Below are 69,174 nucleotides of genomic sequence, written 5' to 3'. Positions count from 1 at the left end.
CACTACCGTGAGTTATTTGCGGCAGCGGACTTTGAGGACGAAGTATGATTTAAGTGGGGGAGAATTGTAACATCTCGATTTTTAAGTATTTACCTTTTAACCTCTTGGATGAGAGTTAATTGCAAAATTGGTTCATAATGGCATTTTCGTAATTTTTGGGCTAAGGGCGTGAACGTTGGGCATTCCCCCAGGAACGTTGGACGTAAGTGGTCAAGGTTAAAACCATAATTTTTAGGGTATAGACCCTATTTAAACATCCTTAACTCTCAAATCTTATTCCTTTCATCAGCCTCCAACTCCATTTCGACCACTTTGCAAACCCTAATCCATTTTAGAGCATTTTTTATCCTTTGAGTGTGTTTTGGTGATATTGAAGGAAGGAGAAAGAAGAAAAGATCATCTTGGATAAGTGGAACACTTTGGATCCAGAATAACAACATCATTTGACAACATTTGAAGGTGATGGGTAGATCTTATCTTCGGAGCAGAGACATATTCAGCTATTTGTTCGGACTGAGAGGTGAGTTTCCTCACTGTTCTTATGGGTCGAAGGCACCAATGTCGACCCATTAGTTTATGTATCGTGGTATAGAGGATGTTGTTATGTTGTAATGATCTATTAGATCTGTTTCATGGTATATAGGATGTTGCTATGCGGTAGTGATATGTAGATCTGCCTGTGGTTTGTTAACTGGTTATATGTTATCTTTTATGTATATGTCGACACGTTATGGTTTTTTGGGTTGGGGTGGACCAGCTGGTGCTGAAGGCCAAGACACCTAGGGCAGCCCGAATCGACTGAAGGCCTGCAAGGCGGTCCATTCAGACTGAAGGCTCTGAGAGTGGTCCAGATAGTTTGTAGGCCTGCGAGGCGGTCCAGTCATGCTGAAGGCTCGGGTTGAGGCTTTATTGCTATGAGTGTCAGCCAACAGGGTAATCCAACCAGGAGGTTGTGGACCCAATATCTGTTTGGTTATATTTTCGTGTGGTGGTACTTTGGGGGAACTCACTAAGTTTCGTGCTTATAGTTGTTTGTTATGGTTTCAGGTTCTTTAGATGATCAGGGCAAGGCGAAGGCGCGATCGTGCACATCCTTCGAATTTTATGTTATTTGGATTTTGGGATACTCTAATTTTTTACTATGATTTTGAAACAATGTTTTGTAAACAATTATGGTCATTGGGTTGATTTTGAAAAATGAAAATTTCACTTGGATTTTTAGGATGTTACATGGGGGAAGTGTGTTTTTTTAAGAGAGAGAGAGAGAGAGAGAAAGAGAGAGAGGCCTTTTATTTTTTATTTGTTTAAATAAATAAAAAAGTATTAGATTTAAAAAATGAAAAAAAAAATTGCCCAAGGGTATTACAGTCGTTTCAGTTTACTGGGGGACCAAATCCGCAATGAAACTAGCTCAAAAAGACCATGAAGCCAAAAAAAAGTCGAGGTTTGGACTAAACCTAAAAAAATGCATACCACAGGGACCATTTTGCAGTTTTGTCTATTTTTTTTTACAATCATTCAGTCTGACATGTCTTATGAAAATGTACATATGAATCGAATTCAAATATAATGAATGTGTCATCTTTATTTGAATATTTAACACTAGTGTATATATAGTGGGATATCATGAATGCATGTAACCAATTACAACGCAAGTGTGCAACATTATTTAATCCACTCCTTCTATATTTTCATCACCAACTGTAACATTTGTTTTATGGAATGATCAGCTAAAGACTTAAGTAGCCTCTATGCGCAGTGGCGGCTGGGTTCAAAACCCAAGATCTTGGGTCTTAGGCCTTGTTTAATGGCTCTAACTTTTAGGGTTGTGTGCATTCATCAGTCTCTATCCTCGGATACAAAACCCTTGCCCCCATTTAAGTGTTCTTAGTGTTTATGTGTGTGTTTTTGTGTTTTAAGCCCTGGAGTACATCTTGAAAGAAGAAGGTGGTGAGCATGTTGGTTGAAGGGTTGTTTCAACATCAGAAATTGCAACTTCTCCACCTTTTGGAGCTTGGAGACGTATAAAGTTCTTACCTCTTTGGCTTAATGTTTGATTATGCTTGTTATGGAGTCATTTTTGGAATTTTAAGGAAAGTTATTGGAGTTTGAGCAAATCCCAGACTATTATTGGAGCTTTGATCGATTTCTGGACCTCGTTAGTCCTATAAAGTTGAATGTTTGCAACCATTTCAAGTCATGCATGTCTTAATGGTCATTTTAAGTGAATCTGAGAGTTAGCATTGGAGTTTTGGACTTGGTTAGACGGTGTAATGGATAAAGTTAGGAAGTTTATCCATTAAGTCCCTTAGAAGTTTCAGATATGAGTTTTTGAGCTCGGAACGTTAAGCGTTAAGAGCTTAATAAATTAAGTTGTTGGAACGTTAACCGCGATGCGGTGGGATGTTGGCCGCGGTGCGGGGAACGAGGCCCAGTCGCGACTATTTTGTCTTTTAGTGACCGCGGCACGACCAAGGAGCTAGTTGTTGCGCGGTGGTTGGTGGTGGTTGACCATTAACTATGATCGTTGACTTTTGGTCAAACTTGGAGGTTTTGAGCTATAGACTAAGGTTTAGCTTGTGATTGGTTTAGGTAGTTCGTGTAACTGATTATTTGGGTATTTGGGTAGTCAGATTCATCTCTGGGATTTAGTTGAGTCTTTTCACTATGTTGTAGGAAACTATGTGTCATTGTATGCTTGTTGTCTTTGTGACTCTTGTTGTTTGATGCTATACATGTTGGGATGGGCCCGTTTATAAGGTTTTTAGGCTAGGCCCGTTGATATGTCTATTGGGTTGGGACCACCTATATGCTTGTTGGGTTAGGCCCGTTATTGTATGGTATGTGGTATTAAGGGGAACTCACTAAGCTTTTTGCTTATGGTTTTAAGTTTAAATAGTTTTAGGTGCTTTTGGTAGCAAAGGGAAGGGCATGATTGCACAACATCTGCTTTTATGTTTTAGAGATCTTCCGCACTCTTGATTTTATAACTTTGATTTGATGATGTTTAAAACAAATGGTCGATTACTCTTTTGAGAATTAAATTATTTCAGTTTTCATTTAAATTTTAAATGAAATTTTTTATTGAAATTTGGGACGTTACAAGTTAGTATCAGAGCCTTGGTTTGAGGGATTCATGCTAGCACTGGGTGCATCTGAACTCAAACTGAGGACTGAGGGATTCTTTTTACAAAAACATTTTCTGAAAAGTTTTTATAAAAGGAAAAAAAAAGCGATGTTTGCAATCAGCTGGAGCTCAAGTAAGTAATTGTAACACCCCAATTTTTTTTAACTTTAATATGCTATGGTTTTAAAAACATTTGGGAGTTAACCCACATTTTACAAAAATTGGTCCCACAAAAACATTTACAAATTTAAAACAATGGGTGTTACCATTAAGCATCAATACAACCATAGCAAGCAAATAAGAATTACATCAATACAATCAATAAGGAACTTAACAAGTTCCACTCCATTCTCTATCACTTGACTTCTAGCTTCCATCTATCATTTTCTCTTCTTAAGTGTAACCTGAGATACATGGCATTAAAAAAGAGATACGTAAGACAATAATGTCTCGTGAGCTACGTGGGTTTGAGACCCAAAACATTTATCACATTTTCATCAAAAACGTTTCATCCTTGCAAAACATAGGTTTAGACCATAAAACATTTTCAAGCATTTTCAAGGAAAACTCATTTCATACATTTCATAAATATCATTTCATATCTTCTCATTCAATCTCCTTTTATTTCATTTCAAAAGCCATATTTCCATATTTCATTTTCTTTTATCATTAAGGCTAATTTCGGTATTATACCGTTGCTATTTTTATACTTAGGGTCTACATCCAATAAAGGAACCACTCCCAAGTCTAGACCAAGGTGGAAAAACAAATCAATCCACCAAGGTATCATTTCCAAGGCCAAGGTGGAAAGAATAAATCAATCCACCAAGGCATCATTTCCAAGGCCAAGGTGGAAAGAACAAATCAATCCACCAAGGTATCATAATAGGACATCTATCCCGCGAAGGGGAGGCGCCACCCCGATAGATTCCTCCAGTGCCTCTTATGAGGTATCATGGCCCGGGCAGTTTTCATTTCATTACTTTCCAATTCCTTTCATTACTTTCCATTCCTTTTCATTACATTTATTTTCATTACTTTCCATGCTTTACACATTTCATACATTAGTATCATAAAATCATTTCAAAAGTAAAGCATCTATATTTCAAAACATTTCAATCATAATTTCAAAACATTCGATCTTCCAAAACGTTCTTTTCTTTCAAAAACATTATTGCCTTTAAGGCACTCTTTCAAAATACATTTTCCAAAAACATTTGACGCTTTCGTTTCAAAACATTTCATATATCAAAACATTGCATTTCATTATCATAAAATCATTTTGCCATGTACCCCAAAGTGGGAAAAATGCCAACACGTACTCACCTCAATCATAAATAGGATAGCTAGTCTTCTTCTAGTTCATTTCCTTATTGAAGCACTCTCAATCAACACCTATATAACATGGACACAAGTCATTAAAATGACCAAAATACCCCTCAAAGGTTCCATTACTAAATTTTATTGTTTCATCTCATTCCTTATGCAAAAATGTGAATGTAGGCGAAAACCACGCGTAAATCCGAGTCCGTATGCGAAAGTTATGAGGAAAATACTAAAGTTCATATTTTTGGTCTAGCTGAGCACTCTGCTATATGTGCGCGGGCCGCGTGCATGACCACGCGGGTCGCGTCCCGTAGCAGCTCAAACACCCCCAAAAAGTCACTTTTTGAGTCCTAAACTTGCTTGGGTGGTTTTGGTCTTTTATGTAACCACTTGTAACACTTTTAAAGGTTTTCAAGCACTACTAGAGGATGTTTTATCATGTCAAAATATTCAACTTAATTCATTACTTCCTCAATCAAAATGTTAAGTTCATAATGCTTACAAACACTCAAATGAAAGGGTTAAGAGCTCATTTTGCTCAAAAACACTCTTTAGCCACTATGACTTATTCCCAAATCATTTAATACATCATTGGGTGTTGTCAAATAGATTAAACCACCATTAATATCATTGCAAGTACTTAAACTAACCATGGAATCCTCGATTCCATTCCATGTTTCCCAATTTACCCTTTGGATCAAAACAATCACTAAAGCTAGAACCTTACTAGCATCCCTTCGTGTTTATGTTCCAATATCATCTCTATAGTGTCAATTCACATTCATGAATGTCATTCACTTCTTAGATGTCAAACTTTATGTAGTAATCTATACATTTCCCAAAATACCCTTACGCCCAAAATATTCTATAAATTCAACCATAAATCACTCAAGCCTTCATGTTATTGCATTCAAATCATATTTTTAGTATCAACTCATGATTATGAGTATCATATACTCATCAAATGCTCAAATTCAAAGGATTCCATTGTTTCATCACATTTTCCCCAAAACCATATAAATTCCATGTTTATGTAACATTCTACCATCATAGATGTGTTTGAGCATTCCAATTGGATTTATTGCTTCTAAACATCATCTAGGTCATTGAACATCTCTAAATCCTAACATAACAACATGAAATCTCCAAGGTTGATTTCTAGGGTTCATGAGGGTTTTCACCCAAATCCTCAAATCCATCAATGGGATGGTCGGATTGAGGTTGGGATCATCAAAGCAACTCAAGGGAGGTTCTAAAACCAATCCCTAATCAAAGAATCATACTAATTTCGACATTGGGGGTTAGACCCACTTCACAAATTCGAATTCTAAGCTAAAGGATGAGAAGATTTTTACCTTTCAAGCCTTGATTCATTCTCTCCTTTGTTTGATTGTTTCATTCTTCACTTGGATCGAACCCTAGATGGAAAGGGGAAGAAAATCGCCATTTGAAGCTCTCTAGCATGCTCAATACGTAACTGGAAGAGAAAGAAGGGAGTGTTCATCTTATTTCCCATTTGTTCACATTTGGCCCCTCAAGTTTACTTGTTTTGGCCAAAACCCACCAAACTTCATTATTTATAATTTTAACTTAAGTTTTGGCATACTAAGCACTTCCCCATCCATTATATAACTTTTGTAGTCCTTTGCAATAACTAATTCAACCCTTTTGGTCAACTCACTTTGCTAATTTGACACTTTTGCTCCTTTAACTTCTAAAATGTTATTATTTTCCCTTCTAAACTTCCAAACTTCATATCAACTAACAATATGATTATACCTTGATGATTTAACTATATAAATCATTTTTCATTTATTTACTTTATTAATTTAAGAACTCGGTCTTAAATTTTAGGATGTTACAATTATTCCCAAAATACTCATACATGTTGTTATGATATATGTGTTATAATATGATATGCATGTTAGAAGTTAGACTAAGGATCTGCTCAAGATTGCATGCTAGAATGTCTGCTTAGGAGAGATGCATTTGTACATGTTATGTGAACTGTTAGAAATGAATGACAGTGCGTAGGCTAAAAATCTTTCAGGAATTGCATGTTAGAATTGCCTTAACGTTATTATTCCTTATTGTTTGATGGATTTACTACTTGAATGTTGCTTGCTTTGTGTTATGTGAAACTTATATTGATATTAATTAACTATTAAGAGAAAACGTTAAGTTACATGTCACAAAAATTAAATAGTTTTAGAGTGCTTGATTCGGCTCTATTGCGCAGCTCTCGTCAGAGTCTAACCATTGTAGTGCAAGATCTTTTAGTTGAAAGAATGATTAATATTTTTTGCATGCAATTGAATTCGTAATATAGTTAGTTGACATTAGTAGAAGTTTATTCCGCAGCTGATAGCAGGGTGGGGAGGGATTCCTAATGACCTAACAAAAGTGTTATAATGTGGTAGTGTGGGCATTTTTCTAAGAGGAATCCTAAAAGGAGAATCTAGGAAGATTATTGTTGTGTGTGTGTGTTCGTTGAACACGTGTGCATGTGATTAGAACGTTTAGTAGTGGTAGTGTGTAGTGACTTGGAAACCTTGAGATAATTCTTGGGACGAGTACGAGTAGTTGTGGAAGGTAGTATGAACTTGTACTACTAAAAGCACAAGATCCGTACAGGGATCAGGAAGAGTCAAAGGGTTACTAAGGAGCTAGTTGAAAGTAAATAGTGTGGTTATGGTTAGGCAGGATGAGGATGATCTCGGTTATGGTTTGGCCTTAGTGGCCATAATGGTTTGAGTTTGAGTGTTGCAGATTTGCACGAGTTGGTTGATTTTGAAGTCTCTAGGGTTTTATCCGTAGTGTTATCATATTGAGTTATAGGACTCAAGAAAAAAGTGTTAATGACAGTCGTCATGGGGATTGCAGTCCTTGTTAACGCTGGTCAGTCGATGACTTGAGTTATCATTGGTTGTGACGCTTTTATATCTTTGTCGCAAGTGTTTAAGGAGAGGAGAGATCAGACTTTCAACAGTCATTAGATAGATTAAAGGGAAGGTGTTTTCCGCACCAGTTTCTATGTTAGGAGGCAAGTTTCGACTTGTTGTGAAGGGTTATTCGTCTTACAACAATGGTGTAACGCCCCGTTCCTGGTACGCAATTATCTAAATTATTCGGGTAATTAGTTGAGCTACTCGACGATTTGGTAGCCCTAACTCGTCGAGTAGATGGCAGAATGGACGCGGGATTTAAAGAGTCTACTCGGCGAGTCCAAGCATGGACTCGACGAGTAGGTCTGCCAGGGGGAAACCCTATTTTCGGGGTTTTGCACCCTATTTAAACATCTTAAACCCCCTTTGGGCCTCCCTTATCAGCCTCCCTATCCCCCAGAAAACCCTAGTTCGTTAGAGAGCCTCTTCCTTGAGTTTTTAAGTGTATTTTGGTGCCATTGAAGGTAGTTGCAAGAGCTTGGAGCTAACAAGCTTGGGGAAAGAGAACAATATCCAGGAACACACTCATCTTTGGTAGCTTTCTAAGGTAAAAAAGCTCTTAGCTTGGTGAACTATAGCTTAGATCTCTTTGTATGTTGAGTTTTTGGGTCTTTTGACCCTTTTTAGAAGGATGAGTTAGCTTATATGGGTTCTATGCAAAGTAAGCCCTTCTTCCTATAGTATTTAGCCTCTAGGGTCATAAAAGGAAGCTTGAATGCCATGGCCATATTTATGAAAGTAGGTTGCTATAACTCGAGTTTGGGTCCATTTGAGGTGTGCAAAGCCATCAAGTCTCCAACTTTATAGAAAAGGGCCTTGGAAACGACATAGATCTGTAATTTGGAGTTGTAGAAGTGTGAAACCAGTTATCTAGGTTAGATCGGCAAGGGAATCGACGAGTTCATAAGGGGGAACCCGGCGAGTACGATGAAGAAACCCCGATGATGTTCATAGGAACTCGGCGAGTAGTATGATTTTGTCCTTTTTCTGATTATGCTAGGACTCGGCGAGTTTGAGGACGACTCGACGAGTCAGTTCGTTTAGTCGCGACGATGGTTAGTTTGGGAACTCGACGAGTTAGGTCAACCTGGAAGATTGACCTTGACCAGGATGTGGACTTTGACCAGGGGTAAAATGGTCATTTTACCCTAAGAAGGATTATCAGATTTTTGATTAATTGTTATTATGGATTTGATAGTCGGAGAGTCGTCGGAGCAGCAGACAGGGATTCCTTACTCGTGTTTCCAGCAGTCAGTCGTACGAGGTGAGTTTCTCTCCAGTAGGAACGAGTCTAAGGCACCAAGGCCGGCCCGTAGTTTGATATGTTAGTAGATGAGTGTGGGCGAGGCCCGTATCTCATAGTAGCCGAGTGTGGGCGGGGCCCGTATCTCACAGTTTAGATTGTTCACAGATATATGCTTGACTGATAGACTTAGTTATACTTGTTGTTTGTGTGATACTTGTATGTTCGTTTAGTAGCTGAGTGTGGGCGGGGCCCGTATCTCGCAGCGGTTGAGTGTGGGCGGGGCCCGTATCTCATAGTAGTCGAGTGTGGGTGGGGCTCGTATCTCGAAGTAGCTGAGTGTGGGCGGGGCCCGTATCTCAGAGTCTGCGGAGTGTGGGCGGGGCCCGTATCTCCTAGTTAGCTGAGTGTGGGCGGGACCCATATCTCTTAGTTGTGTATTATACGTGTATCGTATGTGGTAGTTTGGGGAAGCTCACTAAGCTTTGTGCTTACGGTTTCAGTTTTGGTTTCAGGTACTTCCACTAGCAAAGGGAAGGGCTCGGGATGATCGCATGGCACACACCACAATCTTTAGCCTGGGAGTTTACTCTGATGTTTGTTATGAGATTTTGATTTGAGACAGATGCTATGATGTTTTATGATACATGATTTATGATTTTACTTATGAATTTGGATGGTTTATGATTTAAATAATGATTTGAAAAAGATTTTTTTTTGTCATATTTTTGGGATGTTTCAAATGGGTTTTAATTGTTTTGTTGGTTCAATGGTAGGAGTGAATACCATGTCGCGAATCGAGTCTTTGACCAAGTTTTAAAGATAAGTGGGTGTCTCCGATGAGGATCGGATATAAAAATTCAGAATCCGGGCTGGAGACACTACAAGGGACGAGAGAGCATATGCATGTTCAAGCACCACCAAAAGTTGAGGGATTTAAGGCTTTAGATATTCGATTGGACGATCCAGATAGTCGTGGTTGCATCGATGTAATTCAGGTGTGAGCATGAGAGTCATTTCAATCGGGACTGGAAATTGAGGGAATAAGGGTTTGCTTTCTTTGAAATCAAATAGGTCATGTTCAAGTTGATTGTCCCAGGTGAGCAGGATGGGTAATTTAGGTACTAAAATCGCCGTTGTTGGTATGTTTCAGTTATGTGAATGATGTCTTTGGTATTCTGTTGGTTCATGTAATGAGTTGCTTATGAGAACTCGTAGGCAAGTTGTATGATTTAACCATCAGTTGTTAGCTATAAAATTAGTGTTTGTCGGGTCTATTAAGAGTTATTGCTAGAGCATCAGCAAGAGGTCCTTGAAGATGTAATGAAAGAGATGTTGTATGCAAATTCTTCGGATGCGCAAAGTTCAGTTCTTGGATACCTCGTTAACCAAAATGGTATCTTGGTTGGCCCGACCAAGATCGAGGTAGCGGTGCAGTGAGAGGTTTTGAGGTCTCCATCTGAGATTGAGAGTTTCCTTGGGGTTAGTTATGATATTGTCAGAATGTTTATCCTTTTCGTTTTATGCACTTTGGAAATCAAGGCTAATTCATATCAGTTGGTCGGTTTCGAGGCTCCGGTTTGTGGACGACAATCAGTAGTAGTTTGAACCCTAAGTGGGGGAGAACTAAGTATTCTGAGTAGAGGTTCTTGGAATCGTTTAACTTTTGAATTCTGCATTTCGCATCAGAAGAATCTACGGCTTGAGCATGCGAGATTATTAGTTTGGTCTTATTGTTGCAGGAAGGGTAGCCTGCTATTGTTGGAGTGTTTGGGGTTGCGAAGTTTTCTTGTTCTGTTTCTTTAGTGTTAGTCAAAATTTTCATTCATGTGTCGGGAAGAATCCAAGGATTTTTCAGATCGCATGTGCTACTTGGGTAGATATCACGTGTATGTCTTCAAGAAAGCTTGAGTTGTCTTCACAGCAGGGAGCTGCTAGGCAAGGAACTCGTTGTAGCAAGTAGTTCCCTTTGGGAGCATCAGGTATTTTGTAAAGGAAGCGCATGGGCCACTTAGGTTGTTTATCGGGTTTAGGAAGTGTGGTTAGCTTACGGTATGGATCAGGTATCTATTGTCAAAATTAGCAGTGATGATCAGTCTGATTAGAGTAGGGAATATATGTTTTTGTATGGGTTTCGTTCAGGTTTTCGTCAAAAGCAAGAATGAGAAAAAGAATGCAAAGAAAACAACTCCGAGATGGATTACAGTTTGTTAAGGTAGGAATAATACCTTTTGGGGTTGCATATGTCAACAATATATGGGACTTAAGGATTTTAATAATTGGCTTATTTTCAATCGATTTGTTGTAGTGTTCTTCGTCAACTGAGGTTGATTGAGAATCTTTAGCAGGAATTAACAGAGGTTCAGATAAGGTGACAGATTCTTGCTAGGTTCCATCAATTATTTATCCACGGGGGAGTGTGCACTCGATTTGTTTTATTGTGGAAATAATGTTTCTAGCCATTAGCCATTGTTTTGAAGTGTTAGAAGCTCACATGTCGTAATGACATTGTCAAGTTCTTTATGTGTGACCTTGTGTTCGCAATGCAGTGTGGGGTTGTCACAAATCACTAACTCAGTAACTTTATCAAGGCTACCCGGTATCTTCACAAATGAAAAAGCAAGCCACATGATCATCTAACTCAACGACCAATTCACAAGGTTGTGGAAATGGTGTACTAGTGAACAAGAGAGAAAAAAAAGTGATGGAAGAAGAGAAAGAGAGAAGCCTTCCAGCAAAGCTGTGCAAAACCCTCACTCCACAAGACAACCACTAGAACTTGGGACGGTATTCACTAGTGGAAACTCCCCCTCCACATCAGCTTCTACGCGTGAAATGGTGCCCATACCGGGTAGCGTAAGTCAAAAAGACACAACCCCCAAAATGATAAGCCATGAACACAATTTTAAATCCTAAATGGCTAAAACAAAACGTTATATAAAAAACGCCATTAAACCAAAAGAGTTGCAAGTTACAAAAACATACTTTCTCTACAATACAAATACATATTATGAGCTTAGAAGCCACGGACAACAAATGGCAAAACAGAAGTCTCGCAAAACTTATCATCAAGCTTTGTTTACCAGCATCAAATGACAAACAAAGCTAATTCAAAAAAAGAGCTCCACAGCATCATAACTTCATTTTTTCAGGATTTTTACAAAACAACCAAAATAGTAACATAAATATCACTTTCATTTTGGGATTCCTCAACAACCCACTTCATTTCCATCCCCTATAACCGCTCTAACCAGCCAAAAATGCTGTCTTGTGATGAAAACTGTAAATCCTGCACATACATTTCAACAATGGAGTTGCTTAACATGTGATTTTCCTCTTAAAAAATCAGTCTCTTTTCATAATATTTAGAAAAGATAGTTGACTCTTACAGCAAGGTTGAAATCTGGCGGAGTACCCAGGTCAAGATTCTCAAGATCACCAACCCCAGAACTTGCACCCACATTTGTATCAACATTAGAGCAAGATTGAAGGGCATGAATGTCAAGATTCTCTTTACAAAACAACGAGTCACCAAAATCATCTAAATCATCTAAATCAACCGCTTGTGAATCATCTTCCCAAATGGGTAACTCCAGATTCTCCTTACCTTCAGCATTAGAACATGAAGGAAGGTATTTCTGCTCATCACACAACTCTGATTCCTAATCCAAAATCAAATAAAAAACAGTCAGCATTATCTCAAAAATAAAAAATAAAAAACATTAATCACCAGAAACAAGGTCACACTAATCAACCTGTGGTGGTAATGGTGGTTGTGGTGGTGATTCAAGAACATAACCAGTGGTGACATCATCACAAGCAACAGACTTTCCAGCCCTAGGTGGATCAGGGGCACCAGTATTAGGAGTTCTTGGACTTGTTAAACTCATCCAAGCATCTGAATCTTCATGGTTTTCCTGTTTTTGTGGCTGATAAAATATCTTGGAAACAACATACTCCCCCTCTTTTTCATCTTCAACAGTTCCTAAATGGTATTGATGCATGACCCAGTTCAATTTATAAGGCTTTGAACCCCCGCCAGCTGTCCCATAAAGAACCATAATCTTCTTGCATCCAATTTGAACCCCATTTTGTATAACAGCTTTTGTCTTGCCAGTTTTATGCCAACGAACATCATTCGTTAAACCAGATTCTTTGCTAATCTTGCGACGTTTTCTTTGACCTGTTGTATATGCATTTGTGTTCCTATAAAAGAAATGAACAGAGTTTCCATCTTTTGTAGCACCTATCAGAATACAAGATAAGTAAAGTCAAAGTCAAAGTCAGGCAATGGTCTTGTCTTGTCAATGTCAATGATAAAAGATTAGTCACAAACCAGGAAGATTTTCTGGGTGTTTGCAGCATATTCCTTCATCTACATCGATTGTGGGGATGAATTCATCAATAAATTGGTGTGGCTTTTTGTTTCCTAAGCCACATTTGGCTGCAAGATGTTCTAGAAGCTCAACATCAGTGGGTTCAAATTTAACACCAAGAGGAAACCCAGGCCACTCAACTGACACCTGCAAATTGAAATGCATATGAGGTGAAGTTTTTCAGTTGTTTTTATAATATGAGAATTTGGAAGGAGTCATTCTTACATTGCTGTTATCAATCTTGTAATGGCATTGTGGGCATTCCCTGTTTGCTCCACAGTCTTTGATTTGATGGACTAAAGGAAGACCAGAAGTTTTTACTTTCCTTGCAATACTTCTACCATCAACAAGCCAACTTCTACAGTATTCAAAGGGTAGATCACATTAGTGGGAAAGAAACCTAACTTTTGTTTAAAAAGAATAATAGTACAATAACCAGTGATCATCTTTCTCTAAAGATTGTGCAAAATAGGTAATGATGAAAGACTATCAATAAAACAAGGGCCTGTGATATTACATTTTCACTTATGCTTGGTATCCGCTAATTAGATTAAGAATGCATAAAAATACCATACCTAGAAATCATTTTCCTAAGCAGTTAAGAGATCATAACCTATAAATATGCATCAAAAAATTCAAAACCCTTTATTTACAGATTGCTTGTGCCTAGTTTCCTCTTTGTTTGATATCATAAAAGGAAACCACTTCATGCATAAAGCTTAAGTTATATAAATGCATCTTATATCTTAAGAGCCGAATGATTTCATAAAGTACTCTCTTTTTTAGAAATAGAGTAACTCAATGCTCGCAAAGTAGATGTAGGCATGTAGCTGATACCCAAAGTCAAACATACACACACACCCACATTCTACATCTATTTCCATATGCTGGCTACGAACAAACTCAAATAAGAAGATAACAGTGTGCTTGAGACTTGAGTAATAAGTATTCAAGATGGATAATCACACACAGATAGATACAAACTTAGAGAACAAATCCGGGTTCAAACGAGTAAGATTCGGTCGACTAAACCCTAGAAAAAACATCCTAGATACGATCGGAAGTCCGTCTTTTAGAGCCATAAAAAAGCCCCCCAAAACGGGAAATCGGAAGGTTTCTATCATCAATGACAAAAAAAATTACTTACTTCGCCATTCTTGGAAGGTAAAATCGAGCCAAGATTGTTCAACATCAGATGGAGCTAGGGATTGAGAGATGAAGACGCCGGAGTCTTGATGTAGGTGGAAAATATACCGCAATTTCCCCCCTTCTTTCTCTACTGAACCAAGTTAAGTAGTGGAGGAGAGAGAGTGTGCGTTTGTTTGTGTAATGCGCGTGAGAGTGGATAAAGACACATACGAGCGGGAAATTGCAGATTGGATCCGTTACTAGAGGTCTGTCTACCGAGCCGCAGGTTCGGGTACACCTATCTGTTTTTTAGAACGGTGCAATTTTATTTTATTTTTCTTTTCATACAATATATATAAATATTTTTTTCTTTTATTTTAATCATTTCATTAATATAAATAGTTAATAACACCTAATAATAATCAAAATTTGGACCCAATATCTCACAGTATACTAATTGTATGAATGTTTAATAATAAAAAACTAGTACCCATGTCTACATTTTTTTATTTATGTATCTAATTAAGATCTTAATTTTTTTATATACAAAGTTATCAATTAGAAAATTTTATCTTCTCAATCGATTATATGCTCAACCACTGAATTGTTAGGCAACCTATTAAAATAATTTTTTCTTCCCAAAACTTGTTTTACAACTTTTATGTAAATTATATATAACAACTTATTTAGGACAATTCATTAAAAATATTTTATAGCTCATAACATATTTTAATAATCTAGCAAAACTAATAGAATTTTTTTTACAAAAGAGTAAACTTTTGAGAAAAAAAATGTGTTTTTAAATCTAAATTTTTATCTTTAATGTAAAAAATTTATGGATATTGTTTTTTAAAAAAATAGTTTTGTCATTCAAAAAATGTTAGCAGCACAACTTTTTGTCTTTTTAAGTAAAACTTGTATATTTTAATGAAATTTATACACAAAAAAATGTTAAACGAATCGGGAAAGTTGTGTGACAATTTTAGATAATCTTTTTACATTCGTTTTTTTCAAAATAATCAAAAGTTCATAATTTAGATTAAACATTAATATTAAATTATTGCTATTAAACATTGGACAAGTAACGGACCTTTTACCAAACCTAAATCCGAACCTAATTTTTGTCGAACACAAAGCCCAAAAATTTGATGGGAGAAAATAGGAAATGTGTTTTAATTTTTGTGGGACCGAGGAAGTCTACTTCTTCCCCAAGAAACGTACATGGAAACCTTGGACATTGCCACAAAACATAGCTCCCTTAACTTAGCCACTATGATAGCATTAGTACCTCCACTTCTATAATCTTTAAATTTAACCTACACCACATATTCAAAACAAGAAATTTTTTATACATTTTGTTCATACAAATCTTGGAATGATTGTTATATATTTTTCTCTTTTTATATATATATATATATATATATATATATATATATATATATATATATAAAGGGTATAGATGTCAATTAAATAAATTTGCAATCCACGTTTTCAATGTCTGCATACTAATAACTACATATTAAGAAACTGCAAACATATTAACGGTTAAGATGGCTAATAACCAACATCTTCATGATTCGACTATTCAATTAATCAAAAACTTGATGTATCGATATTTTATTCTGAAAAAATATTAGTGAAAGTAAAAAGATAAATATTCAAGAACATAATCTTACATCGACAACAACTGATTACCATAACTATGGAATTGGAAAATCGGGATGTTCATTAAACGATGATGATGCAGGCAAGTATTCAATGTATTATATGATTAAATTTCACATATTTATAAAGGGTATCGATGTCAATTAAAAAAAATTCAATCCGAGTGTATTTGATTTGATAACCGTTAGTTTCTTTAACTTTAATTCATCTTCCGTGAATCAAAATCAAACATTAATAGGGTGTTTTAATGCAAAAAAAAAAAAACTACATACTTATATGAATTGAATGTTCAATTAAAGAACATATTGATGAATACATACTTTGAAATTGGAATAACAGAGCGTAAAAAAATAAATTGTTCCAAAAATACAGTTTCAAATAAGTCTGATTACAATAATTCTGAATTTCTACTAACAGGAACTACATGAATCATTATGATGAATGCAAGTATTCAATGATTGTATTATTATATGATTATATATTAATGATAATAAGTTTGCATAAATTTTTTTGGCAGAAATTTTTTATGGAGATGGAGTCGACTTTTATCTTCCAACTGCTGCAAAAGAAATGCAATCATCAATTGATTTCAGCATTGATCCAACAGAATCTTTCAATATTTGTTCAAGTGATCAATCAGCAACATTAAACACAAATGATTCAGGCAGGTATTCAACCTTCATATTAAGTTATTAAATTTTCATTAGAATAACTACAAATTTCATATATAAACAGAACAAATTTATCCTGATGGAGACGATTTATATCATCCAAATGTTGCAAAAGATTTGATCAAGAAAGCATTTGTAGTAAAAGCCACAAGCTCACAATTTCTGATCAAGAACTTATTATGAAAGCTTCTACTTTAAACATTGTCAATCATGATTAAAGAAACTGCCCCATCAACCCATCCAAATTGCTTATGCCTTTGAAAAAACATCAGTAGAGAACTTTATATTATGATTTTCTTATGTAGACTTATGCTAAATTATAATCTTTGAATATATTTGTTTAATTATATAGTTTTAGTATTATATATTTGAATGTATTACATTGTTGGTTTATTATGTTACCAAATTGACATTTCTGTTACCAAAGGACAATTATGCCCTTCTATAAAAATACAAAAGGTTATCTTATCAGAACCAATTTCTGAAAAAAATACAACTTTGTATAAGAAAAGAAAAGGTTTATCATGTGTGTAGTGATGTATAAGAGATACATGGATGAAATTGTGGTACTTGGTTTCATACAATAAACGTCATCAGTTATGAACAGGCATATTATAAATACATAAATTGTATAAAAGAATAATATTTTAATAGAAATTTGAACAAACAAACTCTTTTGATTTTGAAGTGTTTAATGTCAAAGACTCAATTAATATAAAACAATTGTTTTTATTTATAATAAATTATTCAATTTCAGCAAGTGACACCAGGGATATAACATACACCACAATGAAATACACATAACGGTTGTAATAGTTTTCCAAGATAAAAGTATGATGCTGGGGCAAAATGGACCAAATTGCCCTTTTTTCCAAGTATTCTATTAACTTTATAACAAATTGACAAAAAGAAAAAAATAAACAAAAATGAATAAAAAAAGGACGATTACAACCTTTTGGCATTTTAATGGATTTATACATAAATGAAAGAAAAAAAACTGAATAATAAATGTATGATAAATATATGAAAAAAAAAATCTTAATGTTGTATGCCTTTTTGAACATAAAAGTATGATGCAGGGGCAAAATGACCAAATTGTAAATTTTTTCATGTATTTTATTAAATTTATAGCAAATTGACAAAAGTACGATTCCGCCCTTTTACAAAACTACATTGATTTTTTTTCCATTTAAAGGGATTTATACATAAATGAAAGAAAAACAATGGAAGTTTTGAAAATTCAACTTTATATAAAGAATTTCTGAAAATGTATAAATCTTGCCAAAATGCAAAAACCAATCAGAATTGGACAAAATGAAAAAAAATGAAAAAAAAAATCAACTTTGTATTAAAAAAAGAAAAAAAAAACCTTTATGTTGTAAGAGTTTTCCAACATAAAAGTACAATGCAGTGGCAAAATGGACCAAATTGCCCTTTTTACATGTATTCTATTAATTTTATATCAAATTAACAAAAAAAAAAAACAAAATAAACAAAAATTAAGAAAAAAAGTTGAAAATCATTAAAAAAAACATATTTGTATAACATAAAAGTATGATTAAAAAAAAGTGCAAATGTCCTTTTTGTCATGTAGTATTTTATTAAATTTATAGTAAATTGACGATTTCGCCCTTTTATAAAAGTACATTGCTTATTTTGCATTTAAAGGAATTTATACATAAATGAAAATAATAAAAAGTAAAATAACGAAAGCTTAATATCCTTTTTGTTGTTGGAGTTATAAAAGAATGAAAAAAAATCAACTTTGTATAACATAAAAGTATGATAAATATAAGGAAAAAAAATTATGTTGTAAGAGTTTTACAACATAAAAGTATGATAAATTCAGAAAAAAAAAAACCAAGAGTTTTACCTTAACATAAAGAAATTCAGAAAAAAAAACAAAAAAAAAATTTGAAAAAAAGTATATTGCCCTTTTTTTTCCTTGAAGTTAAGAAAAAATGAAAAAAAATACAACTCGGTATAATATAAAAGTATGGTAAATAAAGTACGATTATGCCCTTTTACAAAAGTTATCTGTTCACAAATTGCCCTTCGTATAACATAAAAGTATGATGCAAGGTCAACATGGACCAAAATGCCCTTTATGTCATGTATTCTATTAAATTGATAGCAAATTGATGATGAAGCCCTTTGAGAAAAGTATATTGCTTTTTAGGACGATTACACCCTTTTACCGTAACATAAATAATTTCTGAAAAATTCCAAAAAAAAAATGAAAAAAAGCAATGTACTTTTGTAAAAGGGCGTAATCGTCCTTTATTTATCATACATTTATGTTATACGAAATTTTATATTTTTCATTTATTTTTCTATTTTCTCATTTTTTTTTTTTTTGGTTTTTTTCAAAAAAAAATTAGTTAAGGTAAATTTATAAAAATCCCTTTAAATGCCAATGTACTTTCGTTAGTTACTATTTTTTTATATTCATTTTTGTTTTATGTTGGTCCATATTTCATTTATGTATAAATCCCTTAAAATGCAAAATAGGCAATGTACTTTTGTAAAAGGACGAAATCATCAATTTTCTATATATTTAATAGAATACATGACAAAAGGGCAATTTGGTCCATTTTGCACATTCATCACACTTTTATGTTGTAAAACTCTTACAAAGTATAATTTTTTTCGTTCTTTTATAACTCTAACGAAAAAAAGGGCAATGTACTTTTGTTATTTTGTTTTTGTTTTTTTTCATTTTTTTTTAATTTTTTCTTCAGAATTTATTTATGTTAAGGTAAAAGGGTGTAATCGTCCTAAAAAGCAATATACTTTTCTAAAAGGGCGTCATCGTCAATTTGCTATAAATTTAAAAGAAAACATGACATAAAGGTCAATTTGGTCCATTTTGACCCTGCATCATACTTTTATATTGTAAAACTCTTACACCATAAAGTTTTTTTTCATATATTTATCATAATTTTATTTTATACGAAGGACAATGTAATTTTGTTATTTTGTTTTTGTTTTTTTTCAATTTTTTTTTAGTTATTTTCAGATATTGTTTATATTAAGGTAAAAGGGCGTATTCGTCCTAAAAAGCAATTTTGTAAAAGGGTGTAATAGTCCTTTATTTATCATACTTTTATATTATACAAAGTTGTATTTTTTTCATATTTTTCTAACTTCAAGGAAAAAAAAAGGGCAAAGTATTTTTTTTCAACTTTTTTTTTGGTTTTTTTCAGAATTTCTTTATGTTAAGGTAAATTTACAAATCTTCCAATAATTTTCTTTCATTTATGTATAAATCCCTTTAAATGAAAAAAAATAAATGTTAAACAAAGCTGTATAATTTTCATTTCCTTCTAACTTCAAGGGAAAAAAGGGCAATGTACTTTTATTAGTCACTATTTTTTTTTATTCAAAAATGAATAAAAAAAAGTGATAAAAATGAAAAATATAAAACTTTGTATAACATAAATGTATGATAAATATAGGACGATTACACCCTTTTACAAAAGTACATTGCTTTTTTTGTTTTGGTTTTTTTCATAATCGTACTTTTGTCAATTTTCTATAGATTTAATAGAATAAATGAAAAAAATTCCAATTTGGTCATTTTGCCTCTGCATCATACTTTTATGTTCAAAAACGAATACAACTTTTTCCTATATTTATCATACATATTTTAAATTTTTTTAACTTTTTTTTATTCAGTTTTTTAAAATGCCAATTTGGTCATTTTGTCCCTGCATCATACTTTTATGTTCATACCTTTTTTTAATTTTTTTTAATTTTTAAAATTAAGTTTTTTTTTGTCAATTTCCTATAAAATAAATAGAATACATTGAAAAAGGGTAATTTTGTCTATTTTGCCCTTGCATTATATTTTTTATACAGAGTTGATTTTTTTTTAAATTTTTTTCTAATTCCAATAACAAAAAGTGCAAGGTACTTTAATTATTCAGTTTTTGTTTTTTTGGTTTTTTTTTCAGAATTTTTTTATGTTAAGGTAAATTTACAAAACTTTCATTCCTTTTCTTTCATTTATGTATAAATCCCTTTAAATGGAAATAAAAAAGCAATATAATTTTGAAAAAGGACGGAATCGTATTTTAGTCAATTTGCTATAAATTTAATAAAATACATGAAAAAATTACAATTTTGTCATTTTGCGTCTACATCATACATTTATGTTAAAAAACAAATACAACATGACAAATTTGCCCCTGCATTGTTTACAACAATTAAATAATAAACTACATCCTTTCATGTCCGATAACATAACATCCATTACTCAACGCAATTAGTTAACAAAAACAATATAAAAAACATGACCAAACAACCTTATTCTAACGAAATCAAATATTCAAAATAACTTAAAAAATGAACTTCTTTGAGGCATTTAATCAAACAACACATATGCATTGCAACAAAAGCATGGAAAAGATAAGAGGAATAAATTAAATGTTCATATAAACAAAAATAAACAAAAAACCTTCATTTATTAGGTAGGATGCATAACCTTTTACAACGATTTATAAATTTATTACAATAAAATAAACATAATCAAAAACAATTTCAAAGATATTAATCATTCGTGAAAACCAAACTTTTGCAAAACTTACATAACCTCTTTTCCTTTGAATTTCCACATCTAATACTAGAATGAATCTCAATTGCCTTCTTCACATCTGCTACAATAAAATAAAAAAAAGGAAAAAATCAATGAACGATTGGATTATTTACTGGTTTTTTTTTACGCTCTGTTATTCCAATTTCAAAGTATGTATTCATCAATATGTTCTTTAATTGAACATTCAATTCATATAAGTACGCAATTTTTTTGCATTAAAACACCCTATTAATGTTTGATTTTGATTCACGGAAGATGAATTAAAGTTAAACAAACTAACGGTTATCAAATCAAATACACTCGGATTGAAATTTTTTTTAATTGACATCGATACCCTTTATAAATATGTGAAATTTAATCATATAATACATTAAATACTTGCCTGCATCATCATCGATTTTTTTCCCCTTGCGAAGTACATCATCAATTATTTCTTTCTTAAGCTTCAAAGAATTACTAGAATGAATCTCAATTGCCTTCTTCACATCTGATACAATAAAAAAAAGGAGAAAATCAACGAAAGATTGGACTATTTACTGAAAGAAACGACAATTCAAAAAACAGCTACCTTCATTGATTTTTTTCCCATTGCTAAGTACATCATCACTTGAAATAACGTCATCTGCCAATTCTTCGGGATCTTTCTTAATCTTCCATGATTTACTGGAATGTATCTCAATTGAATTCTTCAAATCTGGAACAAAATAACAGGAACTACATGAATCGATTATGATGAATGCAAGTTTTCAATGATTGTATTATGATGAATATGGATACACATATGAACCTCCATCGATTTTTTTTCCTGTATAAAATCTTCAACTGCACAATCTTCATCATCTTCAATTTCAATCGGATTATCAGCACAATTCCAATTCCGATTCATGTTTCCTTCTACTTCCGTACGCAATATCTTCTTCTTTTTTTCCTTTGCAAATTAAACTTTTTTCTATTTGAACGAACATCCAATATCGCTTTAAACGCAAACATCGAAAAAAAAAACTGATGTTGATCTATTCTCGGTTCTGTCCACCGAAGGTTTACACATGAAAAACTAATTTGATCCACTACGTTGGGTAAGAAGTTACCAATTGAATTCAAAATTCAAATTGCATTATCCACGTTTACTGATGCATACAATCAAAAATATATAATTACATTCCTGCCCTTATTTTTACATTTACACCCTTTAATTATTAGAAAATAATATTAATTATCATATCCATGTGTCCAATTCTGATTGATTCTCGCATTTTCGCAAGATATATATATATTTTTGCATGAACCTATATATATATATATATATATATATATATATATATATATATATATATATATATATATATATATATATATATATATTACCAAGAAATAAAATAGGATCATTCCATTCATTTTTCTCATCCCAAAATACACAAAATTATATATATATATATATATATATATATATATATATATATATATATATATATATATATATATATATAAGGCACCATTATTGTTAACCCTACCTCACTCTTATACACCTCGTCTTCTTCCTTACCCCTTTATATTCACATACAACTCAAATCATACGTACACTAAAAATTTAAACACACATACTGAAAATCAAACACGACACAGTGAAGATTGTAACATTCCTTATTTTTCAGAACCGAAAAAAATTACGCTTTAAAAATCATAATATATTTTATTGTCGAAACTCTCAGTACATTACAATTTTTTTAGTACAGATGATTGTCTCAAAATAATAAAAATACAAAAGTACAAAAATTGTCCCTATGGTATGTATTTTTCCCGAAATTTGCTTCAAACCTCGATTTTTTAGATTGGTGATCTTTATTAGCTAATTTGTTTGTGGTTTTAGTCCCTTGGAAAATTGAAAAGACTGAAATGCCCTCCTGATACATTCTTTTTAAAATTTTTTCTATTTAATTAAATGTTTTATTAATAAATAAATATAGGACTCTCTCTCTCTCTCTCTCTCTCTCTCTCTCTCTCTCTCTCTCTCTCTCTCTCTCTCTCTCTCTCTCTCTCTCTCTCTCTCTCTCTCTCTCTCTCTCTCTCCAAACCTAACTACTCACCTTTCCCTCACCTTATTCCCCTGGTGTCATTTCCCCTTCTAAAGATATCTCTATTCATCGATAGATTCATTCTGTAAATCGGAGTCATCCTGAGGAGTTTTTCTCTGCTATCGGTAGACATAGTGGGCAGAGCATCCATTTGCTATATACACGGTGAGTTGGTGGTGGTCTGAAGCAATTACTAAATTCAAGAATCGATTACCTTACACAAAAAACGCTCGATGAGGCCCAAATACTAGAGTGTTGTCGTAATCCTCAGATTCACTGGAATCGACAACAACAACCTCTCCAAAATCCTTCGCGAACTCATAAGAATCTGCCAGCATGTAGACAGAGTAATAAAAGTACTTTGAGAACAATGAGTGCTCCACCATGGAGGCAAACATTGGTGATTGGTTCTTTCCCACCACTGATGGTTGTTGAACCTCTGTGAGCATCATCATCATCATCGATCCCACCTCGGAATACCACCCTCCTACTTGTTTCTTTGTTGCCCCAGACGTACAACACCATTGCCACCCGATAGCTTCATTGATGACCCTTTAACCACCAATTAACCACTGCTGCTACCATATCAACACCGCCTCCTTACACTGTCACCCATGTTCGCCATTATGGGTTTTGTAAGGGTTGTCAATTTTCGATTTCAAGATCTTTTACATGGATAAAAGAGAAGAACACACACTCACACATATACTTGCAACTCGATTATGAAGTGTGTATTTATGTGTTCATCATCGATTTGCGGGTGTGTGTATGCGTGTGTGTTCCCATTATTCCATAAATATATTTCTTGGATGTCTTAGTAGATTTTAAGGTTGCATGAGGGAGAGAGCGAGAGAGAGTGAGAGAGAGAGAGAGGGAGACAGGTAGGGCCATGTTTATTATTAATAAAACATTGAATTACATAGAAAAAATATACAAAGTATATTTGAAGGGCATCTTAGTCTTTTTAGTTTTACGAGGGACCAAAACCACAAACAAACTAGCTCAAATTGACCACGAAGCCAAAAAAGTCAACGTTTGGATTAAAACCCGGAAAAAATGTATACCACAGGGACCATTTTTGCAATCTTGACTAAAACACTCTTTAGGTAAGCTACGCTTTCTATCCTAAGTATAACTATATTTATGTTCGTTGTCGTTGTTATATATATATATATATATATATATATATATATATATATATATATATATATATATACACACGCACAAATTTATAAGTAATTCCAGTTTATAATGTCGATTGATCTACTTATGGGAGAGGTGTCTAAAATGGTTACGTTAGCTTGGTTTTTGGATTTTAGAAAAGTTATATGCCGAAATGATCATGCCTCCCAATTGTCCGACACGGCCGATCCTTATTTGATAGAACTATCGATATTCATTGGGATTAGTATTAGGTCAAACCTACATTACATATTCCCCTTAAACTAATAAACTGTAGTAATATATGTTAATCCTCGTTAAAGTGTTGGTCGTTAGCGAAACTGTCCGGTTGACTGTTAATCCTCTGAGAATATGTCAAGGTGAGTTCTGTTCACTATATTGTATACTCCAGTATGCATCCTCAGTATGTTAGGATATAGCTACCATGTAGTATGCACTTCGGCAATTAGACTAGGATAATTAGTTGCATGTTATGTGGACTGTTGTCATATGTGTATGTTATTATATATGGAGTTGAGGGCGGACCAACCTCGAGCTGAAGGCCAATAAACTCGGGCGGACTAGCTTTATGCTAAAGGCCAAGGTGCGGTATGGTATATGTTGTAGGCAAATATAGGGCGGACCAACTATATGTTGAAGGCCATTATGTGTATGCATTGTATATGTGCTGTGGTATGAAATATTTTGAGGGAATTCACTAAGCCTCAACTTATAGTTATTGATAACTGCTTTACAGGTTGTTCATCTGACCTTGGAAAGGCTCACGCATGACTGTATCGGCATCGAAGCATCAATAAAATTTTATAGACTTCCGCTAAGATACTCTTTTATATAATAATAAATTGCAATGTTTTGTAAGACTTATATTCTTAATAAGTAAAAATGAAAAATTTTCCTTTGAAATTCAGGACGTTACACACATACCCTTAATATGATGTTACCCAATATCCAAACATAATTGAACTAAGCATCCATTTTAGGTGTATAACAAGATTCTCATCCTTGTAATCCACATCAATTTCCTGCCAATGTTATATCTTTATAGTACATGATATAGCTAAGTACTCTTTCAACTTAATTTGAACTAAGCATCCTTTATAAGTCTTATCTCGTCACTAGGCAAGACTACCATGCTTATAATCAATATCTAATACCAACTTTGTTTAGGCAACACTATCCTAATTTAGTGTATATATAACACATAGAATTAGGTATTTGTAACATTCAGATTCTTGGAGGTATTATAATTTATTACAATTTATTATATTTTTTAATTTTGGACAGTGCCACGTCGTGGTGAAGGAATCCTGCGACGTGGCAATGGTCGTTGTATCGCGGGTTTTAAATGGCCGCCACGACGTGGCAGCTGTTTAATGAGAAAACCTAATTTTCGGGGTTTACGTCGTATTTAAGGGAATGTGAGGGCTAGGGCTGCTCACCCTCAATCTCCATCACACTCTCTCAGCCTCCAAGCAAACCATAACCTCCATTTTTGCTTTCTAAGCCTTTTGTGTTGATTTTTGGGGATTTAAGAAAAATGTCACATCCCCGGACAGACGGCGGAAACGTCCGGAGACGGGTGACTTCATTGTGCAGTATCATAACAATTGAATATAAATGAAACAGAGAAATCCAAACATCATACATTGAGATAACAAACTTACATTGTTTACATATTGTCTTTGTCCTTCGAATTACACAAAAGAGACAAAAGCAGAAAAATCCAAACTACAGCTAAATAGTCCTGCATCCGCGTCCCTTGTTACCTGCTTACTAGATCCCTGAGAATACAAGTCGTTTTGAAAAGCGTCAACTAAAAAGTTGGTGAGTTCATAAACATTTTTGTATAAAATCGTTTACACTTGTTTAGAATCGTTCTCATTGTACGTTCAGAAAATCCGATATTTTCTATGAAATCGTTTGAAGCCTTGCTTTGAAAATCATGGACATATGTGTGCATGTCATTACTTTTGTTCATCCTTATAAGGAATGATTTTGAAAAGTAGTGAAATTTATAAAGGCGAGTTGTGTTCGAGAATAGTTCTTTTGAATAGTAATAGTCAACCGTTTCCAGAAAATCCCTTATTTTCAAAAAGAGAATATGGTTGAAAATCTTGTTCCTCTTATCGAGTAAAATTGAGTGTGCGTTCTAGTTTATCATTATCGAAATCTTAGAAAATCGTTTTGTCCAGAAAATCCTATATTTTCTGCTATAAAATATTCGTAAGTTTTATTTCCGACTGTGTATATGTGTAGGTTAGTTATTCGTTTTCAAAATCGTTTACAAACGTTTTCCATAGAGTCCTATGCTTTTTAATTTGTAAAATAGCAGTATTACGACTCTATACTTGTTAGAAGAAAGAATCAACATGGCAATTGTGGACATTCTACGCGATGCAAAAGGACAGTCGACGCAACAAATGCGGACCATCACCTATCATGTGTAGGACAGTCAACACAACGTGACAAAATTTATTTATGAGGTTTTTTCATGCAAAAATTTCTAGATAACATAACATATTCTAGTGAGTCATTATAACCATACTAATCTGACGGAGTGCATGTTTTGGCGTTTCTCAGGCCCCCTAGTTTTTGTAACACCCATAAAATTCAAGCCAATTTAAAACTTTTTAAACAATTCAAAACCTATTAGTCATTACAAAATGTTTTCAAAATAGTTTAATATCAGAGTATCCCATAAACATAGTCATAAAAAGTGAGGAGTTGTACGATCACGCCTTTGCCTTGCCACGATCCCCTGATGCACCTGAAACAATAAACTGAAACTATAAGCCCGAAAGCTTAGTGAGTTACCCCCAAAATACCGATACACATACAGTCCACATAGCAATATAAACCATATCATAACATAACAAACTGAAAAACATATAATGGGTCCACAGCTTTACAGACTGGATTACCCCTGGGCCCACAATATGAGTCTAGATTGCCTACCGGGCCCACAGCTCACATCTGGATTGCCATCAAGCCCACAGTACGAGTCTCCCTCAGCTCGTATCTGGAATGCTCCACCTACTAGATTTCCCCTGGGCCCACAGTGTAAGTCTGGATTACCTTGCGGGCCCACAGCTCACATCTGGATTGCCATCGAGCCCACAGTACGAGTCTCCCTTAGCCCGTATCTGGAATACTCCAGGGTTTGTTGGTTACCGCATGGAGCAGTATCACCTCAACCCATCCCACATAACATATCAACATATAACATAACTACTGAGCATGCATATATTCATATAACAGCATAGGTAGTCCTAAAGATCTACCTAACTGGCATAACCACTAGCATGCAACACTAACTCATACTCAACATAACCACTGCTAGGATAACATATCCAATGGGTCGGCCTTGGTGCCTTAGACACCTTAGTATAGTGAGGATAACTCACCTGGCACTGCTGAAGTCCCGCAGGTAAAGCTCCCGCTGCTGGTTGACAGATTCCCGAACTGTCAACATCAAACAATACCCAGTTAATAATTGGGTTCCAAGCCCAAGGTCCAACTCACACTATAAAAGCCCAAAAGTAAAATAATGGGCCAAAGCCCAACATATGGCCCAATTTTCCAAATTGGGCCCAAACCTCTACATGGTCTTTCCTTAAGGCCCACCCAATTATTCCAATCCAATTCCCATGGACCATTATCACATAATCATAAAGGCCCACTTATGACCCATCTATGGCCCAATTTTCCAAATTGGGCCCAAGTCCTCACATGGGCCTTATCCTAAAGCCCATCTAATTACTCTGGTCCATCAACTTGTTCTTGGCTGGCCCATCAATAGTCCAATCGCCAAAGCCCAATAGGAAGGCCCGAGTAAGATTAGGGCTTTCACATGAAATGATGATTAGGGTTAAGTGTTTCTTACTTAACCCCTTAAGGACTTAATTCGTTAAGGACTTAATCCATTAAGTCCATTATTGCCTTAAGCTAGTTTGCCAATAATTGTTAATTATTATTTAGGTTTAATAATTAATTCTCGTGTGTGTCCCAAACAATTGCCACAATTAAGGTTTTATGCCCTTAGGGTTTTCCAAACCCTAATTAGGGTTTTCCAACCCAATACTAGCCCATTAGTCCATTGGTTGGGCTTTTAGGTCACATTGGACCTTATTGGGCCCATTAGGGTTCCATTGATCCCACATTGTCCAAACATCCCCCAAATGAGGTCCAAACGCAATCAAAGCACACCGCCACCCGACACGGCGGCAGGAGGCGGCAACCACCACTCTACGGTGGTGGTCTGGAGTTTTTCTTACTATTCCACTCGATTACAATGATACAAAACGATATCCAAACACACACACTCACAAAAATAACACACACACGCAAAACACGAACGCAGCCACCATCACGCAGCGGCTGGTGGTGGCAGAACGGATAAGGCGGCGACAACCACCATGGTTGGCAGCCATGGTGGTCTTCCATGGTTTCCGGCCAAACAAAACACCGTACTCGACCTTGACTGGAACACATTCAATGACACACACACACACGAGCCCGGAACAGTGACACCACCACCCACCTAGTGGTTCACGGTGATGACATCAGCCGCTCTAGCGGTGCAGCGATGGCTAACGGCGGCGTAGCAACAGCACAGAACGAAGGGAAGAACGACGGTGCTTGCAGAGGACGAACTGAGACGTGGAACCAGAGAACCACGACGAAAGAGCAAGTGGTTCTTCCGTTCGGCGGCAGCCTCAACGTCCCCAAGACAGTCTTCATCTTCACTATTTGTATGAGCGGCGGCGGATGGAGCTAGAACATTGCACCGGAGAAACGACGACGAAGTTCTGATGTGCGAACGACAACAGCGGCGACAGAGACTTCCATCGATCATGACACACGCGTCGGTGTTTACGGCTCCAAAGCGGTCTCCGGCGGCTCACACTCGGTCGTCAACGACATCACAGGCGGTAGTTGCGGCGGCGACTGAGAGGAGGCTTCAATGGTGGAGGCGGCTACCGGGAATGAAGAAGGAGATGGCAGCTGGTGTTTAGAGGTTTAGGGTTAGGGTTACCGGTTGGTGAGGTTATATACCCGCCTCATGAAAAGGTTGGCCCATAATAAAGCAAATGGACCCTCATTCTCCTTTTTCTTCCAAATTAAGTCCTAATGTTACCATTTCTACCCTGACTCTAGAAACTCCTTTCAAATTAAATCCGCAATATACCCAACAGTCCCTCCTTTTACAATATATTTCCAATATAGGTCCAAAATTTACCTTTCAGCCCCCAGCTTCCAAAAATCTTTTCAATCTAAGCCCAACATTTACCAAACAACCCCTGCTTCAAAAATTCTTACAAAATAAGTCTCGAACTTACACTTTAACCCCCGAAGACTTAATTCTTGTCATTTGGCTTCCCGAAACCAACACCCCGCTAATTATTATTTAATTTGAGCTATAAAATAAAATAATAATATAAATTTCTTCTCGGGTTCCGGGTTTATTATTTAATTACTCTATTTTAAACGGGATGTTATAGTTTTGGAAAAGAGATTTGTCACCCTAGACTGGCATGTCTAGCTGTAGCGAACAGCGAAGGTGCGGGGTGTCAACCCCGTATAGATCTATACATAAATTCTCGCTCTCCCTCCAGGAGACTCTGACTATATCTCCTTACAGGACTTTAGACGTACACTAATATTTTATATTTAGGTGCTTTTGAGATTTGTCTGACTAGAATATTAACAACCTTTTGAGCAATCATTAGAGATCCATTATTTGTTAGATAAATAATGAAATCCGTACTCATTGAATAAAAATATCGTTCTTGTTCCATATCGTTGATTGTGCTCGGTAACTGGGTGCTCGTGTTCGTTCCTTTTCGTTTATTGAAAAAAAAGCCATTTTAGTCAAGAGAAAAAGTGTCAAGTTATAATTTGTATAAATTTATAACTGCCGGTTATGACACGCATTTTCTGTTTTATGACATATAGAACATTACTTATGTTCTTGGAGGTTTTACGACAACAGTTTATGACATGCAAATATTTTTGTCATGAAAACTATGTTTTCGTATATTTTCCTTGATAAAATTATTTATATTAAATATTTATAAATAATCACAAATAGTTTGTTAATCTGGCAAAAAGTCATGAGTATGACATAGTATTCCAAGATAAACCTTGTATTTATGTTTGGCCAAAAATGATCTAAAATATTAATATTTCCATACTTTAATCATTTTCCAAAATATTTTGTCCAACAACTTGTTTAAGCAAATCTTAAAGCAAATCCTTATAGTTGTTGTTATAAAATTTCGGTGACTTATACTTGGTAACATACTAGTTCTTGATTCCAAATTGGTTTGTGAGATATAATCCAAACTCTTGAGACTTAACCAAAATCTCGAGTCTTTGGACTATTTATAAGAGTTTTCATACTTAAACACATGTAAGGTGGCATGCATACACAATAAGCAAATAAATCATGATTTACACAAGACTTTGACTTGTATTCTCCCCCAGAAACAATAGAAATCTCGAAAAAGTAGGGGTATGAAGCTCACCTTGAGTTGGTTGAGGAGTTGTTTGGAGTTATGGAGTGAAGGTCTCAAGTTTAAACTTTTGGCTGAGATGAGGAACTCCTCTGGGAAGAATGTTGTCCTAAGGTTGATTATCACATATTATTATGAGTAAGATAATATGGATTCATCTTGAAGATTATATAAAATCTTAGATGAGTGGAGAACTTACTTTAGAAAAACTCCAGGGAAGATTTGAGAATTTTGCTTCCAGCAAGATCCTTAACTTTGCTCTTGGGAGGAGTATTTGAGAGAAAATGAGAGAGACAGAAGTGTGGAAATCTAAAACTCCTCCACCTACGTTGCATTAAGAGAATAGGAGAAAAAAGGGGGGGGGGGAAACTTAGATGCATGGATATCTGGTGGTCCAAGCATTGATATTTGGTGGGTAAAGCATGGGATACCGTGATTTGCATGGGAAACGGAAGATTACATCAAATCACAAGGTCAAACCTTTTTTTGTCCTTATCTTGATTTTAGGATAGAATCTTCATAAATCCTAAATTTTATTTTATGTAAATATGATTTAAATAATCATATTTGGCATAAAATATAGGTTTTAGGGGTCTAAGTTAAGAAAAATACGAGTTTGGTGGGATTCCCGACGTCAAAATGCCTTAAAATGACGAAAAAGTCTGAAATGGACAAAAATCCGGAGTGTAGCATGGCTCCTGCGAGGGTCCGAAGGGCTGAGGGAAGTTCCGGAGCCCCTCTTCAAGGTTCCGGAGGTATTGGGCGACATCTGAAGTCAAGTGATAATTTTCGGAGTCAAATGATAATTTCCGGAGCCAAGCCATGAATTCCGAAGCATATCCTTGGTTCCGGAGCGGGTCAACAGCTTCCGAGATGCGAGACTTTTCGGGGCGAAGTCTTCCCAATGCGCGCGAGATAGTCCAAAGCGAGCATTCCGGATCTAAACTCTTCCGGAGTGAAGGAAGTTTCGAAGTGCACAAGGTCTGGAGCATGCGGAATTGTCCGGCTGAGAAGGTTCCGAATCAGAAGGTTCCGGACCAAGAGGGTCCTTTTGGGGTTTCTCCTCCGGTTTTGGGCTATTTTCGACTGAGGAAGGTACGTAGAGAGATTTGGGAGAGATTCCACATACTTGGAGAGATTTGGGAGAGATTTCATATTCTTGGAGAGATTTGGGAGAGATTTCACATACTTGGAGAGATTTGGGAGAGATTTCACATACTTGGAGAGATTTGCATTCTATCTTTTCATGGTCCATTAGGAACCATAAAGTACACTTTTAATGTGTTAGCACAAGTCTCACAATAGTTATTGCTTTCATGAGGACGGAATTTCCTAGCCAAAATGCTAGTTGTGACAAAAAAGGAGGTGACTTCTAGGCCTGGATTCAACAATCAACTCTTCACAACATCTTCTTGTGCATCTTCTGGACTCTTGTAAGTCCCCAAGTTCCAATCTTTTTTTCGTTTAAAGTGCATAGATCTAGGTTTATATGCCTTAATTTTCATGTCCTTGATTATTGGGTGATGAGATCTCATAGAGTTTTCAACTTTATGAATCTCCATGTCATTTTGGACCTTAGATGATTTGGATCTGGAATAACATTGAGTTTTACCATCATGCATGGAAGATTTGGCCAAAATCCTCATTTTGACCTAATGGAGTCCACGAGATGCATTATACATGCATTTCAAGAAAGTAAGGATTTTTATGTTGTTATTTCATGCTAGAAACGTTGTGGAAATTGGGATCTAGTTGTCTTCAAGAGAAAGTGCTTAATGGGTTAAGTTAAGCTTTGTTCTTCCCCTTTTAGGTTTAGAAATGTGGATCTCTATCCCTTAGAGAGTCTAAAGGGGTAAACTTAGAAACTTTATCCACTTAGACCTTAGAATGGACCAGATCTGGACTTTGGAGCTCTTAAGATCAAAGAAATCAACTTAATCAATTAAGCTGTTTGGGAGCTCAGTGATCACGGCGTGGTCAAGGTCCCCACGGTGTAGCGGCTGGGCTAAGTCTCGACTGTATTGTCATTTAGTAGCCACGACGTGGCCAAGGATGGTCACGACGTGGCGACCTGCTTTAGTTGACTTTGACTTTGACTGTTGACTTAAGGACATTTTGGGTATTTTGAGTGGTATTTGAGGATGGTCACTATTTGATGAATAGTTGACGAGTAGAGCTAAGATTCGGAGCAGAGACCTATTCAACTATTTGTTCAGACCGAGAGGTGAGTTTTCCTCACTGTAGTTATGCGTCGAAGGCACCAATACCGACCCATTGGATTAGATATCTTGATTTGTTGTATGTTGTTGTTATGCGGAGATATGTGGTTACTCGTTATGTGATTAGATTGGTAGATCTGTAGGACTGCCTATGTTTTGTTGTTTATTGATTGATAATGTTTATATCAATATGTTATGGTTACTGGGTTGAGGCAAACTAGCTGGTGCTGAAGGCCAAGATACCCAGGGCGGTCCGGACAAACTAAAGGACTACGGAGCGGCCCAGTCAGGCTGAAGGCCCGAAGAGCGATCCAGATAGGCTGAAGGCCCGGTGCGGCAGTCTAGTCATGCAGAAGGCTATGTATGCATGTTGTTGTTTGTTATGTTATGTGGTGGTACTTTGGGGGAACTCACTAAGCTTTGACTTAAAATTTTAGTTATTGTTTAAGGTACTTCAGAGGACCGTGGCAAGGCAAAGGTGTGATGATGCACGTCCTTCGGTTTTATGTTATTTGGATTTTGGGATACTCTGATTGCGGAAATACATTTTTGAAACAATGATTTGCAAACATTTATGGTTTTGGGTTATTTTTGAAAAGCTAAAATTTGTTGTGATTTTTGAGATATTATATTATTTTATCTTTTCAGTAATAATATTTTTATTATTATTATCACGTAATAATATTATATATACATATAGAACCATATCTGGTTCGCACAACGTATGTCATCAAGTATACATCTAATGCATATTCTAGACAATAAACACATAATTCACAGATAAACTGTCAAACAATATTTAGTATTTTTAATAAATACTTGTATTAAATCATGTTCATTAAAGTAAATATGCACTCACCTGATTGAGGTGGAAGATCCTCAGGAAAGCTAGCTCCTTAGTTAATGTTCCTGCTAGTCTGCTACCCCTTTTAAACATCCTAAATACGGATAGTACCATGCTTCAATATTTGTTCGTATTTATAAGCTTATAATTTATTTATGGATTCTTCAATAATCCCAAGAAATACTTCAAGTTTTATGAAATAAGGAACAACCAACTAAGATTATATTAGAAGTAGGATCCGTCTAGTATATATATAATATATATGCTATAATATATATATATATATATATATATATATATATATATATATATATATATATATATAGGTAAAAAAATGACTTTATAATGTGGTGATTATAATTATTTAAGAAAAAAAATATAATTATAAGAGATAGAGTTAAATTATAAAAAAAATGTATAAATAGATGGACCCCATCCTACAAAATTAAAAAATAACTAAAATCGATTCATTTACACATGAATCGAACGAAATGATTATGCCTATTCTTTATGCTAAATCTTACATTTTCACTTTCATAATAGATTTATATATATTTAAGGGAAATTAACTAAAGTAATCATTATAAATTAGCTTTTTAATAAAAGTAAGTATTTTTTTAGTTATTTTAAAAATAATCATTTTTTCTTGAATGCTTTAATTTGGATTTATTTTTGATTTTTTTTTTATTTTCAAAAAAAAAAGTTCAAACAAATTTCTCTAATTATGTCCGAAATATCTATTTTGAAGAGTTTAATAACATCATTTTTCAATCAAAAGTCTGATTTTAAGCTCTTATATCATATATATACTCTCCATTTACCATGTTTGTTTGACTTTTTGCTAGATTTTAGGACAAATATAAAGTTTTTTCTTGAAATTTTAGAATATATTCATCAGATTTGTTCTTAAAACTCTAGTGTTTTTTTTTTTGAAATCCGAAATTTTAGCCCAAAATCCAGAATTTCAGTCTATAATGTATTGTCGGGAAAAAAAAATTGTTGGTCCCAAATACCCAATTTTGTACTTGTTTTTCTTTTGGCTATTTCCTTTAAATTTACATTTTCTTTTTGAATGACAATCAAATATATTAGCACAAAAAAGGACTTAAGTGAGAAACTCAAGTCAAATACAAGAAAAGTTCGATAAAGGTGACACACCATAAAGACCAATCAATATTACAAAATTTGGACATGTTCTTAATCCAATTGAAAATGCTAATGCTAATATCATCCGTCAAAAGCATAACTAATTGTCTTTCATATTTATGAAGACAATTCCATTGCGCGCCTTCCAAATCATCCATAAAATAGAGTAAACAAATTTACATTATTAATTTAATTAATTTCCTTATATTTAATATCTATAAACAATTGTTTTTATACTTGGAAGAATGTGTGCGTGCGCATAACTTTACGTGCACATTAATTTCTTTTTAGCATATTTAGATCATATCTCGTTTTTTGCACACAAATTTAAAGTTCCATTTTAAAAACTGATTTGTAATTTGTTTTCTAATTTATGGGTTTCCATCGTCTTAATGACCAAGTTACCACAACTTTATAAATTTTCACCAATGGTCAATGTTTAACTTTTTTGATCGACAAAATTGCAAAAATGGTTCCTGTGGTTGGCAAATTTATGTGTTTTTGGTCCAAAACGAAACGTTGGTGCATCAGTGGTCAAATTTCAGATATTTTGTATGATTTTGGTCCCTATGGTTGGTATTTTGATGTATTTTGGTCCATACCTCACCTTAAATGACTAATATGCCCTTAAATATTTCATTTTAACTTATTTTATTTAACTTATTATTATTTTAACTAAAAGAAAAGGAAAAAGAAATCACTACCCTCACACCCACCTCCCATCCCACCCATCTCTCTCTCTCTCGGGTTAGGATTAAGGGGACATTGTGCATAGATTGTTTGAAATTTTTGAAGAGAGAATAAACGATTGTTTTTTGAAGAAGGAAGGTTGAATGAGGGTTTGTTAGCGTCAACTGAAGAACCCTAAAGCCGCCATCATCGACCACTCGAATTAGGAGGGGAATGTCAATCGTAGATCCATGAAATCGACTTCGTATCCTCTCAACTAGATCTGATTTATCCGGATTTTTATTTTGATTCAGAAATTTGCAGCGGCAGCTGGTGGCGACGTGCGACAGGAAGCTGCTTCGACGGTCTCTTGCTGCTTCGTTCCTGCTTCTGTTCGACGAAAGTGACGAGTTGGAGATGAAAGGGAAAGGATTTCGACAATAACAGTTATGGAGGATGGTGGCAGTGGGTTGTCGGGTTTCCTTCTTTCTCGTTTTTCCGGCAACCTTGGTGAGAGGAGGTGGTTGGAGGAACTGTGGATGGCGACTGGTGGTGTTTGAGGGTGCTTGGGGTGGTGTTTGATTAATCTAACTGTAGGGGATATAAGGTGGAGTTTGTGGTGGGTTATTGGTATGGTTCACGGTGGTCAAAAGCCACCGGTGGTGGTTTTTAGTAGTGCTCGATGGTTACAAAAATAACAACACCACAACTCCTTGGTGGTGCTTGTTCTCCGAAGTGAAGGAAGAAAGGTAAACAGAAAACGTGAAGGTTGGGTAGTATTTGGTGGTGATTATGGTCAATAGAGGGTGGTGCAAGGTGGTCTTATGGTGGGGTAAGGGGGTGGTGAAATGGTGGTGTTTCAGAACTGATGAATTTGGGTTGTAGATTCGTGAGGCTTTAGAGGGTTATGCCCTATATTTAACACCATTTCAAGAAGATGGAGGTCGTAAATGGTTACGAGGAGAAAAAGAAGAATTGATTAATTTTCTTTCATTCACTTGTATATGGCTTCAATTTGATCATGGAAGGAAAGTGCTTTCGCATGTTTCCTCATAACTCCATTTGACTTTCACAAGTCAAAGACGGAAGAGGAGGGAGAGAGAGAGAGAGAGAGAGAGAGAGAGAGAGAGAGAGAGAATGTGTGTGTGTTTGTATTTTCAATTAGTTAAAAACATTAATATAAATAAAAAAATGGAAAAACAAACTATAAGGGCATAATGGTCTTTTTAAGTAGATAGGGACCAAAAACGATAGAAAGATCCAATTTTGGACCAGTGGTGCACCAACGATTCGTTTTGGACCAAAAACACAAAAATTTACCAACCACAGGGACCATTTTTGCAATTTTGTCTTTTTGATCTATTATAAACTAGGTGTAATACCCATGTATTACATGTGTTCATTTTAAAGAAAAAAAATATGAAATTCTAAACATTTGAGAACTTTGAATTTATAAGAAAAAAATAGAAAAATATTGAATTATTAAAATTAAATTGTTTGTTTTTCTTTTAAATTAAACAAATAATTTAGATAAATAAACAAAAGAAACTAATGAAACTTTAATTAAAATATCATGTAGAAACTAATAAAATGAAAAAAAAAACCATAAAATGCTATGTGGAAAAAAAATTAATTGAATATAATCACAAAATGACATGTGCCAAATCAATGAGAATGTGACATGTGACAAAAAAAAAATTTATTTATTAGGGAGGATTAATTAATTAATTAATGTAAAACTTAAACTCTATAAAACAAACTTAAGTCGGCGTGTTTATATATAATACACTTCTTCGACCTTAATATATTTAATTTATATAAAGAAAAGACTGGTACATTAATAATTGAGTGGGGTTCAAAGGGCCCCTCGATTGACCTTATAATTATTATTTCTAATTTTTACATCACCATCAACCCTTTATTGACTCTTTAAACCATCTACATTTGTTTTCTACCATAAACAAACCATGACTATTATAAATTACAAAAAGAACACCACACCCAAAAAAATGAGCAATTATGCACCAAAACCACTCACAATGGTCTCATATTTTTAGCATAAAACCGCTCATTCTTGCAAAGCATAATGTTCTTTTCACATTTTTACATAAATACTGGTTAGTTTACAATAATAACCACATTCAATGGTTCAAAATCATAAGAGAATCTATAATCCTCCAACTACTTAAACTCATGTACTTTTTACTCTTTTCCTCCATCTTCCTTGCTCCTTTTAAGTAAGCTTTCATCATTCCACCATTACCAACACCGATAAAAACAAGAAAAAACACCTCGGGGGCTATTTTCCATTGTTGTTTTTTGTGTTCCTTCACTAGATTCATTTGTTTTTTGAATTAATGTACTTGTGCCAGGGGAATCCGGTGAAAAAACAGCATTTTGAGAAGCAAAAATCCGAGGAGGAATACCCGTGGGCCCCGGTTCAGGTGGCAAATTGGCAGACAAATAATGATTTAGCATCTGAATTATTTGACTGAAATTTGGACGCGCATTTGGATCTTCCTTCCAACAAGACGTCACAATTAAAGCCAAATCCTCTGGGAGATCCTCAGCACTTGGCCTCACATTCTGTATAATAAAGAGTAAAAACAATATATAATTATATCTTCTTTATTTTCAGAACAAAAAAAAAATGAGTTAAATAAAAAAGATGTGTGTGTACCTTGAAAGCAGCAGCATAGGCTGCTTGGAGATTTGACATCCCCTCAAATGGTAACTTATTATGTATAAGCTCCCATAACACAATTGCAAAGCTGTAAGCATCAACTTTGTGGTTGTAATGTTTCTTCTCACCCTGCCTCAGTGTTACAGTGCTGTAAAGCTACAATCACATAACAGATATCCGTTTTTTAGAGAATCAATCTGTCGAGATTTGGCTAAAAGAACATGCTTATAAAAGAAGTCCAAGGCTTTGGTCACAAAACACCCCATTGTGGGGATTGGTTCGAGAAATTAGTCTATATAGTGAACTTTTCTCTCTGGAGTATTTCTCTAGTTTTGGAGTTGTCCACATATATACTTAGTGTTCTTATTTATCTATTATTCCCAACACAATCACGATATAGAAAACAACGAAAAGGTAGGATTTTTTTTTTTTTTTTTTTTTTTTATAAAATCGAAACATTTGAAATATCACCTCTGGAGCCATCCACCGGTATGTTCCGGTTTCTGCAGTCATCATTTCCGTTAATGTTTCTTCTCTGGCCAAACCAAAGTCAGCAAGTTTTACCATTTTGTGGTCTGCTGTTAACAGCAAGTTTTCTGAAAATAACAAGAAATGAAAAATTTATGACATCTGCATTTGTTTTTATATAGGAACAAGTGAAGGGAAACTTACCTGGTTTTAAGTCGCGATGAATGATCCCATGTGAGTGTAAGCACTCCATTGCACGAGCTATATCAAGTGCAAAACCTATAGCAATTTTTCTATCCAACCCCTTTGGTCGCATATTCACCATGTATTTCCTTAATGTTCCACCAGTAAGAAGCTCAGTTACTACCACCATCACTGGTTCTTTACATGCTCCGATAAACTGTGATTACAAAAAAAATGGACATTTATATACGATTTTGATATTCAATATGCATTATGCAGTCTTTGTTTTGATCATATCAGCATACAGCATACAGCATACTACCTTTACTAAGTTCTTGTGTTGCACTTTAGATAACATTGCAACTTCTCTCACAAATCGGCCTTGGATTTTTGCAATGCTGTCAGGTGTATCGCCTTTGTTTACAATTTTAATTGCAACATTCATGTTTTTATACCTGGTAAAATTCAATAACAACAACGTCAGATGCCTCAAATTGAAGGACATGATATGCATCTTCTTAATTGATTGCCAGCTAACTGTGGTTTCTTCAATGAAAAGAAAATGAAGATGAAGTCGACTTACTTGCCCTCATAGACTTTGGCATGTGCACCCTCACCGATCTTTGGACCGACAAAAAGAAGTTTCGGATCAATTAACCACTTTGCTTCCAAATTAAACTCCTCATTAGTCGAGTAAAATCCGTTTCCAGATCCCATTGTATCTCCGAATTGTCGTACAGGATTTAACACAAAAGATATTTTCAAGACTGCATTTTGAAGTTAGACCCGCAAAAAAGGGATCAACTGCAACTATAGAAGTCTAGTGGAAAGACGATTGAGCTTCAATGTAGGAGAATCATACTCATACACAAGCCTAAGATCATATACAGAACTAGGGAATCTAAATGAGATTATAAGAAATTAAAAAAAACAAACACCAGAGACCTGATGCAGAGCTTTGTTCCGAGAATCAGAGTATATTAATGGCGACTTGAAGAGGTGAAAAGAGATTGAATGAGAGAAGAAGGTAGATGGGTGGTTGAAGTTAAGGGAGTATATTGAAGGTTTTAGGCATTATTTGGGGTTGATCGGCAGAGATTGAGGAAGGGAATTGGGAGTCTTTGTCAGACAAAATAGTTTGAATTATTTGAAGTCATTAAAAATAATTAGGTGAGAAAAGGGCAAAAGCGATGGCGTTAAACTGGGAAATTCTAGGCTATGTGACACGTGGTTCAAGATTTAATATACGTCGTCCCTTAAATTGATTGATATTTTGACGTCTATATATTTATGTGTGTCTACAAAATTTATTTTTATGAGATACTTATGAAAATATCTTTATTATTATATATATATATATATATATATATATATATATATATATATATATATATATATATATATTAAAGTGGCAGTAAAGTGGTAATTTTTTTTTTTTTAATTTTGGTCTTTCAACTTACAATATTAAACCTTCATCTTTATGCTTTTGTTCACAAACAACCCTTTCACTTTTGTTTGAATTTTTCATAACCCTCACCTTTTATTACATATTATTAGTATTTAGTCTTTTAGCAGAAATGGTCCCTCATCATTATTATTATTGTTAGACAAAATTACACGATTGGTCCTTGTGGTTTACCAGATTTAACATTCTCTTTTTGGTTTTTAAATTAATGTTTTATTTATTAGAAAATACACACCCAATACCATAAACCCACCCACCATCTGCCATCACCACCACCGCCAAAATTACATAAATGGTCCATATGGTTTACCCATTGTGACAAATTCAGTCCCTACTACCTGAAAAGACCAAATTACCCTCACATTAACGGACAAAAAGCAACCAACATGCTACTTTACTTTACAAAACAATATCTTCCGACCCTAGCAACATCGGGGAATCTTTTCTAGTTATTATTAAGTATTGAAATAAATTTATTTCTTTTACTATTTATTAAAATCACCATCAACTCTAAACTATGGTGGTTTGGGATTACAGATTACGTGCCCTCCTCTAACACCTCTCTTTCTTTTTCCTTTGTCAGGTGACATCTTGGTTTTGCTTCCAACAATTTTTCTTTCATTTGCATCAAGTATTTACAAATAAATGTTAGCCTCTTAATTACTATACCTTTTCAACTACATGACATTTTTATGCCAATAGTTGAAATCTATAATTTTTACTTGTATAAAAGTCTTCCACACAAATAATAAAAGCTTTTGAAATATATAAAATTATATAAAATAACATATAAATATAAACTAAAATAGGAATATAATAATGATAAGTTAAATTTTCTAAGCTACAATTACTAAAAGTTAAAAGTAATCCAAATTTTATTAGCAAATGTACCGGTTAAGCTTCTCAATTGGTAAAAATGTTTTTTTATGTATATGCATAAATGATGATTTTTTAAAAATAAAGTAAAAAAGACTTTTCAAAGCTAGTTGTTCGCTGAAAAACTAGTTGTTAGCTGAAAAACTAATTGTTAGCTGTAAGTTTATAACCTAGCTGATAAAAAATAGTGTTTTGTAAAAACTAACAGACTGGGAAGATATAAATGAAATAAAAATGACATTTAGAAAAAATATATTTTTTATAATTAATTAAGAGTATATTTGAAAAAAATCATAAAAAACTAGTCTAAGATTGTGTTTGACATGCCACAGTTAGGTTATTTTTTGAATTTTTTTGTGTTGTCATGTTTGACAAACAAAAAAGTTACTTATAAGTTAGTTTTTAAAAAAACTATTAATACTAGCTTTTCATGAGTTTTATTTTAAAACTTTCGAAATATACCCTTAATTAAATATAAAAAATATATTCTTTTAACTTCGCTTTTATGTAATTTTCTATATTTCAACTAGCTTATCAACTAGTTTTTACTAAACACTATTTTTTATCAATTAGCTTATAATCTAGCGGTTAGCATTTCGACTAACAATTAGTTTTTCAGCTATCAATATGCTTTTTCAGATATCTGCTAGCTTAAAAGCTAGTATGTCAAACATAGTCTAAGTAGTTTTTTAAAAAAAAAAGTTATCTGATAAACTACTTTTTGACTTGCCAACTAGGGGTGTGCAAAAAAACCGAAACCAAACCAAAACCAAAAAAATCGAACCATTTGAAAATTTTTGATGGTTTGGTTTTTGCTTTTAGAAAAACTGATTTTTTAGGTTCAGTTTGGTTTTTCTATATCTAGAAACCGAAAAAACCAAACCGAACCAAAATACACTAAATGATGTCGTTCTATATATAAATATCACACCATTTTGTAAAGTAATTCATTGTAACATCTATATAATCCAAGCCAATTTAAAACTTTTTTAAATCATTTAAAAACCATTCTATTATTACAATTTGTTTCCAAAATAGTTTAAACATCAGAGTTCCCAGAAATCATAATCATCAATCGAGGAAGTGTACGATCACGCCTTCGCCTTTCCGTGGTCATCCACTGAACCTGAAATAATAAACTGAAACTGTAAGCTCTAAGGCTTAGTGAGTTACCCCCAAAATACCCATATACATCATAATACACATACAATAACAAACAACATACTATGGGTCCAATCATCCATCGGGATGGAATACCCCAAGCCCTCAACCATTGGGTTGGAATGCCAACATACTGATACACTTCACATAGCACATATACAATTAACAACATATACTGGGTCCACAACTTCACAGACTGGATTACCCCATGGCCCACAGTGTGAGTCTGGATTGCCTTCCGGGCCCACAGCTCACATCTGGATTGCCACCGAGCCCACAGTACGAGTCTCCCTCAGCTCGTATCTGGAATACTCCCGGGTTTGTTGGTTACCGCACGAAGCAGTATCACCTCAACCCATCTCACATAATATGTCGACATATAACACAACCAATGCACATACAGATAATCACATGATACTACAAGCAGTCCTACAGATCCACCTAACTGGCATAACTACTAGCATGCAGATAATCAGACCAACTATAGGTCACTAAGCATAACCACATCCGATCTACCACGATACCGATCTAACAGGTCATACTAGCATATAACCATCCTATCTGCTAGGATACTGAACTAACATATCACAACAGTAATAATCCCAATAACAAAACAAAGGGCTGGCCTTGGTGCCTTAGACCCTTGAGTATAGTGAGGATAACTCACCTCGCAACTCACGCGCTGAAGTGATAAGCTCCACTCTCGGATCATTGTCACAAACTCCACCACCTATATTCACCATAGAACAATACTCATAATTTCCAATTTCCCAAAATGCTCCCAGAAGTCAAATAGTCTACCCTTGGTCAAAGTCCAAGTCAAAGGTCAAGGTCAACAGTCCATGTTGACCTTAACTCGTCGAGTACAACCAACCACTCGTCGAGTTCCTTGCATAACTCGTCAACTCGCCGAGTCACATGAGTGACTCGTCGAGTTCCTAATGCTTGAGGCCGTAAACTCCTTGGCCAACCCGTCGAGTTTCCCTGCAACCCGTCGAGTTCATGTGTGCTAAAAGCCGGGAAAACCCTAACTGACTCGTCGAGTCACCCTACTGACTCGCCAAGTTCACGACAATCTTCATCGGACTCGCCGAGTTGACCATACAACTCGTCGAGTCCCTTTAGTCCTTCATCCATCCAGATGCTTTTTAAGCCATGAAAAGGTTCCATATTGCAAATACCATTCCCCAAGACATGTTCATCACATAAAGTTGCAAACTTTACGTGCATGCAAGGCTCTAAAGACTCTAAATGACAAATCCAAGCTTGAAATGGAGTTTTACACTTAAGGAGGGGTTCATACTTGCCAAAGCTGATAGCTTTGTGGACTTAGAGACCAGAGAGAGTTCAGATCTGAAGTTACAACCTCAGATCTTAGCTCATACCCAAGAATAGCTTCTTATTATGCTAGAAAAGCCCTAATCTTTAATCACATGAGATCTAGAAGGAAATGAGATCAAGGTAACGACTTGATACCTTCCAAGAGATGTCAACTGTGGTAGATATCAGATCCCTACACGTTCTTTGCTCCTAGCCACTTGCTCTCCAAGTTCTTCTTACAAAGATCTACCTCCCAAAGCTTGAAACACACAAGGATGAAGCACACACACAGATTAGGGTTTGCTGAACTCTCAAGAGGTTGTAAGGGGGTTGAAGGAGGCTTATGATCCTTTAAATAGGGTGCAAAACCCCGAAAATTAGGGTTTCATCCTCCAGCTCCTACTCGTCGAGTCCCTTCTTGGACTCGGCGAGTAGGTCACTTAAACACGTGGACCAACCCGCTGCTACTCGACGAGTCAGGGCAACCAACTCGTTGAGTAGACCTTGAAATCATGAAAATTAAAACCATAAAATAATACTTTGAGATTCGGGGCGTTACATTCATAGACTAATAAAAAATAATATTTTATGGTGTAAGTGAAACGCGTATATGATAAGAGAGGTTAGAGGGGTATCGATTGTGAGATTCAAAAATAAAGATTTTTTTGATACTATAAAATGAAGGAAAATAGTTAACTCAACCATTTCACGATGATTATTTGCAATGAGAACGCATATAAAAAATAGGGACCATTTTTTTTATAGTAATTTCCATATTGTTTAAATGGACGAGACATATTGCATATTTGTATTGGAGTTTATATTAAATAAGTATGAGCTTTTAAAATCCAATGAACCAAGTCTAATAATTTATTAACTGAAAACTGGAAAAAAAAACCGAGAAACTGAAATATAAAATCAAAAAACCGAATAAACCGAAACAAAAAAAAAACTGACGGTTTGGTTTTTCTAAAATGAAAAACTGAAATTTTTGGTTCAGTTTTTGGTTTTAGAAAAAAAACCGAACCATGCTCACCCCTAAATAACAACTTAAAAAAAAGTCAAAAATAAGTTAGCTTATAAATTAGTTGTGGTAAGCCAAACGATTACTTTGCGGATGATTGTGTCTACCAGCCATGCGATTTCAAAAGAATGTTTCATTTGCGGAAAAGTATTTTTGTTCGGATAGCCAACGCGTTGGAAAGCAGGTATTGTTTCTTTAAAATATAGCTTTTACATCATTTAAATACATTGTTTCTTTCAAATATAGCTATTACATATTAAATATACGTTTAGGTATGAAATTTTCCAAATGAGATATGATGCTAGAGGTAAGCGAGAATTCACAGAGTTGCAGAAATGTGTTGTCGCAATTAAGCTTATGAGAATGGGAGAGTCGCCTGATTCGATTGACGATTATATGAGAATGTTTGAGAGAACCGCAAGAGAAAGTTTGTATAGATTGGCGAGGGGTGTTGTCGAAACCTTCGGTGACGTTTATTTGCGCAAACCATCGTTGAATGATATACAACAACTATATGTGGTGTATGAAGAAAGACATGGTTTTCCGGGTATGCTTGGAAGCATTGATTGCACACACCGAAAGTGGAGAAATTGTATTGTGGTGTGGAAAGGCCAGTACGCAAGTGGTCATCATAGAACGCGTTCGTTGGTATTAGAGGTTGTTGCGTCCTAAGATTTATGGATTTGGCATGCTTTTTTCGGGGTTGCGGGGGAACAACAACGTGAACGTTCTTGATCAGTCACCAGTATTCGACGATATTTTGTTAGGAAAGGCACCGGATGCTCCTTTCACAGTGAATGGAAATGAATATAAGTTTGGGTATTACCTTACGAATGGAATATATCCAACATATTCCACATTCTTAAAGGTGTACTCATCAGACTTAAAAAACCCTAATTTTTAGGGTTGAGCCCTATATAATCCCCCTTATAGCCTCATTTCCTTCACCCTTTCAGCCTCCACCCTCTTTGAGTCGATTTTGCTAGCCCTAGCCCTTGTGTGTGTTGAGCTTAAGTGTGTGTGTGTGTTCTTAGTGTTGAAGAAAGAAGAAGGGATCCTTTGAGAAGCTTTGGTGTGGGATTCAAGCTTGTAGATCTGAGAACTTCATCTCTTTGGGGAGCTCCAGAAGGTATAAAGTCTTGAACTTTACTTGTATATCTTAGAGATCTAGCAATATGGAGTTTTATGAGTTTGTCCCCTTTTCTTGGACTTGATGAGTAAATGCTACTCTAAGACCAAAGGAGATTTGAGTTGTGTTAAGTCATAAAAATGCTTTCTTGACTCATTTAGTGCTTGCATGCAAAGTGTAGAGGTCCTTAGTGGTTAAGACCAACTAGGAGGATGGTTTTGAGTCTTTAATGATGCATGCATAACCATAAAGTTGGAAACTTTATGGTTAAGAGCACCTTCTTGGACATGGATCTGGTTTGTGGACGTTTGGTCTGTATGGAATAAGCCTTTTTCAAATTTGTGCATGGCCACCACGTACGCTGGGCATACCAGGGCGTACGTTGGGCATAGGTGGTCGGCATCGCGTTTTAGTCAAGGTGGAGTACGCTGAGCGTACGGCTGGGTACGCGCCGCGTACTCAGCCGGGTGGGTTTTCAAGTTTGGGCTTCAAGCTTTGGGCCACCTTTTGGGCTTGGATGCTTGGGCCCTTATTGGTCCAAATGATTATGGGTGCTTTGGGCTAAGTGAAGTGTTGGACCTTGGGGTAAGGCCTAAATAGGAGTTGGGCCCAATTTGGAAAATTGGGCCAATTATGGGCCTTGGATGGTTATTTAGTGGTTGGGCCTTTTGGATCAAGATTTGGGTCTGGGTCTTAGCCCAACTAAGGAAAAAGGGTAAAGTGGCCATTTACCCTAATATTGGACTATTAGCTTAGAATGTAATCCAAGTATTGATTGGATGACTTTTATGTTTGTGATAGCGCGGGGATTTTAGTGAGCTAGCAGCCGGAGGCTTTCAGTGTGAGGTGAGTGTTCCTCACTATACTTTTGGGTCGAAGGTACCAAGGTCGGCCCTTTTGGATTGTTATCATGTTTATCGTATGATTGAGTATTGTAGTGATCTGTTAGAGATGATGATGATATGCTTAGTGATCTGTAAGATCTGTCTGCTTGTTATTAACTGGTAAATTGTGTGATTATATGTTATATATGTGTGTCGACACCGTGTATGTGTGGTTGGGTTGAGGCGGACCTGCTTTGTGCTGAAGGTCAACAGACCCAGGGCGTCCCAGATAGACTGAAGGTCAGTGGGGCGTGTCGAAGGCCCGAAGAACGGTGCAGATGGGCTGAAGGCCCAGTGTGACGTACTAGTCATGTTGAAGGTTCTGTGAGCGTACCAGGTAGACTGTAGGCCGGTGGGGCGTTCCAGTCAGACTGAAGGCTCTGTATGCATGTTGTTTATTGTTATTATGTTGTTTTGTATTGGGTTGGTACTTTGGGGGAAACTCATTAAGTTTTGGGCTTACAGTTTTGGGTTATATTTCAGGTAACTCAGATGATCGCGGGAAGGCGAAGGCTTGATCGTGCACCTCCTCATGTTTTGTTTATGATTTTGGGAAAACTCTGATGATAGACATGTTTTGGAAAACTGTTTTTGTAAACAAGTGATGATTTGGATTGTTTAAAAAGTTTTTTTTTTCATGAAATTTTTGGATGTTACACTAAAATATCTAGAGCAATTAAGGGTTGAATCCACGAGAAGCTTATGGTTAAACCAGAAAACTAAAAGCAATATAATTTAGAAAATAGTTCCCAAACGGTCAACCGAAGATGGACGATCCACTAAAGACGAAGGAAGTTGAAGACCATGAAATATTGTTCCTGAAATATAGCGAATTATACGTTTCAAAGCATTCATATGAGGTTCTTGTGGATCATACATATAAAGGCAAAGGCAAACTTGATGGATGAAATAGGCTATATCAAGATGGGTTAATGTTAGCGCAGGACTCCAACGAGGCTACAATAAAGAGTCAGATTGAGAACAAGTTTACGAGCAGAGTATAATTTGGATTTTATGTTAGCAGGAGTGCTATAGGGATTACATGTAAGCATATCAGCACGTGAGATAATGTCACGGGAAAAGATAATTTGACAAAGAAAAAGACCATAAGACGATCTTGATGTAGAAATGCCTAGAAAAAACAAAAACAAATCGGGATCAGTCATAGCAAACTCGGTGGATAGCCAAGAGATGACAAACCAAATGAGAGTTGGGGAGGAGGCATCAAGGATAATATCATCAACATAAAGGAATAGATAGATAGTATCAAGACCTCGATGGAAAGTGAAAAGGGATGTATCAGATTTGTTGCTAACAATCCTAAGGAGGAGATAGACATCAAAACGTTGATACCAAGCCCACATGGATTATTGAAGACCATAAAGAGCCTTTTGATGCCGACAAACATGATTAGGATTAGAGGTATGGATATAACTGGGAGGTTGTTTCATGAAAATCTCATCAGTAAGATCCTTATTCATAAAAGCATTTTTGACATCAAGATGATGTATATGCCGTTCTCAAAAACAACAATGATAAGAACAGTATGGACGGTGGCAAACTTGACTGAGTGGCCGACAGGGCCAAAAGACCGAAAATGATGGTTGGCGGAGTTAGGAGATTACGAGAACACAGTGCTAGCATGACGAAACATATCATTGGAGGCGGCCCAAGGAGACAGGGCAATGCACTATGTGGTGGGCCAGCAAAGTGAGCTCTATACAAGGTATGAAATAAATACCAAAATTATAAATTACTTAGAAACTGAGAAAGGGTCAAGATTTATGTTTTTTAAGCATATAAAACCAATAACTAAAACTTTAAGAAACCCTTGCTCAATAGTGATTTTTTTTTCAAGACTACTGAAATAATTCTAGAAAAACATATCAAGATTTAGGGTTTTTAAGCATATAAAACAAATTATTTAAGTGATTTATGAGCAAATTGAGTTTTCATTTTAGCCTCCAATGACTCTTACCTAATTATGGTAAGTTTTTCTCAAGAGTAGCTAGAATTCTCGTTGAAATGGGTGTGATTGGATGAATATATTGGCATAATTTATGTAGAACTAGTAAAGAGGTCTGTGCATTGCACATGTTAGATGTTTTTTGTTGTTTTGTTGTTTCATCGTTTTGTTTGGTGGGTCAGGTATATGAATACTAAAAGGGGTGAAATAAAAGTTCATTGCCCTTTGATACAGAACCATATCAGTTGGGTGAAACCCAATAAAATAAAGTATATGAATACTAAAAGGGGTGAAATAAAAGTTCATTGCCCTTTGATACAGAACCATATCAGTTGGGTGAAACCCAATGAAATAAAGTATATTGCCCTTTGACACACAACCATATTAGTTGAGTGAAACCTAAAAAAATAAAGTACATTGCCCTTTACAACCATACCATTGCCTTCCAGATGTAGACATGCTTGGGCCCTACAACCAATAAACATTGTTGCAAAGCTTCCTTGGAAATCAATTTCAAAGGTGAACAAGTTTTTTATTTTTTTATTTTTTTTACTAAATTGTATAAAACAAAGCATATTGCTATTATTGGAAATCAAAAAGAATGAAAACATGCTGCTTTTATGGTAAAAAGAAGTACACTGCCTATATTGGTACGGATTCCAAATTATAATTCCTTTTTAACAGATTCCAAAATAATATAAGAAGCATAAAACATAGGGCTAAATGCAATAAATAACAGCGTACTTCTACTTATTTGTTTTTATACCATCATACTTTCATTTCTTTCCAAAATAATATAAGAAGCATAAAACATGGGTAGATTTTTCAAAGTACAAAGTTTTAAAAGGATACTATAAGGCCGGACGGAGTGGAGCGGGAAGGATGTGCGGGAGCCATTCCCGCACGGAGGAACACCGCACCGGCGGTGCGGGATAGGAGGCGCGGGGAGGAGGTGGGGGGAGGGGTTCCCGCTCTCTCTCTCTCTCTTCTTATTAGTGGCTGGAATTTGTTTTTTTTTTTTTTTTTTTTTTTTTTTTTTTTTTGAGTTTGCAGGTTTTAACGAGGAAGAAGGAAGAAGATGAGAAGTTTTTGGAAATGACATATTTGGCCCCTATGTTTTGGTCTTATGGCAGAATACACCCAGCTCTGAATTCTTTTCACAAAAATAGTTTTTGAAAATTACAAAATAGACACTATACTTTTATATTCCAATTATCATTAAAATCAATTAATTTTATTTAAAAAAAAATAGTGAGGGAAGCCCTTCCCACCCATTCCTTGGGTTTTAGGTGAGGGAAAGAAAAGTGAGGGAAATGGTGGTATGGCCCACAAAAAGTGAGGGAAGCTTTCCTCCCACTCCCTCCAGTCTAGTAAAGAAAATAAATGAAAGTAAGTTGTTCTTTTTTACGTTTAAACATGATAGCATAAACTCTGCTACCTACCTCTGGCTTTAGTCGATCCGGGTCCTCAATATATTCCTTTTCCTCCCAATTTCCAGCTTGAAAAGTAAGAAAAAAACACTTGAAAATATAGCTCAAAGGACAAAAATAGAAAATATCATGTTTAATGGTCAATAAAAAAAATCCAAAAATGACGTTTATGACCTTTTTGTAACACCACCAAAACTAATAATATGGGGATTTTATCATACTTATTTAATTTCTTCTTACATAAAGTGACACTACAAATACTACAATAAGAAAACCTCCTATGAACTGAGAACTAAAAAACATGAATAAATCCATGAGCTTACCAAAAAAGGATGGCCCATTCGTAAGTTGTATTTCTAGTTACATTTTTAAGTATATTAAATTTAATATACACCATAAAATAACAGTTTAATCATCATCAATGCAATAACCAATCAATTTAACCAAATTTGAATAAATGAGACATCTAGAGCTCGCCGATATATTTTCCTGTTTCAATCGTTGCTTTACTTTTTGCTGTCACAAAAATAAAGGAAGTACTAATTCTCAAACATTCTAAGTGAAGGGATTGGTTGAAATTTACACCAATATAAAATGTTTGTAATAATCTTATGAAACCATGGGTTGACTTTAGCCCATAAAACACTGGTTAGCATCCTTTAATTAATCAATGCTTTGTAATTTGAAAGTTCCAATTATACAGTCGATATTAGTGTAATGTTAGTTGAAAACAGTAAAAATCAAATTGGTTGCTCAAATTGATAAAGTGCGTTTGTGATTTCCTTCTATACCTTATCTATCATTTGCTCCACCGATCATAAAGCTTTCAATTTTAGATCTTCAAGGTCAAAGTTCCAAGCAATAACACCCCATTGAACTTACTCTATTTATCATCAAATTGAAGGGAAAAACATTTAGACAAACACCAGAATACATTTGGAAAAAGAAAACAGCTTACACAATGACACAAAAACAACATCGTATCTTATCCCCATACGCCTCCTGATACAACATCCTATCAAAAAAAAAAAAAAAATTCAAATAATCAAGCCAACGATTTAACTCCACAGCTGAGATAGGTCATCTTTAATATCAGATTGCTCCCAAAACAGATAAAAATGTTTTCATCCTCTTGCATAGTAACATCAAATATGAAACAATCATTTTGAAATATAATGAAAATTTCTTGTTTTGGAGGAAGTAATGGAGTGTAGCAAAGAAAACAACAGTTTATGAAAGTAGTTATAAGTTATAACCTTCTTCCCTCATCGTCGCTTCCAATGACCTAAGCAACCCACGAATAGTCTCCCCCAGAGGGTGAAATCTATCATCCACAGTAAAACTATGAACCTCGCTCTTTACCTCAATTGCACTTTGACCATTTACCTTACTCAAGTTATTTCTTTTAATCATTGATCTAAGTTTCAATACATTATCCCAATCCTTATTGACAGCATGCATATTTGATAACAGAATCAAGTACCCAACATGACTCGAATCATAACCAAACAGTTTACTTGCTGCAATCTTTCCCAATTTTGTGTTATGATGAATCCTACATGCACCAATCAAAGCACCCCATATCTGAGGCCCAACTGCTACATGCATATCATTAATAACTTCAATCGCCTTATCAAGTTCCCCCATACGCCCAAATAGATCAACCATTATTGCATAATGATTTAATTCAGGTATTAGTTGATACTCATTTACCATGATATTGAAGATTTCCATACCTTCTTTAACCAACCCTGCATGGCTGCATGCAGATAAAACTGAAAGGAATGTCACGTTGTTCGGTTTGATCCTTGAAATCTTGACCATGGAATTGAATAAGTCAATAGCTTCCCTCCCCTTCCCATGAATTCCATAACCTGCAATCATTGTGCTCCAAATCACAACATCTTTATCATCTATAGCTTTGAATACTTTAATGGCGTTATGCAAACTACCACATTTAGAGTAAGATTCAATGAGTGAAGCTCCAACAAAGGAATGATCTTCAAAACCACATTTGATGACATACCCATGAAGGCACATAGCCTGTTGAAGAACTCCTAATTCTGAACAAGATGTGAGGATTTTCACCATAAGAATAGCATCTGGTTGGATTTTAATAGACAACATGTTAACAAAAACCTCCATTGACTTATATGCCATTCCATTTTGGACACATCCATTTAACAAAGCTATCCAAGAAACTACATCTTTCTTAGGCATCCTTTCAAAGAGTTCCATGGCTTCATCAGGGGAAGAGCAGAACATGTACATGTCAATTAGAGCTGTAGAGACAAACACATCTAACTCAAACCCTTTTCTTACAGCAACTTCATGGATCTTCTTGCCTTCTTCTAAGTTACACATGGCTTCACATGCTTGAAGAGCACTTATAACAGACACCAGATTGGGTTCAACCCTTTTACACATCATTTCGTTGAAAAGATTTAACGCATCATCAGCAGCTTCATTATGAGCATAACAAGAAACCATAGAAGCCCAAGAAATGGCATCTCTTTCTTCCATTTTCCTAAATAAAGTAGCTGCAGAAACTACGGAACCAGATTTTGAATAAACATTTAGTAAAGCATTACAAACTGAAAGAACATTTTCAAAGCCCTTCTTAATCACAAATCCATGAACACAACTTGCAGCCATAAGATCTGGTAACTGTGCATAGGCAGAAAGAATACTAACAAGTGTTACTGAGTCAGGACTTACATGCCCCTCCATTAACATTCGTGAAAAGAAGTCTAGTGCTAAATATGAGTCGCCATTCTGCTGGTATCCAGTAATAATGTGAGTCCACATAACAGTATCTGGATCTGAATATTCCTCGAAAACTCTTAAAGCTGCATCCATTCGTCCACTTTTTGTATACATGTCAATCAGAGCAGACCCCACAAATACATCTGAATCCATCTCATACTTCTTTTTAATAAACCCATGAAGCATTCTTCCATACCTGAGCTCCAACAATCCAGAACACGCCTTTAAGGCAATAGATATGGTAGCCTGGTCAGGTATTTCAACAGACAACATATCACGAAAGAGCTGAAGAGTTTCTACATATGATTTCTTCATACAGTAACATTTCAGGAGGGAATTCCATATATACACAGTTGGTTGAAGCGTTTCATCAAACAGCTTGCGTGTGGCTTCAAGCGATGAATATTTAACATAGCAGTTACTCAACTTGGCGGCAATAAAACTATCTTGAACAAACCCAGTCTTGATGGTGAGAGAATGCAATTGTATGACTGAGCTACAACTGCTACATAATCTAAAAAGATCAAGAACACGTTCCCTCCTTTTCATTCGAAGAAGTTGAAATTTCAAAAATTAGCACCTTGATTGAATACAATCGACTAGGTTTTAACTGCTTACATTAGTCGTTAAAATAGAAAACCAACGTGCAAACCTAAATGTCCTTGAGGCTGACTGATATCTTAACACTTTTTTTTCATTTCAGTTTCTATGTTTGTGTTCCGAAAAAAATGAAAATCTCCCGTTTCTTAGTACTTTCACGGTGCTATTTTGGATTCTTCGTTTGCTGTGAAACAAAGTGATATCAATCAGAGACGGCGATTGATTCGCCGGCCAATCTTACCTTATCTTGATGATTACTCGTTGCAGTTAGATTGTTTCATTTTTGCTTGTAAGGATTTTTGAATTTTGTTATGAACAAAGCTTTTTGGAGAGAAGAAAATCGGGGGTATATTTTATAATTAGGAAAATAACATAAAAACCCTTATTTATTTAAAAAAAAAAAAAAATTTGAAGACGTTAGTGGATTAGGTTGCAAAGATCCTCATCAAAACTGCAAAAATTTTCAAATGGGTTGACCTACCAAGTCACTATTGAAGGACAATATGGAAAAAGACAAAAGATTATGAGATTGACCCACAACAGAGGCAGAAAGTTGCATTGTTACAAATTATTGTAGGCTTGTTGGTCGCTAGCTATTGTATTTATCCTCGTATCAGTGCTTATGAAGTTGTCTTAGGAAATATAATGAAAAAGCTTTGTTATAAGTGCTCGTTTTACCCACTGTGTTAATATAACAATCAAGCAATGTCAAGCTCTTCAACACTGGGAATGGATCAAGATTAGTGATAAATGCTCGTTTCAGATATAAAACAGTCAGATTCCTGAATGATCCTGATCTTAGCTCCAGAAACGTGCAGCTAGTACTACTCTCGCTTACCAGCTTCAAATGTGTCAAGGACTCAGACGATGTATGCAGACTAACCGGCCATGTGTGGTTTCGACTGTGATAGATGTTTGCTTCCAACTGCTTCACACCCTGTGAAAAAGCGTAATCAAGAACATTGTTTAAAATCCCGGTACTGCACACCTTAGGACGCTTGAAGGTTAATCTATCCAACTTGGTTGATTCATCACGATAACATAAAACCGTATTGACAAACTTATCGAAAACAGAGTTTATTGAAATCAATGAAGTTGAATTTAAGAACCGGTATCCGAGTCCACAAGAAAACCTATGTTTTTGACAAAATTGATGTTTGAACTGCTTGTTTCAAGCCAAGAGTAGAGAGCATATGGAGTTGCACGTCTTCTGGCAAGTTACTGAGTCTGTCTTCCATTCCTGCCTTCTTCTTCTCTTTCTTTGCGTCTTCTGTTTCTTCTTCACATCTCTCTTATGGTCGCCATGGTGTTGCTTGAGGAATGAGGAACACGTTTGCGAGTTATATATATAAGAATTTGAAACCTAGGGATATGTACGGTTTGGTATCCTAATGAGGATCTCACGATTTTTGTTAGTGGAACGTATCCTTTCCTTTTCGAGTTTTCGTGAATTTACCATAGGCAGGATGATCGTATTCATTAGGACATCCGAATCCGTATCCCAAATTTAGGATACGGGTATGGAAAGACGAAAATTTTATTAATTTTAATTAATCACAACCGATTAAACTTAATAAATATAACATAAAGTGCAATATCTCATGCAAACAATTCAAAACATCGAACACTACATAAATTGTGATCATCTTGAATTTTAAAAGCAAATCATTCATCATTTTCAATATGCCAAACGTATTTTATGATTACATAGTAAAAATCTTTTGTATTTGTGATTCCTAGATATGTTAATGAGATTAGCTTATTCATGTCAAAAAGCATAATAAAAATAAAACTGTTAAGCATAAAATGATCTTGGGTAAGATCCCGCTTGACAACTTTGGTAGATATTACTCTTTTTCATGGACAATTGGTCTCCTGTCTTAATAATAACAAAGATACAATTCTACTATTTTTTCATTTTGCAGTAATGTGAACCTCAAAACTACCAATATCAGGACAAGTTTCTACCTAAATAAAAGAGGTGATTTAAAAACAACAACGTTTATACACGGTTTATCTATTTCCCTTCCGGTTCAAACCGGTCCGGTCCGTTTCTCACAAATCTTAAATCTGATTTCAAGAGTTTTTCTTTCAAAAAAAAACTTTTTATGGGAGTGTGTGCACCTCTTGGCACAAGCCTCTATCCAACCACATATACATAGACTTGAGTACTCGACTACAACACACACAAGTGACAAGATGCATATTTCCATGAGGTTCTTTACACTACACATTACACAATTGAGACCTAAAAGAAATCAATCTCTAAGTAGCTACCAGTAGGCTTTACCTCTACTCTCTCCGGCGACGGAATCGGAATATCCGGCGGAGTGGCACAACGGATCAACGCCCAATTCACACTCTGAAAAAATGGGTGCTGTTTGATCTCCGTCGCCCCTCTCCTGTAAGCAAGCCGATGCTGCGGTTCTTTCACCAATAATCCTCTAATCAAATCCCTCGCTGCAAAGCTAACCGAAGGCGTTTCTGGAAACCTCAACGGATGCCCAACCACATTGAACAACGTCGCCCGATTACTCGCCCCTTTGAACGGAGTTTTACCAAACAAAAGCTCGTATAGAAAAATCCCAAACGTCCACCAATCCACAGCACTCCCATGCCCTTCACCCTTGATGATCTCCGGTGCCAGATACTCGTGGGTCCCAACAAACGACATCGACCGGGCATTTGTCGGCTCTGCAATCAGCTCAGGTAATGGAATCGCTTGGTTGTAAATCTCTGTTTTTGGTTTTGATCTCTTTTCTTTCTTGGGTTTGCTCATAAAACGGGGACTGAAACAGGAGGGTTGCATACAGGATGGCTGAACCATGCAAGATGGTTCGATACAAGCAGGCTGATCACGGGAATCGGAGGTTTTCGGTTCCACAGTGGTGGTGGTGGTTCTCATGGATCTAACCAGTTTTGGGTTCACAACACATCTCAAAGAGAGATCGAAATCGGAGAGCATTATGTGACCATCTTCCCTCACCAACACATTCTCTGGTTTAAGGTCTCTGTAAATGATCCCAAGCATATGCAAATACTCCAAAGCAAGGAGCACTTCTGCTACATAAAACCTACATAAAAATGGAAATTTTAAAGGTTAAGTTAAGAAAGATTTTAAGTCAAACTCAAAAATGAAATGGACAAGGAGAACAATTGCTAACCTGACTGCGTGCTCCGGGAAGAACTTTCCAGGTTGTTTTTGGCGGAGAGCATGCAAATCGCCACCTGGGCAATACTCCATGACTAAACATGACAACTTTTCGGTGTCAAAATGTGCATATAAAGTGGGGAGAAACGGGTGATCAAGAGATTGCAGGATTTCCTTTTCCGTTTGTGCCCTCAAGAGCTTATTCCTGCTTGCGAGGGCAGTTTTGTCCATCACTTTCATGGCGAAGTAGTTTTGTGTCCCGATCAACTCAGAAAGATAAACACTTCCTATGTCTCCACATCCCAATCTCTTTAGATGTCTAAAGTTTCTGATTTCTATCATACCAGTTTCGTTTCTGGATCTTACGATTTGAATTGCTTCCCATCTTGTGTCGTTTTGCTTGTGGGGTTTGAAAATGGCGCTATTGAAACTGCTTGAGGTACTATCATCGCTTAGATCGCTTCCAGTGCTTTCTCTGTATATACTACTTGTCTTGTTGCTTTCAAGATAGTCGCTAGTTTGACCACTGATTTGACCACTTTCGTCATCCTTACCGATTGTGCTTGCAAACTCGCTCACCTCTGTGCTGGTGAAGCTTTCTTTGGCTTCTGAAAACTGTGTGACGGAATAGAAACTGTTTTGTGGGCTTGCGCTAGGAACAGGACCATGACCATGTCCACGATCTGTGTTCATGCCCATTGGTGGATTGATGGGCTGTTTGCTTCCGAATTTAGCTTCCACCTCTAGGATGTGGTTATGGAAGTAATCTCTCGCCGATTGAACATCTGGTTTCCGTTTATCGGGTGCAGAATTAGGTTTTGAGTGGGTAGATGGTATGGCTTCCTTTTCGATGTAATCCTTGGAGGTTTTATAAGAACTTGCAACAGACATTGTGGAGATATCTGGTAAGAAATGGGATGAAGATGGAGATATTTCTCGGTTTGATTGTTTTGCGGAGCGCGGATGAGGAGGTCGGCTTCTTGAACGCGGATTGAAGGTTGACATGGTGGCAGAGTTATGGCTGGGTGGCAAAGAACGAACTCCGTCGATAAGCGAATCCATCTACACCGATTCAACCACGATCGAGTTAGGCACAGTAATCTGCAATTTTCTTGAATATGAATTTAATCATCATTTCTGCGTAAACTCAACAAAATTACAAGTTTGGGGAAGAATATTATAAGTTTAACAAACATTTCAGGTACATTATCGTTTTTTTCTACAAGTGATCAGTTCAATTACAGTTCTGTACGCAAACCCTTGAAAATCAAACCACAATGAAAGATTTATGAACATCAACAACAAACAAAGAATCGCTCGGAAAAGAAAATCAACAAGTTCATGCAATACTGATAAAATAAACTTAAAATCGACGGTTGAAATCATCCATTCAAGATCCTCATATCAGTGAACATAATGAGATAAGAATACGCACCTGACTAAAGATTCATAACTTCATAAAGAATGTGAAATTAGACGACTGATCTTTGTACCTTGAGGGCAAGTTTGTTTAGATTTGATCGAAAGAAGGAAAAGATTCGGACCCAGAATGTATTTCAGTTAGAATTCGGCGAAGCATTTGGGGGAAATTGTGAGAGGAATAAAGAATGTGGTCGCTCTCTTGTTCTTTCCCCCCTCTTTCTCTCTCTCTGTAAAGAACTTCACAAGCAAAGCCAATAGGCAAAGACGCAAAGACGAAACTGTTTATATAAATTTACACATTGCCTCCCTATTTTTTCTTGTTTTTCTAAAACCTCCCTTTTTTTTTACACATTGAGCTTGTATTTGTGTTTTTTGAAGTTTTGGCACCAAACTTTTAAGTTATGGATTGTCTTTTATTGTCAATGCAAGTAGGTTTTAGTAGACATTCTTTATTGGCTATGTTGGCCATCTCAATCATAAATAAGATAGAATTGAAATTAAAAAATTGCAAAAAGGAAAGGAAAGGAAAACGATTCAAGTTTCAACCACCAATTGTTGCCAATGTTAGGCTGGTGGGTGTAACATCTCGAATGGTAATTCATTGTAGTGACAAATCGTTTTTCATTCATTTTCTATAATCATATCATGCAATATGATGCATGCATACATCATACTATGTATTTTTATACGTTCGAATGACCGTGTCAGGAGTGTAACTATCAACCAACATCTCTTTAGAACACCAAAGGTCGTTCGATATCCTTCCTAATTGATTCTTGGGCCAAATTAAACTTTAATCGTTTTCTGTCGTTGTCGTTGTCGTTTGTACATGAGAATGATTTCACAAATGTAGCTAAATTTGGATATATCATATTAGTAAGATAGTACCCATGTTTATATAATGTTCCATTCACTTGAAACTGCACATCATATGATTTTCGAAGGTAGATGTGGTAGAATATCGACGATTGGTCTAGAACATTGATGTCGTTGTTGGCACTCGATGCACTAAAAATTGCATATCATAGCCAAATATCATTTAACGCTACCGGTATATTGCTTCTAAAATTATCGTCAGTTGTTTTTTTTTATCACCTTCCATGAATTAACTGCGCCACACATTAGGGCACTTTGATCACTCTCAATGCATACAATCAATACTATCAAGCATTCCATGAATACATGTTTGTTTTCATGTGTCATAAGCAATTGGTGGGCGTCGTTAATTGTAGGCTTAAGTAAATATCGACCACAATAGATGATAATCACAACTTTACCAAACTAGTAAAGACATTCTCATGTTATTCGCTCTGAAATCCTCAAATATTCATCTCATGCGTTTGGTCTCATGCCGAATGCTAGTTGATAAATTGTCGTTGTATATTTTTGAATTGAAGAGAAACATTGCCTACCTCTCGCATCTCATTTTTGTTCAAATAAATAAATCGATTCTTCACGTCATCAACAATGCATAGAAGTAATGATTTCATCATCCGAAACCGGTGTTAAATTTTTTAGCATAAATGATATAATTGGGAAAGAAGTCTTACAAGATGGTTGTGCCCAATCACACGATTACTCCATAAATGAACATTTTTTTATTTGAATGCGAATTTTTGATTGGTTTTCTTGTAGATAAGCAAATCTTGTTCGCATAACGTCGGAAAAAAATAGTAACCTATGGACACATGTAAATTACATAAAATAAAAAACCTAAAATCTAAAAACTCTTAAAAGTATAATTTTTTTCTTTAAAATAAAACTACCAAAAGAAGTTTTTTTATTCGATTTTGTATCACCCGTGTTCCAGACTGGTTTAGCTTTATATCTTCATGGGATAAAGATGGAGTTTTGGGGGAAAAACTTTGTGCCACGGCGTGGCATCGAAGGAAAGCACGCGTATTTTATTGGACCGCCATGGCGTGGCCAAATGTTGCCAAGGTGTGGCAACTATTATGGCCCAAGCTCATGATTCTTTTAGGGTTACCCTTCGTATTTAAACCCCTCTATGTCATTTCTAGGGTTCATTACCAACCTCCAACACCCTTTTACTTCAGAGAAACCCTAGACCTAAATCCCTTGGTTATTTGTGGTCTTTTGGAGCATTTGTGGCTTGGAGAAGAAGAGAAGAAGGAGAAAAAGGTGCTATATTGGTGGATCTTGCAAGGAAACAACGTCTTCAACATCTCACATTGCTTCTGGACCTTTGTAAGTGACAAATGCTCAAACTTTATGGCTTGAAGTGGTTAGATCTAAGATATTGTCCCATGTTCTTCATGTTTAAGCAAGATTGAATGGAAGGAACACATAAAGTTGCCAACTTTAAGACTCTCCTGAGTCCCATGAGCAACATATATTGTAGATCGATACTTTGGTTGGGGTTCATGACCTTGCATGAGTTTTTGGTCATATTTAGCTCATTTTGATCTAAAATGGATTCTAGACATGTATTGGACATGCATGTTTATAAAGCTTCCATCTTTATGCTAGATATGGTATTAGAAACTCTTTTGGAGTGGTTGTGTAACATCCAAAAATATGGTCCCAAAAAAAATTCCATTTAATAATAAATAAAATAGTATTTTTCCCATAACATCCAAACACATGAATAAAACCAATGTATCAAGTTATCATAAATTAGAGTAAAACATCATAGCGGAATCTCAATGGTGTGTGTGTGTGCAATGCAGTCACCCCGAGCTCTCCACTTTACAACCGGAAGTACCTAAAACATAAACTAAAAATCGTAAGCACAAAGCTTAGTGAGTTCCCCCAAAATACCACATACCAAACATACAATAAACATATAGTGGGCCCCGCCCGGCTTCGGACCCCGCCCAGCATCGAGCTGAGCTCGGTAAAACGGGCACCGCCCAACATACAATAACATATATCAAAATAAACACATACACATGCAATAATCATAAAGATACATAGCATACAAATATCCATCAGGACACGCCCGACATAGGGCCTTAACCCGGAAAAACATATAAACACAGCACATGCAAGAGTCACGGAGATAACTAGCATAACAACAACATAATATAAACATGGGGCGGCCTTGGTGCCTTCGACCCGCTAAACTCGGTAAGGAAACTCACCTCGAATACATAAATGTTGCTGAACGGATCCTGGATCTGAATATCGACTCTAATCAACCCCTAAACATAAAAGATTTCCTTAAGTTCAGCACAAAATGCCCAGAAGCCCCTTATAGGTCAAACTTGGTCAAAGACTAAAGTCAAAGTCAAAGTCAACAATCCGAGTTGACTCAACTCGCCGAGTTCATCCATAAACTCGCCGAGTTTATCTATCAGTCTGCAAAGTCGGGAGAAAGCGATCCAACTCGCCGAGTTCTTCCATAAACTCGTCGAGTTCTTCAGAATTTCAACATCTTAATCCATTAAGTCGTCCTTAACGAAACTAAGAGCTTCATGACTTAGATCTTAACTGAAATGGCCTCAAGAAGGGTAAAGTTTCCAACTTTACCCCTAAGAACCACCAAAATGGGTTCAAAACCCAAACCCTATGCTTAAAAGGGTAATGACTTAATCATTAAGCACTAAAACACTTAAGGCATAACCCCAAACTGTAGTTTTGGCCCTAAAAGCTGAAAGACCACGTAAAGTTTCCAACTTTACCATCAAACATGCTTAGAAAAAGCTCAAATGCTCAAAAGAAGCCATAAGATGGACTTAATGAATGCATGGAGCCCTTAAGACCATAAAGTTGTCACCTTTATGCCAAAAGAGCTCATGAGGATCATAGATCTGAAATGATAGCACTTGGGACGTCCTACAACTCCATCAACTACCCAACATGACTAAAAGAATCTAAACTAACCCAAATAAGAGATCTAATCAAATATTAAGCAAGGTTAGAACTTTATACCTGAAATATGCAGGAAATGGTGCAAAGAATCAAGATCTGAAGGCTCCTACTTGAATCACCACCTTGCACCAAACTTCTCTTCCTTCAATGAGCTTAAAACACACTAAAACACACCCACAATATGCTCACAACACTCAAGGAGGCTCTAGGGTTTCGAGATTAGGGTTAGGGACTATAGAGGTTGGAAATGAGGCCAACACCTGGGTCTTAAGGTGTTTAAATATGGTGCAAAACCCTGAAATTAGGGCTTCCTACCCTGCTGCCAACTCGTCGAGTTGAGGCGCCTCAACTCGTCGAGTTGACTCATTAAACTTCGCTGCCAAAACGACTTCAACACGTCGAGTTGAGGCTTCCAACTCGACGAGTTCTCTAGGAAAATGCAAAAAATTGAAATAAAATCATACTAGAAACCAGGCATTACAATTCTCCCCCACTTGAAAATCGAATTTTAGATCGGTCGGTCTTTAGCCGACACAACCTAAATGAGAATTGAAGATCTCATTAATTGGAGCTAAACGATATAATGACAGTCGAAAACGGAGTCTGTATGTAGAAGTTATGAATTTTACACGGCCGTTATCAGTGTAATCTTCTCAGACTGTTAAATTGAAAATCGGTCGAGAATTAGCTGATGGGGTCAAAAGGAAAGTTGTAGATCCCATCGATATCTACGTGTGGATATAAAGAACGTCAAAAACGGAGCTTGTATGCAAAAGTTACGGATTTTAGAAGATAATTAGTTTTTTGGAGTAACCAGCGAGCGACACGTGACGCGATCTGAGCCACTGCTTCCTCACCACGGCTTGGCACCAGATGATGACACCTGGCCACGAACCCCCAACGTTCATCAAGGGAACGCCCCGCGTTCGAACCGGACTCAGCCTATAAATAGAGGCGTAAATCACCCCAAAAACTTACACCTTTCCCATTCTTTCTCTCTCAAACACCCCTCTTAGCCCTTCCCATTCCCTAGCACTTCCCGAGTGGTAGAGGCGAGTACCGGAGCGCCAGAAGGTTCCGAGAAGAAGAGCTTTCGGCTCAGAAGTTTTTCCCCTGTAGAGCCCGGTTCCTAGCCAAACCTCCTAGTGAGTGAGTTATGCTTACCCTACTTTAAGTACAACTTAAGTTTAAGTTCAATATCGTTATTATGAACTTATAAACAATATATATTATAAAATATAATATACAAAGTGTTATTATAATATCTTTTAACTACTCGCGATATGGAGAATCTTGTTTGAAGGGTCGCATAGGGTTGTTGGATTTCAGAAGTGCTATAATGCCAAAATGGTCCTGCCCTCCGGTGTTTCATGTCTGGTCCCTGTCTGTACATAGTGGTTGAAAAGTATTGTTTAACACTTATAAAACAATATCGCTTGTAAATAGTCGCTATAAATATTAGACTAAAATCTAAGCGGTAAAGATACTAGGTTTCTCCGAAGGAAAATAGAATTGTTATAAGTGAAGCGCTGCCCGAGTTTGGAATCATCACTTTAACAAGTGAGTGCATAGTTACTTTCAACTTACACATAAATATGAAGTATTTAATATAAATTACGTGCTATGTGTGCATATTATCTGTTTTCTTGATATCTATGATGGATGAACAAAATATACATGTTTTATTCGATTTAAACTGTATACATATTTTATACCTATAATTATGATGGGTAAAGATGGGTAGATTAAAGATAAGATGAGATGAGAGATGAAAGATGAGATGAATGATGAGAGATGAAAGATGATATAGATGATGAGAGGTGAATTATGGTGAGAAGCGATGACCCATTCATCTAGCAGAGTATAGATGACAACCACAGACTATTCTAGATAGTCCAGTGGAACACTAGCAGGCTCGTAATCTATAGGTGTTGTGAAGGATATGTTCATCAAATGTACTCTAAAAACCCATTGACATGTATTGTGGGTGGACTCCTTAAAATAATACTATCAATAAAAGAGATAAACCATGGCAGCTATGGACTTAGTGCCTAACAAATAATATCGGCAGCTATGGACTTAGTGCTTGTTATATAAACCCTGGCAGCGATGGACTTCACGCCTATTCCTTAGGACAATCCTTAGGAATAAATATGGAGGAATAGATGATTCTTAAGGAAGATACTTAAGAATAAAGAAGATAATGGGGATGGGTAATTGGGTTAATTGCTTGATGATGAAACATAATAACCATATTATTGTAGGTTGAAAACCCTATGTACTCACCAGGTTTCCCAACCTGACCCACTCAGTTTATTTGTATCACAGGTGTCGATACGAAGCTATATTACACTGAGAGATTAAAGGAGATGTAGATCACTAGTGTAAATGAATGTAAGGTCTGTTTATGCTTATGTTTCTGTATTGATGATGACATCTCAAAGTTTTAATATAAACAAAATACATTTCTTCGGAAATGCTTTGATAATATATTTATCATGTTTTTCTGGGAACAAATTCCGCAATATTATTCTTTAAAAAGGATACTCTGATTCTCAAATATGCATAAATAAAATTTTTAAAATGGTCGTGAAATTGGGATGTCACAGTACGCCCCGCGTACTCAGCGGGTTGGATTTCTTTTGGGCTTCGGTTTTGGGCTTGGTTATCTTGGGCCATCAAAATTCTTTGGTTGGGCTGTTGAGATTTTATTGGATTTTCTTGGGAGAAGGCCCATGAAAAGGATTGGGTCCAATTTGGAAAATTGGGCCATAATTGGGCTTTGGATGATTATTTTAGATTTTGGGCTTTTGATCATCTGGTTTGGGCCTTGGCCTTGGGCCAAGTTAGAGGAAGGGTAAAAAGGTATTTTATCCTAATTTGGAATCTTTATGTGAGTCAGGACCTAATTATTAATTGGATGTTATTTTGGTATTTGATAGCGCGGGGATTTTAGCGGATCTGCAGTTAGAGATTTATCCGTGGGTTTCAGTTGTATGAGGTGAGTTTCCTCACTGTACTGTTTGTCGAAGGCACTAATGTCGGCCTATTGGCTTATGTATTATGGAAAGACCTGGGGGTGGCCCTTGGCATTTGTATGAAAAACCCAGAGGTGGCTCCTGGCAAATCGGTATGCAAGACTAGGGTTCAGACCATGGCAGTTAAGTAGATAGTTAGATGTAGATTGTATGCTAGTTGTCTTTGTGATGCTTGCATGGAAGACCAGGAGGTGGCTCTTGGAACATGTTTGTAAGACCCAGGGTTTTGACCCCCGACCTGGCAAGGAAAGACCATGATACGGCTCGTGGCATAATGTCAAGACTATGGTTGGCACATAGCACCTCCTATTGCATGTTTGATATGTATGATATGTATGACTCGTATGTTATGTATGGTATGTGGTATTTTGGGGAAATCACTAAGCTTTGTGTTTACAGTTGTTGTGTATGGTTTCAAGTACTTCCGGTTCGGGAGGGAAGGGTACGGCTTGATCGCAGCGCATACACCCATGTTTTTCCACAACTGTGTGATTTTGGGATTGTACTCTGATAACTGTTTTATTATAAAATACTTCTAAGTGTTTAAGTAAATGATAAATAGGTGTTTTGATTGTATTAAAAATGAAATTTTTACCTTGATATTTTGGGATGTTACAGGATAAAGTTGGAAACTTTATCTATTTAGACCATAGAATGGACCACATATAAGCTTTGGAGCTCTTGGAATTGAAAAAAACGGCTTAATCCATTAAGACGTTAGAAACCCAACGCCCATGGCGTGGCCTTAGGTCACCACGACATGGCGACTGGGAAATGCCCGTATGTTTGATGGTGTGAGGGCCAAGGCGTGGCAGTTGACTAAAGTCAACATTGACCGTTGACTTTTGATTGGGGTTGACTTTTGGTCAAGATGGTTGGTTTTAGTGTGTAGACTAAGGTTAGACCTTGTATGTTGTGATATGAGTACTGTAGCAACGGTTGTAAGGCCTTGAGCTGTGATTTAGCAGATTCGTGAATCAGGTGAGTCTCTTCACTGTACTCGTGGGTCGAAGACACCAATGTTGGCCCACTAGAATGTGTTATGTAGGATGCTAGTTGTCTTTGTGACTCTTGCATTATATGTTGGGCTAGACCCATTAGCATGCATATAGGGTTGGGCCTATTTGCATGAGTGGGTTGGGCCCATTATACGTTGGGATAGGCCAATTATATGTCGGGTTAGGCTCATTTGTATGTTGGGTTGTGCCCATTAATTAGGAATGGATAGGCCCATTATTAGGGATTGGGCACAATGTACGAGCAAGGCCCGATGTTATGTATGTTATGTGGTATTTTAGGGAACTCACTAAGTTTTGTGCTTACAGTTTTATGTTTATGATTTCAGGTACTTCCGGTACGAAAATGAAGGGTTCAGTGTGACTCTGCCGCATCCCCCAAAGTTTTCCGCATTGGTTATTTATAATTTTTACTATGATGTTTAAATGATATAAACACTTCGATTAGTTTTGGAACAACTCATTTGTATGGTTTAAGTGCTTTTAAAATCAAAATTTTATTATGAATTTTTGGGACGTTACAGATTTTTTTCATAAAAAATAAAAGCTTTAAAAAGTTTGTCTTGAACATGTCTATAATAAACAGTATATAATAAGTATTTAATAAAATGTTGAGTTTGTCCAAAATATTATATATAACAATAAAAAAAAACAAGTATACTCTGTGGTTTTATATTTTGGCCATAATGTTTTACCATGTTGGGAAGTTTGGTCCCTATATAGAAAATAAATTATAAAAGTTGTCCACGTAATTTATAGAAAATGTTCATGTGCAATTTTTTTTACAAAATGGTCCATGTGTTTAAATAGTATACTCTTTGGGTTTGACAATTTCGCCACAAGACTTTACTATATTACCAGGTTTGGTCCCTTTATAAAAAATAAATTACAAAATTGTCCATGTAATTTAAAAAATTGCCCTTTTATCGATTTTTTTAAACGGACATTGTAACTTATTAGTTGACAAAGACAATTGAAAATCACGGGTGCGGCCCCTACGAATCAAAGCGGGAGCAATTTCTAGCTAATATATATGAAAGACCAACTTCTACTCAACAATATTTTCATTATATTAAATTTAAGGTATTGTTTACAATAAAATGGTAGGAAAAATATATAATATGAGTTGTGGTTTAGTGGTAGCTACTTTTGCCTTGCCGAAGGCAAGTTTAAGGTACGATTCTCTATTTCTTCCTTACCTTTTTTTTTTCTTTTTTCTTTTTTTTTTCTCGAAATAGCATTTTATCCCTCCTCCAATTTTTTTTTCTCGAAATAGCATTTTATCCCTCCTCCACCCCTCATACTTTCCTTATTTAACTTTTTAGCCTAGATTTTGAATTACTTTTACAAATTTAGTACAAAAGGTTTTTACATTTTTCACCTAACTTGTTTTTATAATTTTGGCTCAATTTCATTTTATTTTACAAATTTGATACATAATTTTTTACTATATTTGACCAACTTCTTTATAACCTAATTTCTTTTAACTTACTTGTTTTTTTTAATAATTGGACAATCACTTTTACATCTTTTTTTACAGCTTAGTTTTTTAAAACTTTTACTTATGGTTATGTATACATTTTTTTCTATGAAATAACACACCATTTATCCCAAAACATAACTTTTTCATAGACATCATTTTAGGTCCATGTGCTTCCTCAGATTTGAAGTTTAGTCCCTAAGTAATAAAATTTTTATTGACGGTCCCTATGATTTCAAAACTTTTGATGTTTGGTCATTTTTGCTAACTCTGTTAGCTTTTGGCCGTTAATAGAATGACATTTCTATCATTTCACTACCACAGAGACCATTTATGAAGTTTTATCTTATTTAAAAAAATATAATTATTTAATATACAAAGGTCTCTCTCTCTCTCTCTCTCTCTCTCTCTCTCTCTCAAGAAGAAAGTCAAACCCTCATCCCCATCTTCATTCTTCCCTAACCTAGTTTCCCATTGAAAGCAAGTGTGTGTGTTAAAAAAATACAATTCATGGAAAAAATCAAAGCTTTACCCACTACCCTAATCAAGAATCCCCTAACTTTGTTATTATGCCCTAATTCATATCATATCAGTAGTCAACATTCTAGCAAATACATTATTAATCATATTAGATAGATCCAAAATTAAACCAATCAATAAGATAACAAATCCATTTTTAATTAGATTAATAGATCCAAATCAATAAGATCAGCACCACCGTAGTTTGGATAAATCATATCAAATCAGCTTAAACCATGGTCTAATATGATGGGTTTTCTAGGTTATAAAAAAAATTCATGTGGCAGAAAAACACTTAAACCCCTAAGTTCACATGCAACCTATAAAGGATCTATGTTTTCTCAATCGATAACAGTAACCTATGAACATCAAGAAACCCCAGAGAGAGACTATGAAAATCGAAATTAACATAAAGATTAGGGATACATACCTTTTGATTATTATAACAAATAATCTAATCAAATCCTCTTGAAGTTCCTTGGAAAGCAAACACCAAAACGATGATGCCTCTAATGTCTCACACCCAAAACCAGAAACCTTATAATGAGGAGGGGAGAGGAGATATGAAGGGAATTTTGTTCCTATACCTTTAGGTAATGTGATGAACGAAAATTGCAAGTCAATGGGTACTGTTTATAGTTTAGGTAACTTGCAGGCAATGTAAGATTTGAATTGATTAAATAATAGATTTAATCCTAATTCAAATCCTTTCCTTTTATACAACCAGAAGGCTTCTAGAAACCCTAGGAAACCCTCCAAAACCCTCCATACCATGGTGGATTCTAGAATTGTTTCTTTTGTTCAACTATTGAACAATTACAATTCACCCTTTGCACCTTTAATTAATTCAAATTAATCCTGAATTAAGTCGAGATTAATTTTGATTAATAATTAATCAATTCTAGTTGATTTCACATTAATTTATTAATCATATAAATTAACAAATCGATTATTTAACAATTGATCTCATATTAATCTATTAATCACATAATAAATCAACAAATCAACTATCTATTTCCATTTAATATATTAAT

The 69,174-nt window shown here is 35.6% G+C and overlaps 5 protein-coding genes across 7 annotated transcripts; 1 reads left to right on the top strand and 4 right to left on the bottom strand.

The window, feature by feature from the left end:
* Nucleotides 1–11,574: 11,574 nt before the first annotated feature.
* Nucleotides 11,575–14,332, bottom strand: LOC145160567 (SUPPRESSOR OF GAMMA RESPONSE 1-like). The gene is made up of 6 exons (XM_079079818.1): nucleotides 14,165–14,332; nucleotides 13,243–13,375; nucleotides 12,978–13,164; nucleotides 12,397–12,887; nucleotides 12,031–12,303; nucleotides 11,575–11,930 (listed from the first exon to the last, which is right to left on the bottom strand). The coding sequence occupies exons 1-6, from the start codon at nucleotides 14,170–14,172 to the stop codon at nucleotides 11,877–11,879; spliced, it is 1,146 nt and encodes a 381-aa protein (XP_078935944.1). The 5' UTR covers nucleotides 14,173–14,332; the 3' UTR covers nucleotides 11,575–11,876.
* Nucleotides 14,333–37,596: 23,264 nt separating this feature from the next.
* Nucleotides 37,597–40,202, bottom strand: LOC145160566 (serine/threonine-protein kinase STY13-like). The gene is made up of 6 exons (XM_079079817.1): nucleotides 39,643–40,202; nucleotides 39,382–39,514; nucleotides 39,081–39,276; nucleotides 38,880–39,004; nucleotides 38,406–38,564; nucleotides 37,597–38,311 (listed from the first exon to the last, which is right to left on the bottom strand). Exons 1-6 carry the CDS (start codon nucleotides 39,774–39,776, stop codon nucleotides 37,985–37,987), a joined length of 1,074 nt encoding a protein of 357 aa, XP_078935943.1. The 5' UTR covers nucleotides 39,777–40,202; the 3' UTR covers nucleotides 37,597–37,984.
* Nucleotides 40,203–45,033: 4,831 nt separating this feature from the next.
* On the top strand, nucleotides 45,034–49,966 carry LOC145158331 (uncharacterized). Its single transcript, XM_079077246.1, has 3 exons — nucleotides 45,034–45,089; nucleotides 45,178–45,452; nucleotides 49,938–49,966. The coding sequence occupies exons 1-3, from the start codon at nucleotides 45,034–45,036 to the stop codon at nucleotides 49,964–49,966; spliced, it is 360 nt and encodes a 119-aa protein (XP_078933372.1).
* A 1,150-nt stretch (nucleotides 49,967–51,116) lies between these two features.
* On the bottom strand, nucleotides 51,117–54,068 carry LOC145160565 (Tetratricopeptide repeat (TPR)-like superfamily protein). The gene is made up of 2 exons (XM_079079816.1): nucleotides 51,571–54,068; nucleotides 51,117–51,329 (listed from the first exon to the last, which is right to left on the bottom strand). Exons 1-2 carry the CDS (start codon nucleotides 53,627–53,629, stop codon nucleotides 51,229–51,231), a joined length of 2,160 nt encoding a protein of 719 aa, XP_078935942.1. The 5' UTR covers nucleotides 53,630–54,068; the 3' UTR covers nucleotides 51,117–51,228.
* Nucleotides 54,069–55,665: 1,597 nt separating this feature from the next.
* LOC145160564 (protein kinase PVPK-1-like) lies at nucleotides 55,666–58,491 on the bottom strand. Of its 3 annotated transcripts, none has more exons than XM_079079814.1 (3): nucleotides 58,267–58,491; nucleotides 56,845–57,932; nucleotides 55,666–56,754 (listed from the first exon to the last, which is right to left on the bottom strand). In XM_079079814.1, the coding sequence occupies exons 2-3, from the start codon at nucleotides 57,891–57,893 to the stop codon at nucleotides 55,929–55,931; spliced, it is 1,875 nt and encodes a 624-aa protein (XP_078935940.1). In that variant the 5' UTR covers nucleotides 57,894–57,932; nucleotides 58,267–58,491; the 3' UTR covers nucleotides 55,666–55,928. The 3 variants fall into 3 exon arrangements, with proteins under 3 accessions (XP_078935940.1, XP_078935939.1, XP_078935941.1); XM_079079813.1 differs by having other exon boundaries at nucleotides 56,845–57,893; XM_079079815.1 differs by having other exon boundaries at nucleotides 56,845–57,893; nucleotides 58,325–58,491.
* Between the last annotated feature and the right edge of the window lie 10,683 nt (nucleotides 58,492–69,174).

This window comes from Lactuca virosa, chromosome 2 (genome assembly GCF_052849685.1).
Source record: "Lactuca virosa cultivar CGN04683 chromosome 2, Lactuca_virosa_CGN04683_v6, whole genome shotgun sequence".
Lineage (NCBI taxonomy): Eukaryota > Viridiplantae > Streptophyta > Magnoliopsida > Asterales > Asteraceae > Lactuca > Lactuca virosa.
Note: the sequence above shows the minus strand (reverse complement) of the source record. Positions and strands in the feature narration are given on the sequence as shown.

Bases quoted from the DNA above. Each gene is read 5' to 3' on its own strand.
- LOC145160567 (XM_079079818.1), bottom strand. The intron at 13,165-13,242 runs GTAAGAATGACT...TTCAATTTGCAG, and splicing joins ACAAGATTGATAACAGCAAT to GTGTCAGTTGAGTGGCCTGG. The intron at 11,931-12,030 runs GTAAGAGTCAAC...ATGTATGTGCAG, and splicing joins CGCCAGATTTCAACCTTGCT to GATTTACAGTTTTCATCACA.
- LOC145160566 (XM_079079817.1), bottom strand. From the start codon at position 39,776: ATGGGATCTGGAAACGGATTTTACTCGACTAATGAGGAGTTTAATTTG. The intron at 39,277-39,381 runs GTAGTATGCTGT...TTGTAATCACAG, and splicing joins AACACAAGAACTTAGTAAAG to TTTATCGGAGCATGTAAAGA. The intron at 38,312-38,405 runs GTACACACACAT...TTTATTATACAG, and splicing joins CCTATGCTGCTGCTTTCAAG to AATGTGAGGCCAAGTGCTGA.
- LOC145158331 (XM_079077246.1), top strand. From the start codon at position 45,034: ATGTTTCATTTGCGGAAAAGTATTTTTGTTCGGATAGCCAACGCGTTG. The intron at 45,090-45,177 runs GTATTGTTTCTT...ATATACGTTTAG, and splicing joins GCCAACGCGTTGGAAAGCAG to GTATGAAATTTTCCAAATGA. The intron at 45,453-49,937 runs GTATGCTTGGAA...TTGAGTTTGCAG, and splicing joins AGAAAGACATGGTTTTCCGG to GTTTTAACGAGGAAGAAGGA.
- LOC145160565 (XM_079079816.1), bottom strand. From the start codon at position 53,629: ATGAAAAGGAGGGAACGTGTTCTTGATCTTTTTAGATTATGTAGCAGT. The intron at 51,330-51,570 runs GTTATAACTTAT...TTTTTTTGATAG, and splicing joins AGCGACGATGAGGGAAGAAG to GATGTTGTATCAGGAGGCGT.
- LOC145160564 (XM_079079814.1), bottom strand. From the start codon at position 57,893: ATGGATTCGCTTATCGACGGAGTTCGTTCTTTGCCACCCAGCCATAAC. The intron at 56,755-56,844 runs GTTAGCAATTGT...ATTTTTATGTAG, and splicing joins TTCCCGGAGCACGCAGTCAG to GTTTTATGTAGCAGAAGTGC.